This window comes from Hyalella azteca, unplaced genomic scaffold (genome assembly GCF_000764305.2).
Source record: "Hyalella azteca isolate HAZT.00-mixed unplaced genomic scaffold, Hazt_2.0.2 contig4602, whole genome shotgun sequence".
Classification (NCBI taxonomy): domain Eukaryota; kingdom Metazoa; phylum Arthropoda; class Malacostraca; order Amphipoda; family Hyalellidae; genus Hyalella; species Hyalella azteca.
The window spans coordinates 1-71270 of NW_025934815.1; the positions used below are offsets into that span (position 1 = coordinate 1).

At 39.1% G+C, this 71270-nt stretch overlaps 3 protein-coding genes and 1 long non-coding RNA gene across 7 annotated transcripts; 1 reads left to right on the plus strand and 3 right to left on the minus strand.

The window, feature by feature from the left end:
* The first annotated feature begins 3385 nt into the window (after positions 1-3385).
* LOC125177743 lies at positions 3386-8232 on the plus strand. The gene is made up of 4 exons (XM_047880072.1): positions 3386-3473; positions 6512-6566; positions 7763-7937; positions 8136-8232. The coding sequence occupies exons 1-4, from the start codon at positions 3426-3428 to the stop codon at positions 8230-8232; spliced, it is 375 nt and encodes a 124-aa protein (XP_047736028.1). The 5' UTR covers positions 3386-3425.
* Positions 8233-18058: 9826 nt separating this feature from the next.
* Positions 18059-45319, minus strand: LOC108676380 (flotillin-2). Of its 4 annotated transcripts, XM_047880066.1 has the most exons (12): positions 44989-45319; positions 31676-31770; positions 30649-30828; positions 30536-30557; positions 29415-29533; positions 28191-28304; positions 26868-26987; positions 24854-25075; positions 23976-24299; positions 22835-22861; positions 22177-22238; positions 18059-21078 (listed from the first exon to the last, which is right to left on the minus strand). In XM_047880066.1, the coding sequence occupies exons 1-12, from the start codon at positions 45035-45037 to the stop codon at positions 21069-21071; spliced, it is 1344 nt and encodes a 447-aa protein (XP_047736022.1). In that variant the 5' UTR covers positions 45038-45319; the 3' UTR covers positions 18059-21068. The 4 variants fall into 4 exon arrangements, 3 of the variants coding, with proteins under 3 accessions (XP_047736022.1, XP_018019934.1, XP_018019935.1); XR_007156641.1 differs by lacking the exon at positions 30536-30557 and having other exon boundaries at positions 22117-22238; positions 30627-30828; XM_018164445.2 differs by lacking the exon at positions 30536-30557 and having other exon boundaries at positions 30627-30828.
* A 1830-nt stretch (positions 45320-47149) lies between these two features.
* LOC108676375 (ATP-dependent 6-phosphofructokinase) lies at positions 47150-55650 on the minus strand. Its single transcript, XM_047880067.1, has 15 exons — positions 55312-55650; positions 54382-54534; positions 53822-54011; positions 53038-53248; positions 52830-52938; positions 51902-51997; positions 51680-51782; positions 51138-51418; positions 50671-50817; positions 50084-50182; positions 49288-49500; positions 49005-49160; positions 48529-48694; positions 48070-48244; positions 47150-47697 (listed from the first exon to the last, which is right to left on the minus strand). Exons 1-15 carry the CDS (start codon positions 55648-55650, stop codon positions 47541-47543), a joined length of 2595 nt encoding a protein of 864 aa, XP_047736023.1. The 3' UTR covers positions 47150-47540.
* Positions 55651-57527: 1877 nt separating this feature from the next.
* On the minus strand, positions 57528-62703 carry LOC125177740. Its single transcript, XR_007156642.1, has 3 exons — positions 62503-62703; positions 58542-58594; positions 57528-57650 (listed from the first exon to the last, which is right to left on the minus strand). It is a non-coding gene; the product is annotated as an uncharacterized LOC125177740 (long non-coding RNA).
* Positions 62704-71270: the final 8567 nt, after the last annotated feature.

A 71270-nucleotide genomic window follows, 5' to 3' on the forward strand; every position in this document is an offset into this window, starting at 1 on the left:
AAGTTAGTTCAGCGTCAGCGAGGCGGGCGACAGTCATGCCATCAAGTGCAGCTCGCTTATGCCACCGCAACTCGGGAATTGTACAATAATTTACAGCCATTTTTACTTTAAACAAATTTATTTCAAAGTGTTTTTTGCTAATGGTTACTCTGGTTAAGGCTAATTCTGTGATGGGATTAGAATTTCACGATTCAAAGGGCAGGGCAGGTCAGCAATATTAGCTCGGTCTTGTCTCGTAATCTCCTATTTCACGTGATACATCACACGTCACTCATCACACTTCTATCATCAAACATCACATATCTTACATCACGCCTCTCACACCACACATCTCACATCACACATCTCATATCACACATCACACATCTATCATCTCACATAACACATAAAACATCTCACATCACACATCCCAAGTTGACTAAAAATTTAAACGCAAAGAATATATAGTCCTCAAAAATACATATGTGTACAGAAAAGGTTTCGGAGTCCTGCTCCTATTCAGTTCGTAGAATCTAGAATTCATATATAAAGTCACAAATTAATACAATTGAAAGCACAGAACGTAATCAGAAACCTAAATTTATAAATAATAGACAGAGCACAAAAAATATCTATTCACAATTTCAAGGGGATACGATCTAACAGCTGAATTCAAACTGGGCCTAAGTTTAAAAATGTACAAGGATACTAAAATACACTGTGCATTCAAAATTTGAAAATACACAGTATACATCACATATCATACTCAGCATGTGTATAGTTTGTTTACGAAGCGTGAGAGTTCACATTTTGCCCCTGAAAGTTTGTAGGCTGATAGTAAAACAAAGGCCGCTACCTGCGCTGCTTGCCACAAACAATTCTAAGCTATAGGCTCAAGCGTACAAAGAATATCGTCCAAGAGACGAACAAATTGTGTAAGTTGAGCGCGTGTCTTCGGCATACACGTGAGACTTAACTAAGTTCCGCTGGTAACAAAGCGATGTACCAGCTTGGAAATATCCAAGTTGCTCTCATGAGATCTGTTAGTGAGGTAGTAAAAAGTTAATCGTGCTGAACTACGAACATCCGTTGAGGCAGAAAATGTTGAAATAGCGATCACATTCAGAAATAAACTGTAGAAAATGCAACTTTATCCTCTCATTGACCTCCGAGAAGTTCTTAATCGTTATTATCGTAATTACTTAGTATTGCATGATTTGAGAAAAAGGTTTGAAACATATTAATGAACATGCATTAATCCTTTACTATATTTTTTAATTATTTGCCTTATTCCAATTTAAAACAAATCGACAGCTTATGAGTAATCTTCAATTATTCAACCAGAAAGCTGTACTCATTCCACCCAGTCAAGCGTAACTAAAAGCTCAGTCTTCAGGGAATTCGGCCTCACAAGCGAGTTAAAATATCTTCAATTTGTAAACAGAATTTTTTGCCCAGTTTTGTGCCCAGTGAAACACACGCGCGCTCTTTGTCATGGGATGTTCGAGTCTCTTCACGCAAATCAGGCGCGTCAGGTCAGCCTAGTGTCGGGACAAAAAAATTAACCTCTGGAGCTTAATATTTGACCGTATATAGGTGCAGTTTAGCTACGGACAACTTTCTCCATTGTAATGCTTTGTTCTTGGCAGGTAATACACCTGCGAGATGCATTAAGTTCTCGCATAACAAAATGATATTTATCTTTTCCGACGTTTTAAATTTCAATTTAAATGTACAAACCAAATTGAAGCTTCCTCTGATTACAAAAAAATTTTCAATTTGAACTTTCGTTTAACAAGTTTGCACGCCCAAGGTCTAAAAATTTGGAGGGCTGCCTGGATTGAAGAGTATTGTTTACGCATCTATATTATAATTATTACATGCATAAACGTATTATTACATGTATCGAACGTATATTTTATTATTTAATATTTTCTGAAAACAAAAAAAAAAACAATTTAATTACTATGCGTATTGTACGACCATTGAAACCGTTTCATGAATTATAAAACATAACAAATGAAATCAAGTGCTTGTTTTTATTGCTGTGCACGCGTTGTAAAAATAATCTGTCTAATAATCTCGTCTGCCGGTGATTGCTCGTAATCTCAATACTCGTTTGTTTGTTCGCTGTCTTGGAGCGTTTCTTCGTATTTTATTGCCTCCATTTCCTTCACTACAATAATCGTACACTATAACATGTTGATGGTAATATGAGGTGTAAGCTTCAAGCTGAAGACGGAAATTACCATCTAATTTCATCTCATCTTCCGGAACTGGATTAATACGAATAGTGATGAGCATGGCAAATAATTTTTGATTTTAAGAATCCAGCAAAATAATTACGAATACTTTTAATACTTTAATATATGACCGATTCGGAAAGGGGAAAATGATAATAAATTAAGACAAATTATGACAATGCCTATGTTGGGAATGACAAGAATTTTAACAGCGCTTGATGTTGTAAAAAACTAGAAAATTCCTATAATAATCTAAGTATTATGTTCCATTTAATTAATTGATGTTTGTTTGTTTCTTAAAACACGTTTTTTTGTTGAAATTTATTACGTTGACTTGCCAGGGAAAACGTACAACCCAAAACAGCCTTGATAAGGACATCAATGAGCCGCAACCATCAGGTAAGATGTAATCAAATTATGCGTTTCTTTTCATATGAGAAGGAAGACAAGGCGGCAAAGTGACCGAAAGAATAATGGCCAGATAAATTCATATATCAATCTAAATTATAATTAAGAAACAATACTAGACGCCAGCATTTAAGCCTCGGATGATTAGAGATGATAAAACGTTTCAAGCAGCTGAAATGCCCGGATCATAATTTGTATTCAGAATTTATACTGAGTAATAATCTGTAAATTAGTTATTCTGAAGATTTCTCATAAGGCTTTAACTAATGCCAGAGCATTAGACATTTTCCGACTTGACGCATGAGTTAGTCGTTTGGTTTAAAATGCTAGTCTTATTGAGATAAAAATCTCTGATAATTAAACCGCAAGTAGCCAGAGGAACTCAAAGTGATTTTTATGAACCGAGGAGGTCTTCAAGTCCACCAATATCAGGAACGAAATCTGCAAAGCAAAAAAATTATTCGATACAATTTTTCTTTTGTTTAAAATGTTAGTCTTATTGAGATAAAAATCTATGATAATTAAATCGAGAGTGACCAGAAGAACTCTAAGTGAGTCTTGAAAGCCGAGGAGGTCTTCAACTCCACTAATGTAACGAACAAAATCTGCGAAGCAAAAAAATTATTCGATACAATTTTTCTTTGTCACGTGGTATCTCATCAGCCACGTGCGTGGATAGGCCTTCGTGGACTGGAGCTCAGGGTATATAAAGGCAGGGGCAGGGCACAACCGCCAGTCGCAGTCGAGTTGTCAGTGTGTGCGTACGAAGTTCTAACGCTCCTTTACTCCACCAAGATGGGCAGAAACCAGACGGGCAAAAAGACCAAGAAGTCTCGCAACTGGGTGAGTTTTGATCGCTGACAATATTTTGCTTTATATTTATAAGAGCTTACGGAGTCGTGTTCTGCTGGAGAAAATCATTTATTAAATTTATAGTTAACTGTCATTACTCCGAAGTTGTGATCACTTTAACCGAGCCATTAAATTATCAATTGAACGGAGCTAATCTCTGGATTATTTGAACCGATGTTGGAAGGAATTTACATAATCGAATTAGATTTAATAATTTATTTTTAAATAATGAAATCATCAACAAGAAAACTTTGAATGAACAGCCAACGACGTTTTCAAAAAGTATTATGTATTGTTCTTATTGTATTGTTTATCAATAAAAAACAAGCTAACAGCCCCTCGTTAGGTTGCAATTCAATTTGCTTCTATAATAGCAGCAAACAATAATAATGTTGCGCGCGTGGTGTAGTTCAGCGCTGCAGGCGTGGTCTCCTCAGTGCTAATGTACAATGTTGATACTGTATGATGATTCAGTGACTGAAGAATTGAATTCTAGAAATTTAGAGGAAGTCAGTGAGAGGAGTAGGAAGTTGGACGGAAGAAGACAGCAAGAATAGCTTCAGGTTTTGCTGCGTTTGAGAGAAGATGTAAGACTTAAATAATGATGGCACAATCCTAACAGTATGTGACAAACTGCCAGCTCAAATTTCACGATCAATATGCTCCTGAATAAAATTATAAAAATAAAATATTTATAGATTTGATCTAATATCATATAAATTTAATATAGCCATATTCCACATCAGGTATACCAGAGGTCCCCACCTAATCATAGCCGATTTTGATGAAATTTCACACATATATCATAATTTGTTCATATTTAATCCGATTGCCAAAATTTCAGCTCAAAGTCTGGAAAATTTTGAAATTTGGGATTCATATTACAGGGACTCTTATTATTATTTACAAATCTCTTCAATGCCTTTACAGTTTTTTAATAAATATAACATTTTGTATTATTTATGAAATGTTATATATAATGTTATGTAAAATGTTATATTTATATAACATAAATGAATTATCTGCGAAATATTTGCAGATAATTCATTTATGTTCGTCAGTGAATATTATTCATTTTCAAAATTATTCATTCAATTATTTAATTTTTCAATAAAGTTTGAACACCAATCTAAATTAATTGCAGAATACAAATTTTGTTGAAACGGTATTCATAAGTGAAAAAAATGCTGTACTATGACATATGTTAATTCTAGCAATGGGTTCTTCTGGTAAAGGATGAGAACTTGGTTTGAAAAATGTTGCATATTCGGCTCATTATTACATTGCATTGTAACTATAAGCAATCCCTTTGAAATAGATTGAACTACATTGCAACAGGCAGTAGAATACTTTGTTCAGATACCCATGCATGCATGTGAATGTTCAGTGGTCAAAACAGAAAGATAAGGAAATGAATTTACAAATCTTTACATATTGACATATCGCGCGTCTATCGCTTGACTCAAATCCTTGATCTTTAGAGGCTCCTTAGATTCTATCTTTGGGTTCTTCTATAGTAAGGGATGAAAACTTGGTTCGGAAAATGTTCAAATGTTCTAACCTTCATTCAATCATCATCGAGCTTTCGCACAATTATTATTGTCAATCTTAATTATTAATTAAATCCTAATAATGTAAATCTTAATTATTAATTCCTGGACGTGCTTCAGACGAGTTATTCAACTTCAGCCAACGCAGCTGCAGGAGTTCCTCAAGTTCTAATACTTTTTCCAGTTCCCTTATTCCTTGTCTTTTGCTGCTCATTCCTTAATTTATTGAGCTCTATAATTATTTTACGGTAACCTAGGCAAGTTAATAGATCAATTCCTCATCGACATCAGTAAATATTCATTTCAACTTTCAAAGTATTTGCTGTGGAACAAATTTCCTAAGCTGAGCACCACGTTTTTTTCTCTACTCTCCAATGTCAAATCTCGTTTTATCCTTTTCTATTTTCCGTCTACGGTAACTTTCTTTTACTGATTTCTGATATATTTAAAATTTGCCACTTTTCAAAAGGCTGCCCCTGGAACGCATTCAAATTTCAAGTTCGATCATATATTTGTGTTCAATTGATTTATATTTTTTACCCGGCAAATATTTTAGGAAGTTGAATGTTACGATTAGTGAACATCTTTGCTTTTATCTTCATACATTGTCGGTGATACTGCAGGCAAACCCCACCACTTCTTAATTTGAGGGTCCTCTAATTTAAATATTTTTCATATTTAGAACTGAAATTTTGGCAAAGTTGGTTTGAAATATGATCCAACTTATGTATGGAATTTCATCTAAATCGGTGATGGTTAGGTGGCGCTGACTGTTAAAAATGGGACAATTGACATGGAATTAACCCTATAATTTCATATAATTTGATATACATTGATAGAAATTATACAAGTTAAGGTTATAATATAAGCTGTGTAAAACTTACTATGAAGGAGCGAAATATGCTTATTTAATTGGTGCAAAAAAGCGAAAATGACGGCAAATAAGGAACGGAGAAGCACGTTCATAGGAAGAGTTTGAGAAATACTTCATGACAGATGAATGTGGTGATTCTGAAAACGATTATTTTATTCTGGCACAAAGCTTAAGTTTAAGGTTAGGGTCTACCCTCCGAAAATAAAAACTTTTTTTATTAACTGACCGAGCTTTCTGAAACTTTCTACACTATTTATGTGAAACAAGAATAAAAGCACATTTTGTTTGTTTTAATTTATTGAGATAATGAAAGAAAACATGAAATGTAAAAACAACGTGAAATTAAAAGAGGGACTTTAAACATCTCCTCTTTTGATCAACGAGATTCAACAACATGAGGCGTGACTCTCTTGAATATCCACAGATATTTAGCGACTCTATAGATACCCTTTTTCCTAAATTCGCTTTTGACTCATTTTTTCCGGACTTTAATCATCTTTCCTCCCTCCCTTCATTAATTAACTATATTACTGATATTATTGATAATTAATCATTTATTCATCAATACCCCCGCCTAATTGCACGTCACTTGTCATTATTTGCAGGCGAAGTCAGATATCCTGGCGGGCGTCCTGCAGTACAAGTCTCCTCCTCCTCAGGGTGAGTATGGCAGCTGTTGAGGCATCAATACGGTGATTTATCACCACGACTCTTGCATTTTTATTGTATTGGTTTAGTTTTCGTTGATTAAGGCAATAATAGTATAGGGTTTTTTGAATATTTGATTCTAATCAAGGGAGTTTAAATGAATTCTAATTCATAGAGAACTTCCTATCGATTGTTAATAATCTCTTTCAAAACAGCTGAGCTGCACAAGCAGGAAATTTGCTTGTTTATTTTTATTACGTCAAATGGTTTGGTTAAAAGGAAATTTAAACAAAGCGAATGTTTATTTAATTGTTCATGTTGCTGAAAATATTGATTTATTTTTATTGCGGATGAACCGCTGGATTAAGTCTAAAATATGGCGTTTGACGTTAAGCAGCCTGGTCTTTGTGCCTTGATTGTGTAAGTTAATTCAAGGAGTATAAGTGAAAAATTCTCCACAAAGACTCGTACACGGTAATCAGGTATTAACAATTCGCATTTAAAAGCATTACAATTAGTAATTAGAATGTGCATTTAATATATAAGCGGCAGACACTTAACAATTTGCTACGAGCTCGCCACAGAAATATGTTAAGCAGCCCCAGCTCTTCTATATCGCGATAAGTTTCATGTCGCGGAATATAGGAACAAATGCATAGAGATTGCTTTGTTGATTGTCCCGCTGCGGTTATAAAAAATAATTATTCATCAGGTAGGAATATGATATAATAAGCCACATACGAATTAATTCCGCGTAAATAGATAATATTGCTAATAACAGCCGGGCTAGCAACCATCCTTACTTCTTAAATTAAACCACTAAAGAAATAGCTCATGTTCCGTGTCAACCTGGTCAGATAAATTTACTCATACGACAGTTCATCACCAGCCCTGTATCGGTAAACAATAAAATGTAATTACCGTACGTGTTCTAAACCAGCATCTCCCTAACCACTGTGTACCTATAGCTTGACAGTTTTAGTTCTGCATAAGCTATCGATCTATTCAGCTGCGTACTTTTAATTAAAATATATTTTTGGTGGTGCATAGTAGGAATTGAATAGCTCACTAAATTTATTGGCATTATAAATAATGGATATATAATTATATGATAAAATTACATTTTATGTATTCAGTTTGAATTTATTTATATCGTTTGTCTTAAGCAATGTGTTTATAATAAGTTCAACTTTTTCTTCCCTAAATAGACGGCTTCGACACAACTCCGCAGAGCTTGCCAACCTGTGGTCTGATGAATAGCAACAATTCATGCTACATGAACGCCGGTCTGCAGCTTATGGCCTCAGACCCGGTCTTGTGTAGAATAATAGAGAAGACCGTGCCTGCAGACCTCCTACACCAAGCACCTGCAACATACGCGTTGTAAGTAGCTAGATTATAGACCGCTGTTGTTCTCAGTTTGTTACTAAATCTATTTGTAGTAAACAGCGCCACTTTACAATGAAATAATTCCAAGAGTTTGAACGCTTGCGAACAGCAGACAAGTGTTCACCAGAGATTGTTGAGAACAAATGTGTTCCCGTGCCGTTTGCTGACGAACTGCAATTGTTGCCCCGACAGTCGGCAGTTCCTGAAGAAGAGGCGCGGTGGCCTCAAGACGGGCGTGGCAGCGCCGGTGGCCGCCGATGCCGTGGCCGACGTGCTGTTCNGGACATAGAGCTTCTAATTTACCCGGCCATAAGAACTTGGGGCGTCCGTGTGCCAGCGGCTGACAGGTCTTCGAATTTCGATAGGGTACTGCTTTTACCTCTCATTTTTAAAATTTTCTAGCTCACTTCACTCGCCTTAAACTTTGTCTGTTTGTGTAGAGAGGATATTCGCCTGATGTTTCACAACGCATTCCTTGTGTCTAGTTTGTAATCGAAGCTCGCGTGGCTAGACGCAATTTTTAAGTTGAAGCGCCGCGCGTGAATTTATTGTATATACTGTGATGGGTTTTGTGTATGCATACTCGATCAGTTCTCAGTAAAATATTTATGCGTGTAATACTATTATGATAGTCGTGTATAAATGAATAGACAAGTAAAATATGTTATTCGTCAAAACAATTATTTGTCGTTTCCTTCTCAACGTTCCAATATTATTTGGTTACCCAATGAAACTTATTTTCTGCAGTGACAGAAAACGAATAGAAAAAACGAATTGAGGGCACCCAGTTACAAATGTGATGCAATAGGTTTGGGCTCTGCATCAGAGAGCTGCGAAGTCTGAGTTCCCTGAGACCAGCAGATCCATGGTTGAATTAATACGTGTATTACGTGTATTAATTCAACCATGAGCAGATCGTTGTAACATCTGAGCTCGCGTGTTCCTTCGGCCGTCACCAACCCTTGGTCCCGGGATCACTTTAGCGACATTTGTGGCTGATATGCCTCCTTCCCCCAAGTACATCATTACATGCATCTATTTACAATGTAAACGATAAATGTTGTTGGTTATATTGAAAAAACAGGTCTTCAGTCAAACCTGTTTAAAGAGAAAACTTCTGCCATCCTATACTGACATCTCAATATTCTCGCGGAGAGGCGGCCGTATTTCTGAAATCGGCGTAACAATTTCCGGGCTACGTGGTGAAGATCGTGTAGTTACTAGTTATGAACCAAATTATGTTATGCTGTTATATATAAGAACCAAGACTGTCTCTGTTGTAAACAAGTTTCAACTGTTTGCTAATTCGACATTCGTGCTATGCACAACGCTTCGCGAGTGCCTTTAAGCGTCTGCAATTCTGTTTAAATCTCATTTTGCACTCTTATCTAACAACATGCCAACAAGTTAGGGGCCAATTTTACAATGAAGTCACTTAAATTAATATTTCAGTAATAAAATGATTAATTATGTTTCTGCTCTGAGGATTAATGATCCCGAATCCAGCTGACGACTTAAGAGTTTGAAAGCCGTAAAGTAAGAATAGTTAAGTCGTTGTCTCGTTGATGTAATAGTTTTCTTTCATCTGAGCTGCTGAAATTATGTCAGACTCACTCGTAACGTGTTCTTAGGCAGACGCGCCTCGTGTAATAAGAATATGCGTCGAAGTGCGTCTAAATTGACTACATTTTATATATCATTTATGAACGTATTTCAATTATTCACTACTTGAGTAAATGTTTTCTTGCACCTACTGGATGAAAATTGGACCCTCACCCGGCTATCACTTTCAGGTCAATTTGAAAAATTCTGCAGGGTGAGCAATTTTGGGGTTGACAATAGTTCTGATGAGCTGACTTCGCACGGAGTGTATATAGTAGTTCCGGTTCAGATGAGAATTATAGTCATTGATTTTTTTTCTTAGGTTATTAGAAGATATATTTTCGGCTCAAAGGATCTGCCGTAGCGTCGTACTCATGGTCTATACAAGGTCCCTGAAGGGTTACTAGAATTTGAAACAAGAACCAACACCAGGGGCCACGGCTATAAGCTAAAAAAACTGCGCTGCAACTTCTCCACGCGACAAAATTTCTTCTCGCTTCGAATCACCGACATGTGGAACAGCCTCCCGGATGACATCGTTGGCGCTCCCAGCATGAACGCGTTCAAGAACAGACTAGATAAAGCTATGGAAAAATATATGTTCAGATTTGAAATGCCTAGCTCCTTATCGAACCCGGTGGAAGTCTGGTAGCTACTTCAAACTATCAAGGCACGAAAAGGAAAAGAATCGGCGACAGGCCACATCAGGCCTACACTTCAGCGCCGACATCTCTATGTTATGTTATGTTATGTTTGGGAATGCGAGTTTTCGCTGGTGAACCCACCGTCAGATTACCGGTGATGTACTGTTCATATTGATTATCTTTTAAATTTCCTTTATTGTTGCAGTTTACTATCTCGCACCTTGCAGAACACACGCTTTGTGTGCTCAACAGCTGAAAATTAGTCACGTACCAAAGTATCTCGAATCAAAGCCATGAATTAAACGTAGCTGTTACATCAATAGAGGGATTACATATAGTGAGTAATTTTATAAACATACGTATTAGTCAACAGCTAGGATGTCGAGAGAAAGTTGAAGAAAAACCACGCATTCATCAACGGCAGACTCGCCAGCACGGTAAGGTGGCAGACTCACCCTACCGTTAAATTATCTTTGCATCTTGTCAACGTGGTAAAAATAAACCATTTGTCATGCTTGAGAAGATTGCTGTTCCATTAATAGCTTCCTACATTATGGGCAGCTTATGACCGTGCAACTAATTCCCTGACGCGGTACGATTGCTGGGAAAACACTGAGCTGTCGAGACGAGCTGGAACTTAGTTGCTTAGAGCTGAATATTATTCCCTGGAGTTGCAGACGCTGGCAGCAACTCTGGGTTGCATAATAGTGAATATCATTGACAAACCTAAATTTTCAGTCGCATGACATATTTTTGACAACAGAGTTTTAAAACTTAAACGGAAATGATTTCTCACGCCTTAGTATCGGAAGTTTGTGATTATCTATTTAAACTGATTTAAACTATTTAAACTGATTATCTGTTAAATTTTCTCTATGACCGTATTTTTATATCTTGCACCTGCACAATACACTCTTTCTCGGACCCAACTTGTCAAAATTAGACGCGCACAACTGTTATAATGGCAACTTGTTTCTTCATCTAACAACTGTACCCACGCGCCAGGTGCCATTTTTTTACATGATATCACTGTCATTAAAGTTTTACTTCATAAAATGTTCGTTAGGTTTCTGTTTTGATGGGTTATGAAACTGAATTAAGCCTTTGACAATGAAGTTTGAAGGTTGTGGTAGTCAAATAGTTCAGTTAGGGATACAAACGTTTTCTAATGCTTCTAGTTGAGTCGTAGTGTTCAGTAGTTCAGGCTCGGGTGCCAATTTTTGCAGCAATATTATGACCTATATAGGTAGGGTCTTCCACGGTCACGCTGATGCGTTAAAATATTTTTGAACCCGAAACTGCGCTCAACGCAAGTAGGGTATGAGTGGCGATCTACTAAGATAAATCTAATTATAAAACTTTAATTAACGCAATTCATAGCCAACCTTTTTATTGAGTAAGCGCTGTCTTTGACCCCAGAATCAGACTCTCAACAAAGCATTACAAATCCTGGCTAAAAATTCATTGTAGCTCTTATGTCAACAGGTGATTTTCATGTAGTGAATAATCACATGATCAAAAACAGTTATCAACAGTCATGATGTTGAGGAGAGTTTGAGGATAACCCACGTAACCATCAACAAATAATATTGGTCATGTAAAACGTAGCGCCTCGAATTCATATCTCGTACTAAACATATATTACTGTAAACGTCGTAAATACCTTTCGTTAATTCTCCAAACTTGTTAATGACCAATTTTTGTAACTACATGTAACTTAATTACCTAAAATTCAAATTTTACTTCGTCATTATTCACAATTATATAATTATAAAATATTCAATCAGAAAATTCTCTTTTTCTAATCTAAAGCACGAATAACGCTTCTGTAATTCAAAGATATTGAATATTTTATTAACGTAAAGAAAATACATCATAGTGTTAACTTATAATAATTATGAGTTCGATTTTGAGAACCATCTAGGCCGCGTTGTTGCAAAGTCTCATTTTGCGCTCGGCATTCATTGTGTGAGGGATAAGCAGCCAAGTCCATCTCTAGAATTAAATCCTGATAATTGTATTGACAATTAAATAGTGGAATTGTCACTGAATAACATAATCGGTTAGACGAACGAAATCTATATCATGATAATGGTTTAATACTTACTAGATCCGCCTTGCAATGTATTTGAACTCACTCCAGAAACCTTTCTTGATTTTGCCAATGAAGTTTGACTGAATTTACTCTCATAAAGCTTTTCTTAGCTTAAGTTCAGTTCAAATGTTCCCAAACCATTCTGTTAGCGCGTATAGAATTATGTTTATTAATTGAATTATGCCACCTCCCGAGTTTTACAAAGTCAATACCTAAATACAGGTGTTGGTCAGCAGCATCTTTCTTCAACTCAACTATAAACTGACCCTAAACCTTCATATCTTCCTTTTGAAGTTCCAATTTAGATATTCACTCAAATTAATTAGGAGAGTGACTAAAATAATAATTTCAATTATACCCGTTATCAACAAGCAACTCTCCCTAAAAACGCTCTAATTCGGTGCGGTTTTACGATGGGCTAAGCAAATTATCTCTGCATTTCATTAGCGTGGGAAAATTGAACCATTTTAAATGCTTTAGAACATCGCTGTTCCATTCATAGCCTCCCCCGTGATGTTCATGATTAAGCGACTAAAATTTCCTCGCGCGGGACGATAGCCTGGACAACCCGGCGCTGAAGGAACAAGCTCCTTCTGTTGTTAATTAAGAGCTGATTATTATTCATGCCGGTTCCTGACGCTGAACAGCAACCCTGGGTTTGTTGAAAACTGCTATCATTCATTTCATTTTATTTGAAGCAATGAGTGATCACAATGTTCCCCATGTCTAAACTTGAATTAATTTCCGACTGTATTGTCTCCATTGACGTGCTTACCTGTGCCCACTTAATTTCGCCATATAGAGGTTAACCCGCAACCTCGAGATTTCAGCCCTGCCAGCATGCCCAGCCAGCCCAGTTCATCACCAACTATCACCGCATGACGACCTCCTCTACACACTACTGCAACGCGTGTACGGATCGCTCCGTATCTGTGTGTTTGGATCTTCGCGTAAGGAGGGAGAGCGGCTAGTCCTTCATCGGTCAACTCCGTCAGCGAGGTGGCACTCCATGGAGCCGCTGGCACCCGACGGCGCGCAGGAGGCCGACTACGTTGACTGCTGCAGTCTGCGTCGTCTGTGGAACTCGATGCAAGCCTACTGCGGTAGAGGTGGGTCGCAGTGCACGGATTTGGAGTGACATGCCGGTCGGCCCTCTACTTTCAGTTCATTTAGTCAACCCACACATTGTGATCACTAATGCTTGTTTCACTCGTGAACTGTAAAAGTGAATGTTCTGTGTTATATCCCATAAATGATTAATTTATATATATAGCTTCCAGAACTATGTTCCTGGCATCATTCTTCAGTTAACTAAGATCAATCCCAATATTCTAAAATCTATATTCATTAATTGCAGGCATTCACTTCTTGTTAACCGCGTGCGGTGCAGCGGCAGCGCTCCAACGCTCTCGACGTTCTCGGGAAGTTTGCCGCTGCTTCGGGGTGCGGTTGAGGCGACACAGCTCTAAACTATCACAATCAATATAATTAACTTTAATTCGTTGTCGTGCGTTTCTTTCCACCCCCCACTCGTTTGCGTTTTCAAGAGGGTTCTATAACATTAAACCTCATAAACAGAGCAATTATTTATTTATAACAATCTATTTATATCTCGAGAGTTTTTAAGGATGTAAACTGAATTGATCCCCATTTGGTGCTGAGGCAACTGGTGTGAACTGTAACGTGATTACATTAACTTTCGCAATAGCAACAAGATTAAGAAATTAATTCGGATAAACAATCTCAGAAAGAATTACTTACACATTTACTTACATTGCGAACGCCACCGAACTGTATATAGCGTGAGGTCAATTAACTGCTCCTCTGATGGCATTGTTCTAGTTCCAGATGAAGAAATTTCACAGATTGATCTCGAAAATCTGAAGAAAAACTCATTTCCTTAGCAGATATCCTTCACAAATTTCGTGTTTTAAGATGATCAACAGTTACGAATTTTATTTGTTAAATACTATGTTAATTTTTAAACATCTCCACAGCGTAATCAATAATTTTGAAATGGTGCATTCATATCTTTGATATTTTAAAAATTATTAAGAAGAGCACAGACTATAATAAATATTGCTTTAGAGGGCAAGGAAATAAAACAACGAGTATAGGGACACGTTTGTGTATAAAAATACGATGAAATAAATGCTGCGATGAATGATGCAGCCGTGCTAAGATAATGTGAATCTTTCCACGTCGACTCGAAGCCTGCCATGCAAATTAGAAGCTACAATTAGAAAAAATTTGTAATTACATGAGTAATATTATGGGCATAAAAATGTTTTTTGTTGTGTGAATACTTTGAATGGTTTCGGGAAAAAGCCCAATAGGATATCAATGTTGAAAATCGGTGAACATTTCAAAAAATACAGAGGTGACATGCATGGAGATCAGATTATTTTAGAATATTAGGTTTCCATTAAAGTTACATTACCGTACAACAAATTTAATTTCAATTGATTTAATTGGCAGATTTAATTTCAATTAAACACGAACTTTGTGTGTCTTGTGGCCAAAATATTCTATAGGCGCCCCTTAAAAATTAGTTGAAATCTATATCGTTTGTTGTTTCCTGGATAGTTTATGGGCGCCTGTATAGTTTATAATTTAACAAAAACTGGCGAAACTTATGAAGTAATCGTTTCAAAATCTTACTTTTACGATACTTGCCATTCAAACAATGAAATTAGTCATGATAGCGGCACTCAAAATTTGACTTGTATTTTGATATTAGAATAATTGGAGACATAATAGAACTCAAGATTGTATCTTCGAAAATTTTATAATGAAAATTTTGCAAAATTTTCGTTACAAATCATGTCACAACTTTCACCTAGAATCTATGCAAATAATGGTAAGATTTATGCCTATGGCGTTAAGTATATACTAACTCCACCACAACTCCGATGCTACAATTCACTCCACGCGGCATTGACATGCAAGGCACTAACGCTACGATAACCTTACCAAATTTCCAGTCTCGTATAACAGAAAAATCTTGAACCATACGAAGTTAAGAGAAAGCGATAATCTTTTATAAAAATTACAACTGCAAAATTGTATTCAGGGAAAATAAATTGAAACCTAAAACTTGAAAAAAAACTAAAACATCTCCACCCAGGCTACACAGCTAGAACAATAATTCAAAGGGGGACCACTGCATTGCTTAGAAATGCGTCACGGTATGCAGTCTACAGGGCCACACCTTGGGGCCGTATATATCGACCTGCGGGCCGTACTATTAAAACTCGCCTTTGTACACGTAGCGACCTACGTACCTGTAGCGACCTACGCACCTGTAGCGACCTACGTACCTGTAGCGACCTCAGTACCTGTAGCGACCTACGTACCTGTAGCCACCTACGTACCTGTAGCGACCTACGTACCTGTAGAAACCTCAGTACCATAACGGACTAAGTACCCGTGATGGTACTTACGCATGGAAGTCTGCACCAGCATCGTCATGCGGTGCACCGACACTACGGTACTGTCCATAACAGAGGCTCTCATCAGCTGGGGCGAGTCTCCTGCGATCAATTTGCAAACCACTTGATTTGTCAGGAAATTGGAATTATTCTCAGCGTATTTTATCTTTGATTTTAAACCGTAGCTAAGATAGCCTTTGTATCTGCTTATGTAATTTACAAATTTCAATGTAAGCGTTCTAAATAACTCTTCACCTACTTGATAATGAATGATTGTATACTCAAAGCGCTGTAAATTCTACAAAAATGTTTCTCGGAAACCTTTTATTTGAACTTTTCAATCCCCCAAAAAACTTGATTCGCCAAATAGAGAAAAGCAATAAGTACATCGTCAATAAGATACACTCTCTGGTCTTCGATGACTTTTAGGAGCTAAGTACACGTAGCGGCCTATGTACACGTAGCGACGTAAGTCCACGTAACGGCCCAAGTCCACGTAGCGGCCCAAGTCCGCGTAGCGGTCTTAGTACACGTAGCGGCCGATGTACACGTAGCGACTTAGGTCCACGTAGCGGCCCAAGTCCGCGTAGCGGTCTTAGTACACGTAGCGGCCTATGTACACGTAGCGGCCTATGTACACGTAGCGACCTAAGTCTACGTAGCGACCAATTTCTCGTTGGAGATTGGTGGGTTTAGATTGAGGGGTCGTCAGTGATTGATTGACAGAATAATCGAACTCGTACTATTTTTTATAGTACGGCGTCAGATTATTTTGTAAACTTCCTCCATGTAAAAGGCAGCGGCAAGGCGGCCTTCAATATCTGCCGTAGGATTGACATCACAATCCTGCAAGTTAAGTACAGCGATCCTAGAGCTACTAATGCACTCTCATGTATTTAAAACAGTCTCACTGACATATAATTTTCCCGGATTGAGCTCAATTTCCGCCAACTTTTAAACAAATAAAACCGTGAAAATTTGGCTAAATAATTCGAGTAGTTAAAAAATGTCATGCGTAATTCTTACACAAAAATAAGATTTTATTAAAATATTGCAAAGGAACGAAATAAAATAACGAAAAGAAGTCAAGTTAACAGAAAGTATATTTATGGTCAAAATATCAACACAAGAAAATAGTGAAAGCAGTGCGACATTATTGCAACTTGTGTATTGTAAATAAAAATAGTGTATAGATTTTATGCAGTTACACATGATATTATACATCATCACATGATGATATTATACATCATCACATGATATATACCGACATCACATGATATAAGTAACGTAAGTTCAGGTGGGGTAAACATTATGTAGATATAAAGGTAATGCTCTGCATGAGTCGCTCATGAAAGTACATAGACTAATTATAAGGAAATACATGGTATGCAAAGTTGTAAAAATTTCATTCATCATGAAAAATGTTATCAAGAAAAGAAGAACTACACGATTGCAAGTATTAGATAAGCTGTGTGGAGAGATAAAAGTTACTCTCACGACGGCTAAGTCTACTAACTCTACACAGTAATGCGCTTTAAACATAAGTAAAGATGATATTCAAAAGCAGGACACGCGAATCCTAAACAAATAAAAACTAATGGCAAAGTTCCACGCCGAGTTAGATATATAAGTTACAGTTATAAATTACAAATCATTTAATTTTTCGAAGCGCTGCGGTGTAAAAATAATTATTAGTTCATTCTAAATGTTACGCATCTCAGGACAGCAGGATTTATTCTAAATTTTTGCACTGAATAAACTTTGGCTCTGATGTGGTAAATCCATTCGCAAGTTCTACTGTTAACACTTCAGGTTAACTTTAACACTAGTTCACACTATTGAGTATTATCCTTCCTGTATACGGGAGTAGCAATTCGAGAAAAAAAAAAGAGTTTTCGTTTAAATATATAAATGTAATCAATTTAAAAAACAGCTAGCAGTACATGCTTGCAAAATCTAAGAAAAAATACTAAATTTTGAAACTTGAATGACAAAGAAATGTAAAATACAACAAAAACTATGAAGTACCGTAAAAAACGATTAGACTTGAATGGCAAAAAAATGTAAAATACAACAAAAATTAAGGAACTCGTAGAAAACGATTTTTTCTCAAGCATTGCTTAAGTGGTTGAAAGAAGCTGATTAATGAGGATATGACTGGACATGCTACCATCAAGCACGGCTCTGGTACATTGAGGTATAAACAAACAAACATAATGAGAATGTTGCAGATATTGTCCATAATGGGCATTTACACTGGGAAGCCTTGCTATTATATTAGGGTTTCTTATATATTTCATGTTAATGTGTGCTCCTGCATGAATGAATAAATAAAATTGAAAATCAATGGCCCATTAACAATGGCCATAAGAGATTTTAATCCACTGTAATACGGGGTATGATTCAACAAATTTATCATCAAGTACAAATAATTGTTAATCTTCACGATATAAATCAGTGAAGTTCATCACTGACATAAAATCAGTCTAACGGAATTACATTTTAGGCCATTGTTGAGATAAAGTATTATGCAAGATAAAAAAAATCATCAAAAACATTAAATTTAACTGACAGATCACCGGCGCAGCACTTACAGTCAAAGCACTGCTTCGGAACTTTATGAATTAATGCCCTCGAAATAAGCTAAGGATATACATTATATAAAAAAAAATATTGACGTATAAGTCGCTGGAACCAAACCAAGAAAACCTTCAAATCTCATTATTAGAAGGACCTGCACATTAAGTAGTGTGCACACAAAGTGAGAAACCTTGGATAAAAATAATAAAAATGTTAAAGAACAAGATATTATTCATTAACATTCAAAAATTATCACGTCGTAATATTATCATCCAGAGTTATGTTGGTACAATTAAATGAAAAGATAACCGAGATATTAAATAATTCAGAGCCGAGTTCAGATGCATGATAATCATGTAGTTAAGTCTTGCAATAAGAAACATAATACAAAAAATAAGGGATGCAAAGCCTACATATGCACGTATGTTATAATTAATGAAGTATCAAAATAGACAACGCCAAGCTTCAAAAGCTATATTCAGATGTAACCAACGTGTCACAGATGCTACTATCATTCATTCATCCTTGCATCCATCAGATGAATTCATGTGATCGAGATCTATTGAATGCCCAGTGAATGCGACGACTAGACAGCAACAACGAACAGTTCAATACTTTACGTGGATTCACTGCAGTTCACCAAACATCATTAGAAGTGATAAACTACCATGAGATTGAGTAGGAAATGAAACAACTATTCCCAAAAGTTAAAGGTAATTATCAACAAACCCAAAATGGTGAAGGAAAACAACTATCTCGAGATGATTAGGACAATGATTAACTATCGATGCAACGATGCTTCCAGCAACCCGGCCAATGATGGACATAATCCCGATAATTCAGTTCATAATTGTTCAGTGTTTGTTAATCTTTACATTGTTTAATTTACCAACATGTCGGCTTTGATGGTTTCTAGTCTCGTGTACATGCATCAGTTTCCATTCATATGCCTTGGCCCATTTCGTTTACACGAGTCTTCAAGAATATTTATTTCGATTATGTGCATTCAGTAAACAGAATGACATGCATTAGATGCATTCTTTACATGCATTCAGTAAACAAGACGATTTATAAGTCCACCATGTACCCTTACATCACTTCGAGCAGTAGTAAGTATTATTAACGCTCAGAGTCTCAGATTAATGACAAAATTCTCACTGGAAGCATCAAGAGATGATGGCAATGATTATTTATATTGTTAGTCGTCGCAAGCGAGTTGTACTACAATACTTAAAATGTTCGAACTACGCCCCATAAACAACGATTAGACGAGTACAAAATCTGCATAATTTCGACATGTAAAAGCTAACTAGAGAGGATTTTCTCCCTCATGGCAGTGCGATTACAGAACTCTACTGCTGCTTAAAATTATGTCCGGGTTAATAGCCTTCGAGGTATATCAATAGATAGCCTTCCTGTCTTTGATAGCCTTCCTGCCATACCAATAGAACAGATGAACGGAGAGCCAACAGATTGACAGTTAACTACATTGAAAGCACCAAACAGATTGTAATGACATGTCTTTTCATACGAGATTTACAGTAAAAGTTTATACAAAAAATACGTTGTACAATACATCCTAGCGACCCGAGTATTAGTTAAAGAAAACGCTCGACCAACCTCTTTTAGAAACGCAGAGATAAAGCCAGAGATATTCTCGCTAAGGGCGGTTAGCAATTCCTGTTCGTTAATACAACAAATACGCTACCGAAAAACTGCCATTCAATTTCAGTAAAAGATTCCATTTTTCCAGCTGGGCGCGTGTACAAACCTTGACAGATCAAACAAATATGAGTATCCTGAGCAAATATAAAGATGGCTACGGTATCATAATGACATTACCCATGCATTTTTAATGTAATTCAAAACAACCAAAAGCAAAATATTTACTTAACATGAACGGTAACCTTGGGAATAGAGATCAAAGCTTCGTTAATATGGATTCATATCTCATAATACAGCGTTTGTTACTATGATAAAATGTTCAGAACAACTTACCGAACAAAATTAAAGTAAGACTAACGTACTGCAGTCTATCTCTCAGGTAATGCAGACATGGCAGCTATGATACCAAGTAAATCTAGAAAAACCTCATTCAATACCGCAATTTCTAAAAGTCTATTAACGATTTTACGATTGAAGTCTTTTTCGCAAACTGAAATGAAGGTTTGAGACTTAAGGACGTAATATTATCATAAAATTACATTTTTATCTGTAGACATTTAAAGACAGCTTTTACACACGTGCATCTTGTAAGTCGCGTAACTAATCCTACACAAAAATTGATTCCTTTATCATTCAATAAAAACAAGCAGAAAGCAGGCCTTTATACGTTCTCTTCATTAAAAATAAAGAACGACAATAAACTACGAGAAAATACTTCATGTGCTGCCAGACCCTGACATATAGCCTTTTCTGTTCTAAATAATTTATTATAGACTTCGAGGAGCGAACCAATATAAGTGTTCGAGTGAACAGATGACATTAATTAATTAATGTTTTAAGCGGTAATTAAAATCACCCACAAGAAACAAGTCGGTCAACAAACGACACAAGCTACCAATTCAAAAATAAAAAAAAAACACATTTTATCAGTTTTGAGACGATTATAAATTTGATTTTTCAGAAGCTATTGGTGAGAGTGAGGCAAATACATAAAACTATTCCTATAAAAAACGTACTTTTCTTAAGAGTTATAAACGTTTTATGACGTAAGTCCGACGTTCGCGGTGCATGCACGCGACGACGTCTGTGCGTTACGAACGCACGGCGCTCAGCTCGCTCTGTAAAATGAAAGAAAACTTAGTAAATAATCGAAATAAAATAAACTGAAATTTACTAAGTAAAATCATTTATCTTTCTTTATTCAAAGTTTTATTACCTGGATATTTAAGTAATAAAACGACGCCAGGACTTATGATCGCTATTAGCAGAAAATTATACTGTTTACTCATCTGTTTCTTAAAGACCGTGACTTGGCTGCGAAACGTAATAACGATAAATGATTGTTAGTTAGTGAACAAAAGCAAATAATTTGTGGGCTCGTCAAGTAAAATGAAATTAATTTGTTCAAGCGTATTCTATCATCATGCAAATAGTAGAATATCATCCATGTAAATTTAAATGAAATCTATTTCTTGAACTGATTATGTTCCATAAAAACCACAGTTCCAGTCCATTAGTTTCAATTAATAATATATATTATTTAGTTGCATCGAAAAAGCTTTAAATTCTAACAAGTTTTTTGACTTCCAAGAGCTTTTTGAAGGCGACATTTTAAGTGAATATTTTAGCATATTTCCGTCCGCAGCGTAGAGGGCAACATGCGTGCCAACCGCTTAGCTTAGCGAGTGTAAGAAAAAAATCGTTGCTTTTAAAATTATTCAAAATACTATTGACCACCAGGTTCATAAATTATAAGGAGCGGAGTGGCCTCATCAGTTCTAAGGCGTTTAATGGCCTCGACAGTCAATTTAGCCTCGTTAGTCTTTAATTAACTCGAGACTGAAATTGTACATGTCACTGCATGACGTTCGAATCAATTAGTTAAATTATTAAAGCGCATGCAAAAAGTTCCTGGTCAATGGACATTAATAATCTAATTGTCAGGCAGTTATATTGTTTTTTAGCTGAGAAACAAGTTGTCATCGAACTCTTGTAGTTTTCGAACATATAACTCAGTTCCATCATCAACAAGCGGTACATCCCCATCTTAGTTTTTATTTTATAATATTATGTCTCATTTGGATATTATTAAGTATGATCAGCCAGTAGAACATTTTCGAGTATAATAATAATACAGAAGGATATTTGTTAGTAACATAGCAGAGTTGAGTATTTTGGAGGGAAATTCTTAAACGAGAAGCTGGTCGGGAGCTCACACGGCCGCTGGTCGCGTAGTCGGTACGCCCGCCCCGGACACTCCTGGTATCTTGTTCAGCAGCTGCGGACAAACATGTTTAATTAGCTTTAGTCCGTCAATATAATTAGCTTTAGTCCGTCAATATAATTAGCTGCAATCCGTCAATGTAATTAGCTGCAATCCGTCAATGTAATTAGCTGCAATCCGTCAATGTAATTAGCTGCAATCCGTCCTGTCTCTTATACACATCTAGATGTGTATAATTAGCTGCAATCCGTCAATATAATTAGCCGCAATCCGTCAATACAATTAGCTGCAATCCGTCAATATAATTAGCTGCAATCCGTCAATATAAAAATATAGAGAAATTTTTTTATAACACATTCACTAATACAGCACATCTAGCGAATTCAATATAAGAGATAAATTCTTATTAGCAACTTCGCAATAGAAGACGTATTAGTGGATTTATTAAGGCCCACTTACGTTCATTTTAATGCTTTGACCCTCAACTGAACTTAATTTACGATGAATTTATGAACGATCTCGAGCGAACTTGGCACATTAACATTGATGCGCTCACCTTCAACAGGCACACTTATGTGTTGATATCGTGTGATATGTGAAGATATCATGTGATAATGTGTTGATATGATGTGACCATTGCACTTGCTTACCTTGTTGATATCGACGTTCGACAACACCTGTACGAGGATGGAAAAGTTGAATACCTTTATCTGCTGGAGCTTCGTTTCGTCACTTTTTAACAAACATGAAAGTTCAGAGGTAATGCAATGAATTTATCGCAAAGATTGTAGCAAAATACCCAACGTGATAAATGCGAACTGACCAAATTTGTGCCGGAAGTTTGATTGTTTTAGGGCATGCACAAAGATCGTGTATCAAAACAGTTCTAAGCATCTGAATATTTCGAACAAAAAAAATCAGTTGAATATCAGAAAAGTTATGTTCTACTTAGTGATTGAAATGCTTTTAAAAATTGGCATTGCAAATATGTATTATTTAAAAAAATTTTTAAATCAGCGTTGCAAATATTATACATACAAAATAAAATACAGCAGTAAATAGCTTCAACACAAACGAGCTCATAAGTATACATAAAAGCTTTGAGGAAAAAGGCGTAGCAACTAAAGGCTTGAAACCAACCGTGAGATAAATAAAACTGCCATCAAACAACCCAGCCTTTTTTTTTATTTTCTGCTTCCAAGCAAGACCAATCGTCTGCATGTTGCCTGCTGGCTATGTAAGACTCACGGACATCATGCAGACATTGATAATAATTATTACTTACCGTAGGAAATTTGACCTCAAGCTATGCATGCTAGGCAAGCCTATCCTACCGTCCTACAAGCTCATAACCGACAACATAATCCCAAAAATTACTAGCCTGTTATTTATGTCAATAACTTACCTTATTCAATACATTGCACTTAACTAATATCATCATCTCATCTCTTCCAAATTAAAACCTCGACGCCAGTTGATGTTCCTTCAACACGAGTTTGTTTAACGTCCACATTCCTTACACAGTAAGGAATGTTTGGAGCCCAGTTACCTAAACACCTTGTAACGTGAGTGTCATACAAAAATTCTGATCACTTAGGTGATCAGAATTCACTTTAGCTGAACTGAATTCTGAAATTCAGTTCACCTAAAACACGACATTACCTTAGAGATATCGACGCCAGTCAAAGCCTGCACGGCAGGGGGCAGTTCCGACACCAGTTTCCGACACGGTAGGGGGCAGATCCGACACCAGTTTCACCACCATTAAGTTCACCTAAAATACAACATTACCTTGGAGATATCGACGCCGGTCAGCGCCTGCACGGTAGGGGGCAGTTCCGACACCAGTTTGGTGACGCCGTTGGTGATGCAGTCATTGCTGCCGATCATGAGGATCTCGTCGGTCTTGGCAAGAGGAGCCGAGATTTCAGCAGCAATTTGTGGCAGGGATTCCAGCACCATGGCCATGACGGCAGCGTCGCCGTACTGCTTGTAAGCCTGAGCCTTCATGCGGAGACGGTCAGCCTCAGCCTCTCCCACGAGCTGCACGGAGTACGCCTCGGCCTCACCGATCCGCTTGATACGTTCTGCCTCGGCGCGGGCTGTCTCGACCGTCTGGGGAAGAGTTTATCGTGAATAATTCTTACAAAACTCTCTGTTCACGCACAAGAAGAGATTCAATTGTATCATTGTTCATGAATCTGTCACCCTGAATGTTACTTGTCTTGAGTGATATAATCAAGAATGAGTATTAACCAATATGATATAGGTAGACTTTGGAGAACGGCATTATTTTCTCTAAAATTTTGAGCTAGAATAATGTGGATTTTGACTATTTTGCGTGACACAGTGCTACCAGCACCCACTGACCAGGCACTCACCTGAGTATGTTTACCCTGCGTTACCAGGCACCCACCTGAGTATGTTTACCCTGCGTTACCAAGCACCCACCTGAGTACGTTTACCCTGCGTTACCAGGCACCCACCTGAGTACGTTTACCCTGCGTTACCAGACACCCACATGAGTACGTTTACCCTGCGTTACCAAACACTCACCTGAGTACGTTTACCCTGCGTTATTACCTTTACGTTTTTTACGTTTTTACACCCACCTGAGTACGTTTACCCTGCGTTATTACGTTTACGTTTTTTTACGTTTTTACACCCACCTGAGTACGTTTACCCTGCGCTATGGTCTCGAGCCTGTAGCTCTCAGCTTCGGCAGGCAGTTTGATGGTGGCCATGAGCTCCTTTTCCTTCCTGTTGATCTCTTGCTCCTCGACCTCGATCTGTTTCCTGCGCTCCACCACCTCGATCTGGATCTCTTCGTTCCTGATGTTCTGCTTCAGCTTCGCTGCCTGAAGCTCGTATGCCAGTGCTGCATCCGCTTGCTTTAAATAAAAGAAAAACTTGATAAAAACCCACAAAATAAACTTGATAAAACTTGATCTAAACATAATTTTATACTAGAAAATATGTTTCGCTAAGAATAAGAGGCAATACTTATGCATCTAGTAACAGTTTCCAATCATTGGTGCAGAGAAAATAAAGTTTTGCTCAATTTTTTAACGCGTTTCTGGCATTTGTATAACAATAGTTCCAGGATTAGTTAGTACCATCGGAGCTGAAGGTCTCTTTGTTCTATATATGTACATGGAGTGCCGTACGATAAAAATATGCATTTAAAAAGTACTTTTTAAAGACCACACTTCCAAAGAGGCCGGTGTCTCCGATGTTATACATGGACAATGAATTTCATATTTTATTAAAAAAATATTTTATTTTATTTTATTTGGTGATTCTGTTAAATATTTGATTCGTGCATTGTCTCCAACTTTACGTAAGTGTGCAAAATTTCAGATCGATTGGTCAGGTAGAAGTGTGTTAAATATCGATTGATTTGTAGCAGACAAACAAAGAGAAGTGAAGTTAAATAGAAATGTGGTAAAAATACTTAGAAGTTCGTAACTCTGCCAGCTCATCAACGACGGCTTTTCAAGCTAAATCTACGAATCACAGATAATAAATTGGTTGCTACGTGCACTTAGGCTGCTACATGTACCAAGCAAGGCTTGATAGAACAGCTCCAGGACGTCATCTGATGACGCCATCTCTGATGACGCTCTTAATGACCTCATCTCATTAAGAGATTAATGAGTCTACAAACACGCAAACTTCACATCATCTCGGGAAATACAAGCAAGTAGTTTTTTGCGCATCAAACTGCTAAATTCAAGCAAAAATTTTGCCCAGGGTCAAATACGAAAACCGAACATAGATGAACAATATCGGGAGAAAAAAATATAGAGAACGAATGTTGTAAACGATGGAAGTCGTTCACTGTTAACCGTGTTCAATTTATTAATTTCATGCGCATTTGTTTTCGTACATATCTGAGCCACGTACATATTGATTTGTTGTACATATGCATTAGTTTTCGTACATATTCGTACATCTTACGTCGTACAGCCACGTCTGGAGTATTCACCTCAGTAACATTTGAGTCCAACCTTACCGCAGTGGTCGTGACCTTGGTTCAACTATATAAGGTCGACCCACGAGGATTTCCGTCTTTCAGTTCAGCCTTCTTGTTACGTCACTGAGATCGCTAGATCTTGTAGCTGTGCCCATATACATGTAGCTTCATCAAGCAGCTCAATGTCTGTTACGCTGGATTTTGGTATTTTAAACGTGTTGCTCTAAAAGTGTTCTTTACTGAAAGTTACGTTTTTTTACGTATGAACAGAAAATTTGAAGAACAAGCAAGTGCAATTAAATACCAGCGATTGAGATTTTATCCAGATCAGGCTAGCTTTTACAAGATAGTTGCCGGCATTACGGCAACTATCTTTCGAAAGTTGCGGCGAACGTTCGGTGACCAGGTGATAATTTAAAACCGCATGACGAATGAATATATAAGAATCAACATCTTTAGTCAATATAAAAAATACTAGTGCAAATTTGTAGATTATGAGACACCAAAAACCACAAGAGGGAACGAGATGAGAAATGGATAAATGAAATGGAGAGGAGCAAACGAGCTTAAAAATAGCATGAAGAGAAGGAACGACCAAAAGGCATTAAAAAATGAAGAAAAAATTAATTTTATGACCTCGCAATCAACAGCACATAAATATCATTAATGGAATATAAGTAAATGAAATAAATGAATGGATGACTGACCGCTGCATTAACTTCCGTGTCAAATTGCGCCTTCTGCAGTTTAAACATCCTGGCGTTGTCTTCTATTTTGGTGTCGGTGGTGTACTTCACGTCCATCGCCGTCTTCTGGCACTCAGCTTCCTGTTGAATGAACGAAATGTGTATTCAAGCACGTAAACTTCAGATCATCTCGGGAAATACAAGCAAATTAGCATTTTCGTGCATCAAACTCCCTAAACACCAGGCAAACAGGAGACGAAACAAGAGACGAAACAGGAGAGGAAACAGGAGAGGAATCAGGAGAGAAAACAGAAACAGGAGAGAAAACAGAAACAGGATAGATAACAGAAACAGGAGAGGAAACGACAATCAACAGCAGGCAAACAGGAGAGGGAAAATATATTTTTAACAAATGTTTGCTTCAATAACACGAGAACAGGAATTTTTAACAAATATGTTCACTTCAATAACACGAAAACAGGAATTTTTAACGAATATGTTTATTTAAACCCAACGAAAAGAGGAAATTTAACAGGATTTTATAGAGAATATGTTTTGGTACGAGCTGACCAACTACCAACTCGTTGGTACGGCAGTTAGTTGTTGGTACGAGATCCTGAGTACGAGTTTTTAATTTAATATTATATAAGAAGTTTGAATACCGTACGTAATACCGTAAATTTAAGATCATAAAATACTTGTCATTGACATGAAACAATAATTTTAAAAATTTTGTACAACAAACAATGAAAGACACGTAAAAACTGAAAGTATATGATGTCAAAAATGAACGTAAATGATGTCAAAACTAAACTAAAATTATAGCATGACGGCTAAAGGATTTGACTGCATCACACTTCATGGAATGTTAATGATGGTATATACTTCGTGAAATAAATACAATTCAAAAAGTAATCATCATCAGGTAAGAAGCCGTAAAATGACAAGCAATAGATCTTTTCAGGAGGCAACGTTAATGATGGTATATTCTCTATGAAATAAATACCATTCAAACGTAATCAATATCATGTTAAGATGCCGTAAAATGACAAGCAATATATCTTTTCAGGAGGCAACGTTAATGATTGTATACTCCATGAAATAAATATCATTAAGAACGTTATCAACAACATGTAAGATGTCATAAAATGACAAGCAATAGATCTTAAGACGAGGCATGAGAGCATAAGTGCTGACCCTGAGCATCATGTAAGATGTTGTAAAATGACAAGCAAAAGATTTTTGAGAAGGCAACGCTAATGATGGTACTATTTACTCCATGAAATAAATTACATTATGAACGTAATCAAGATTATGTAAGATGCCGTAAAATGACATAGATACCCTGATGCCGGCGTCTCTGTTAGCGAGCGCCACGCCGATGTCCGCGTCGCGCTTCACGGCCGCCGTCTGCGAGCGTCCCAGCGACGTGAGATACTCCACACGGTCGTATACGTCCTGTAATACAGGGGCATGAGTTACGGCGGCAAGAATGAGGATAACATCGGGAGGCATGAGTTACGGTGGCAGGAATTACAGGGGGGCATGAGTTACGGTGGCAGGAATTACAGGAGCATGAGTTACGGTGGTAGGAATTACAGGGGAATGAGTTACGGTGGCAGGAATTACAGGGGCATGAGTTAGGGGGGCAGGAATTACAGGGGCATGAGTTACGGTGGCAGGAATTACAGGGGCATGAGTTACGGTGGCAGGAATTACAGGGGCATGAGTTACCGTGGCAGGAATTACAGGGGCATGAGTAACGGTGGCAGGAATTAAAGAGGCATGAGTTATGGTGGTAGAAATGAGAGTAATGTCGGGAGGAATGAGAGTAATGTCGGGAGGAATGAGGGTATACATCGGGAGGTATGAGAGTAACATCGGGAGGAATTAGCGCAACATCGGGAGGATTGAGAAAAACATCAAGAGATACAAGAGTAATAACATGAGTAGAGTAACATCAAAAGGAACATGAGTACCGGTAATAACATTAGAGTGAGTAACAACATCATGAATACTACAATAAACACGTCGTGGGTACCATCTCAACGCTACAGTGAAGGTGAACCCCCTTCTAGTGCCCCGTCGCCTCATGCACCGCTGTGGCGAGCCTACACGGACCACGGCCTTGAGGATAGCAAGCGGATACCTCAAGATAACTTCAACCTAACACCTCCACATCGTTACAGACGTTCCCGCCTTGTCTGAACATCTTAACCTTTTGTGCCCAACTCTTGGCTGGCGCCCTCCCTCCTTATCTCCTAGCATCGCCTAGGCACAGAAAAAGACTGGTCGCCCATATACACCGCTCAGCTCGGGCCCAACCCAGTTCGGGGATCTGCAGTTCTCTGGCATCCTACACCTTTAGGACAGGACGTACTCCTAGCGCCACTAACCCTGAGGTCAGAGGCCTTCCAGTCCACGCAGCATCTCTCTTTGTTCTTCCCTTCACGCGACCCTCAGTGTATCCTCACTGTCTGAGGCAGCATTTTTGGCCACTTTCCATACGTTCGCTCACCTTCTTCCCTCTTCCAGTGGCCCTTGAATCTTACGTTGACAGCGTCTAACCTTGATGGTGAAGGAGAGTATTTCAATGCCCATACGTCCCACGTCCATGCCTGCCACGTCCCTCACCAGGGACGCAAACTGGTCTCGGTCCCGGTACACCTCTTCCACCGTCAGCGTAGCTGTCAAAAAAGAGCGTCGTCACGAAATGCACATCTTACACGCTTCCTTTCAGATAAATATTACTACAGTGAACACAAGTGCAGCCCCAAATGTCAGCCTACCAAATGTCAGCCTAATTTTAAACGTTCACGTACTTAGAGAATTCATTTAATTTGTATCTGTGGTCCACATGTTTGTTTTACTACAAGCAATGTTAAACTGTCTACTGGAAATATACCTATTTAGATAGGTAGATTTCCCCCGGTCATAAAAAATTAAAAATCAAGGCTTTGTCGCAAGAAGCCGCCACTGCAGGTAGTTATAGAATAAAGTGATAACAAGTTACCAAGTATAACCTAAAGGCACGTAACCTCGTATGTCAAGCTACTACAGAGTATGGTCCTGAGACGATCCTCGAGGTACATGAGGCAAGCTACCGAGAATGACCATCACTGAATGTGGTGATTACTGATTATGGCAAGTTACCGAGGAGTATGGCGAGTTAAAACAGGCATAGCAGGTTACCGAGTATGGCAATTACCGTATTTGGCAAGTTACGGACGAGTATGGTAACTTATTAGCAAGTTGCCGAGTATAGCAATTACCGTGTATGGTAAGTTACCGACGATTTGATAAGTTATTAGCAAGTATAGCAAGTTACCGAGTATGAAGATTTACCGAGTATGGCAAGTTACCGAGTATAGCAAGTTACCGAGTATACGGTAGCAAGTTACCGAGTATACGGTAGCAAGTTACCAAGTATCTATATATCAAGTTACCAAGTAAGGCAAGTTACCGAGTATAGCAAGTTACCGAGTATACGGTAGCAAGTTACCAAGTATCTATATATCAAGTTACCAAGCACAGCAAGTTACCGAGTATAGCAAGTTACCGAGTATACGGTAGCAAGTTACCAAGTATCTATATATCAAGTTACCAAGTAAGGCAAGTTACCAAGTATAGCAAGTTACCAAGTATAGCAAGTTACCAAGTATAGCAAGTTACCAAGTATATCAAGTTACCAAGTATGGCCCTGAGATGTCCCTCAAGGGTCATAAGGATGGTGCTCATCATAAGGATGGTGCTCATCATAAGGATGGTGCTCATCATTACCAAGTATAGCCCTGAGATGTCCCTCAAGGGTCATAAGGATGGTGCTCATCATCTCCTCCTGCGACATGCCCAGGAACTGCTCGGAGGCAATCTTCAGGACCTTCTCCTCCTTCATGATCTTGATCTGTGCTACGCCCGTCACCGTCACTTGAACACCCAGCGACGTCTCGACGTTCTCGCACCGCGGCTTGATCGTGATCACCTGTAGCAATAATCTCATTATTAATCATCTTATTCATTATCTTTCATCAGAATATTAGTCACTGTACGCACGGTGTGATCAGCAATAATGTTATTTTTACCGCACCTCGGCTTGATCGTGATCACCTGGAGTAATAATCTCGTTATTAATCATCTTATTCATTATCTTTGATCAGAATATCAGTCACCGCACTCACGGTGTGATCAATGGTCACCTGCAGCAATCACGTCATTATTAATAAATTTATTCCTGATAATAATTCGCTTATAATTATAAGCAAATATATATTATAATCATTCCTTATTATTCGCTTAAATCAGAATATCAGTCACTGCACTCACGGTGTGATCAATGGTCAGGTGTGCTGAGAAATGTGAGTTCGATCTGTGATATAGTTAATTATCTTGCAAATGAAAAGTTTAAGCGTTAGTGACTATAATATGAATGGTGAGGTGGAATCAGAACATCAGTGAGATCATGTAAGGAACTTATCGGTATTCAGCGACAACTATAGTGGTAATTTCCAGCAGTTAGCATAATTTAAGCGGTCATGCAAGGAAATTTTCAGCGTTAGTGACTATGACATGAATAGTCGGCTGTAATGAGAATATAAATAAACAGGGGCGGGTGAGTGTCGCTCTACAGGTCGCCATGGAGGCCGGCATGTCGCCATGGAGGCTGTCACGTCGCCATGGAGGCCGTCATGTCGCCATGGAGGCCGTCATGTCGCCATGGAGGCTGTCACGTCGCCATGGAGGCCGTCACGTCGCCATGGAGGCCGTCACGTCGCCATGGAGGCCGTCACGTCGCCATGGAGGCCGTCATGTCGCCATGGAGGCCACCGTACCTCCAGGGAGAGGCGCTGCACGTCAGTAACGAACCACCAGGCCCACGCCCAGCCTCCGACGATGGTCTTCTTGGTGGTCGCCCCACAGCAGCCGCCTGCAAGGTAACAGCTCACGTTAGTGACATATTAGGTACTTAAATGAATATTTATTAATTAAAGTGATCTCGTAGAGCATCGCCCATGAGACCTGAAGTGACTAAAGTATATAATTTCGGCTAGTCATTTTATCAGTTTCCATCATTTCTTGTGTCTTCTTATTTTTCGCTTGCTATTAATCTGATGTGTGACGTGCCCTTGAAGTTCGTTTGAACAATATGCCACGGTAAATGCTTTGTAGAATAATAATAATTAAAGTGATCTTCTGTAACATCTCCTGCAGCTGGGATTAGTGAAGTGTGAATTAAACTTCGGATAATTCAAGTCATGTTCGACATAATTGTTAGCAAACCACGCATTACTGTGAGACCTCAAATTTACATCTTGCCACCAGATGCATTGATTTACGAACGGTATAATTTCTTTTCGTAAAATGAAGTTCTATGCAGCATACAACAGGCGGTTTGCTCACCAACCTCAAATTTCTTATTTAATGAATCCCAAAATAACACTCCTTCAATTTTCCGAAACAAGTGCAACAATGTCTCCGTAGAAGACAATCAGAGGTAACGTGGTCTTTTACAACGTCATCTGGTGAATCGCAGGAGGGCGTCGAGTTTGATAAGATAAGATGTACTCAAATTTTAGGTGCATGCAGCATTGATATCTCCTTATGACTTGATAACTATTCGTATTCTGTAAATTCTATTATTCTGTAAATTCAACTATTCTGTAAATTCAACTATTCTGTAAATTCAACTATATTCTGTAAATTCTAGCTATTCTATTCATTTCAACTATATTCGTATAGGTAAGTGTAACAAAAAAAGTAAGTGTGACGATCAAGTACTTTTATAAAACATTACAGGCCTAGAAACTGCACAGAGCTCCATCTAGCTCACTTCTCATCCTAAATAACATTGGTAAAGTAAATTTGCTTCAATATTCAGCATTTTCATTATAATGTGGTGTAAAATGGTCAACTGATGCACGATTGAGATTAAAAATATTACTGCATCCTGGGAATCGAAAATTTTACAAAAATCGCTGTGTAATCACCAACATACTTATATAGTTAAGTATAATATGTAAACGATAATAAATAGGTAAATAAATAAAATATCAAAATTTGTCGAAACCACTAAATTAACCAACTACTAACCGGCAATAATCAGGCAATAAGACTTGTTCTAGGATGGTACCACGCCCTCGCGTATTACGTGCACAATTGTGAAAAAAAATTGACACCAGTTTAAAATATAAAAAGTATACTTCGTTATGGAGAAATAGGTACCTAATTACCGTCTACTATCTACGAGTATAGTATATATTATACCTATATATAAAAAAGAATCTCGTACACGTTGAGGTTCGATAAAAGCTGTAAACCAATTCCTTTAAACGCCGATAAACGTCGCGTTAATTTAGAAACGATCATGAATTTACCTATAACGACTAAAAATTTGAGTAAGTGAATCGCTGGTAACCTAATCAGAGCGAGTTAGTGTCGTAATGAAGTCGGCGATGCCGCTGTCAGCGCATCCGTCGTAATTCGTCGCTGACTTCCGACGATGTCAGCGCATCCGTCGTAATTCTATAGAAAAGCGGGAATTTAAAAGCAAAAACAATACCAAAAAAATTCTCTTCTTATATCTAAGATTTGATGAATTTTTGTGGTATTGTCTTTGCTTTTAAAATCCAGGTTAACTTGCGATTTAAGCAAACAAATAGCATTAATAGACAATAGACAAGCATGAATTTAAAAGCAAAGACAAAACCACAAAAATTCTCTTCCTATAACGATATGATGAATTTTTGTGGCATTGTCTTTGCTTTTATATTCCTAGTTAACTTGTGGTTTAAGCAAACGAGTAATTTTAGCAGACAAGCATCGATGTGGAAACGAGTGCAGCACAGATATTGGACAGACGTTCGACAAGATAGACGTTATCTTAACCTCAGTCGCTGTCAAGTGTCATGGATACCAAACCTTCTCAGGCGCCAAGGTAGCACAAAATAATCTCATAGAGTAGAGGTGAAAAAAACAATATAACTCAGTACTCACTGCATTGAGTGACAGAGATCGCATTTTCTCGTCGACGAAAACGTGAACTCACGGACGGACGGACATGACGAGCACAATAGCGCCTTTTTCATAAATGAGAAAATGCGCAAACACTAAAAGCCTGATTTTGTCTCCCGACTTGACGTTCAACATAAATAGCTTAATTTTATCAAAGCTACGCGTATACGTTCTGTCAGAGTACACCGGATAAAAAAAATCAAGAGAAGAAAGAGGCTACCGGTACGCGTATACGTTCTGTCACAGTACACCGGATAAAAAAAATCAAGAGAAGAATGAGGCGTTGGCACGAGGCGCCGCAGCGGCGTAGAGAAGTGGTCGATACGCACTGCGCTGCCCGACCCAATCTCAAGGTTGGTGACCAAACTGCCTGTTGTGTGCTGTATACAACTATTAAATTTACGAAAATAAATTGTACGTAATTCAATGCATCATGTGGCAAAATGTAAACAATTTATTACGACTTGTTATTCAAATAAGTTATTACATTGATTATAATTTAATCATTGGACAAGATCGTAGTAGTAACCCTGACCAAACCGCCTGTTGTATGTTGCATACAACTATTAAATTTACGACAAGAAATTGTACGTAATTCAATGCATCAAGTGGCAAGATGTAAACATTTTTTTTGGCGACTTGTTATTCGAATGTATACGTTATTACATTGATTATATTTGATCATTGGAATCATTTAACAAGTTCGTAGTCATAGCCCTTACTGTGCAGCCAGCATAGGGAAGTTGAACACACTACTGAGAGCGACATGGATACATGAAAGAATGATAAAGGTTACTCGAAATGTTGCGTGTGAAAAGTACTAATGCGGAAGGTTAACTCGTTGTGACATCATGAACAGTTGCACCGACATGCTAACTTAGTATGACAATAGGAACGGTTACACAGGCAGGTTGACTCGTCGTGACATCATGAACAGTTGCACCGACATGCTAACTTAGTATGACAATAGAAACGGTTACACAGGCAGGTTGACTCGTCGTGACATCATGAACAGTTGCACCGACATGCTAACTTAGTATGACAATTGGAACGGTTCACAGGCAGGTTAACTCGTTGTGACAATATTAACATCAACAGCGGCCGGTTAACGCGGCATGACAGGTTTTTACCCCGGGCGTTTCTCAGAAACAATCAATCAATTCTACAAGCGATGTCGAGAGGTAAACTCGTGGTAGCATGGATACTGTTGCCATGGATGTATCCTGGATTTAACACGATGATATTCAAGAAGAAACTTTGGTTAAAATATTGAGGTATTCAAATTTAGAACTGGAATGACCGCTTTCTAAATCATTATAAAAATTCACGAAGAACTGATGAAGAGTGACCAATGGTCAACCGTTCTTCCTTCAATAATTTTCAATGTAATTAAAAAAAAAATTGTCCAAATGTCCAGGAGCGACAAGAATATAACGGAAAGAGCTGAAAGCAACAAATGCACTGCACACTGACCATCAGACACATCACCCTTCTACGTAATTGAGCTTGGGCTGCAACGAACGCCAAAGGCATTGACACACTGTGCAACGATCGTTATTGATCGCGGAGTTTGTCAACAACGAATTCCTTCTTATTTATTCTTCTCCGATGAGTTATTATTCCAGTCAGAACATGACAAAATAAATGATAGTAGAGAATACATTTATAACCACATTGCTTTTGGTTAAACACCGAAGAGCTGAAATTTCGACTTAAAAATATTTCGCACGCACCAGTGCTTGAATTTACGTTGCAATAAAAAACACACATTATTTGGGCTAAAAACTAGAATAAGTAGGGTAATAATTATCAAAAATTGTTCTAATTAAACCGATTTATCATAACAGTGATAAGGTCATGAGAATAGCAAACGTGTAATATCAGAATAGCAGACGTGGTTGTACCTAGGTATATACTACTATATACTGTACCTAGGAATATACTACTATATACTGTACCTAGGAATATACTACTATATACTGTACCTATACTAGGTACAAACAATAGCAACCACGTTTGTTGCTTGTTACAGCAAACACAAAAATCAGGGGCAGAAATGCAGCAGCATGTGAGCCCTGGATGCAGGCTGTGGCAGTATTGGCGCACAAGGCGTTGCAACCATCACACCCAGCGTTATATTTTGGTCGGCTTATCAGCGTCCGACAATTGCTCAGATATGTGCCTGCTGTAACCGTCAGCGTACCGGCGCAAGAGTTGCTTAACTTTTCGCGGTTCGCGTCTGATCTCGTTGCCCCTTACAATAAATATTACTTAAGCTCAGCGGTGGCTCAAGATGCCCAACATACTTAAGTCGCTCAAGTGGGTGACCGGCTGATCGCTTTATATATTTCAGGCAAACTTAATACTTTAAGTTAATTTAAATACTTAATTGAAGGTAATGAAAGTGACTTCTGGTGGTGTGATATAGTTGTGTATAAAAGAAAACTAACGCCATAGTTTGACTAAGAGATACTATACAGCGGTAGAAGATTTCTTAATTTAAAAAATAAACCGAAGTAATGAGATTTATTATCACTTCGGAAGTAACTCGTGTAAATAAATAAATAAATAAATAAGAACAAAAAAATGAAGAAGTAAAACACTCGCTCCTCTGTGAAAGCCCATCCCGACGTTAGCGAATTTTTGACTCAATGGAGGCACGCACCATAGAGAAAAATGGCTTGCAGGCCGACTGCTTTTTAATCAATTCATTTGAAAATTAATTAATTGCTCATTAATTTTAATTAATGAGCGATTAATTTGTGCATGAATATCTTGTACTTCTAATTAAGCGTACAACATCGGTATTGACGTCAACCATTCGTTTGACTTGAAGCTCATGATGTTATACGATACTTTGATTTGCACGCGTACCTATTGACGGAATACCTACAAGTGACTTAGATTATTGTGCGTGCGTGTTCCGTGACGTTTCTAACTTCAAACAAGCGGATTTGTTACAAGAAAAACAGAATAAAATACACAAATTGTTTGGTTACCCTAATATCGAAATAATTCTCTTAATTAATTGCCATTTTCAGAAGCATTGCGAAAGTTATTTTCAGGCAAGTGATTGTACGACCGCAGTCCTACATTTCATCACTAGTGCATTTCTTCCAATCAAGAAAATGATCATTAATGAGCATGACTTGACGAACCCGATTGCTCCAAAATGAAACGTCAGGTTTTGTTAGTCTTCACGGACGCAATAACTGCCAGCGATGCTTACCCCGTCAAAATTTGGCTCCTGCATCCTTGAATTTAGTTTTTTTGGGCCGTACTGTCAAAACTTGAATAAGTACACGTAGCGGCCCAAATACACGTAGCGGCCAAAATACACTTTACAGCCCAAGTTCACGTAATGTCTAATTTCTCTGCTGTGATTGGTTTTCTTATCTTCAAAGCCGCATTCTTGATAGTATACGGCCCCTGTAAGAGATATGGGGCGCGATACCAGCTTTATTGATCAGCCATTTCACATTAATAAGGAATCCCTGCAGCACGAGGAGGGTTGCGCTGTACTTTAACAGTCACCGCATGGCGGGTTGAAATTTCCGATGGTTTTGAGAATATCTACAAGTATTAGCAACATTGTAATCAATGAGGATTAATTCACTTAGTTGCTTGACTTGAGCGCAGAATAAACTAATAAAATAAAAATTTTGCCCAGGCTTCGATTGAAGCTCTTTTTGCGAGTGCAGTATATTGGTGTTATATTCTGCCAGTAATTTACGCGCAATTCCAAAATTTCCCCACTCAATCCTCAGATTAATTTTCCACTTAATTTTCCCACTCAATCCTCAGATTATTTTCCCACTCAATCCTCAGATTATTTTCCCACTCAATCCTCAGATTATTTTCCCACTCAATCCTCAGATTATTTTCCCACTCAATCCTCAGACAGATCGAGCGAAGGAACAAGATTAAATTGTGTCTTTGGAGAGCAGAGAGACAGAAATTTCCCAGTATAAACCAGCAGTTTGAGTCTGACGTCATCTGTACGACGATTGCACCACCAGTCAGGCAGCTTCACGGAAATTTTTGTACATCCGTACCTTTTAAGGCGATAGTAATAAATTATTCATGTAATTGTAACACGACCTGAATGAAATGAGGGCTTCAAAATTTAAATAAATGAGAGCCATCAATACCGCAGTCTGAGCTGTGATCTAAGCAAGTTATAAAAATCTACGAATAACAGGTTATGAATAATGAAATCATATTATTAATCAGATCGGGATATATCATATATCAAGTTGAGTGTCACCATTATAGTAGCTTTCGCTGATGTTAAGTAACACTTGAATATTTCTTATAATTAATTGTTGAATATTACCAACTATACTTTGGTAAAAAATGCGGCTATAAACCAGGCGAAACGATATTTAGGCATAACAATATCTATGTCACATACTAGATAGAAAAAATATGACTCAGTACTCACTGCAGTGAGTGACAGAGAGCGCATTTTCTCAAAATCGACGAAAATGTGAAGTCACGGACAGACGGACGGACGGACTGACATGACGAGCACAATAGGGCATTTTTCATAAATGAGAAAATACGCTAAAAACACGGTTTGATAAATATATATACTTAAAACGTACATCATCGATGAATTTCTGGACTGTCACCAAAATGATTTTAGATATGGCATCGGTGACTTAGTGGACGAGTGATAGGAGGAACGATGGAAATCATATCTCGTGATGACTGCCTTGAGCGGCAGAAATGAGCAATACGCGAGCTATCAAGGCGAGGGGACCGGTCCTAAATCGATGTTTGAATTGCCTTCACCGTATACAATAAAGCCCTTCATGAGAAATACGGACCAGAAATGCAAAATTGTGGCACGTTGGAAGATGGTTCGTACTAGAGAAACGCTGACAAAACGGGACGAGAATACCGGCGAAATTTATTTAGAACATTCACTTATATTCATCAACAGTTGATTTCTCTTTGCAATTTTGAACTTTGCATCAAGTTTATTTCGATACGATATGAGAAGGCCAACTAAACTCGAATCTTCAATGGTTGCAAACGAGATTGGCTGGCAAGCCACAACACACAACTGGCATCAGGATCGCGTGAGAGGCTCTCACCGTAATGGTAAGGTAAAGGCATGCAAGCTCGCCAGCCTTGGCAAGTATATATAGCATCCACAGAGTGCAGAAATGCAGCAATATCTAGGCACAACAATGTCTAGGTACAACAATGTCTAGGTACAACAATGTCTAGGTAGTAGGTACAACAATATCTAGGCACAACAATATCTAGGCACAACAATGTCTAGGTACAACAATATCTAGGCACAACAATATCTAGGCACAACAATGTCTAGGCACAACAATGTCTAGGCACAGCAAGATCTAGGCACACCAAGATCTAGGCACAACAATATCTAGGCACAGCAAGATCTAGGCACAACAAGATCTAGGCACAGTAATATCTAGGCACAACAATATCTAGGCACAGCAAGATCTAGGCACAACAATATCTAGGCACAACAATATCTAGGCACAACAATATCTAGGCACAACAATATCTAGGCACGACAATATCCAGGCACAACAATATCCAGGCACAACAATGTCTAGGCACAACAATATCTAGGCACAGCAAGATCTAGGCACAGTAATATCTAGCCACAACAATATCTAGGCACAGCAAGATCTAGGCACAACAATATCTAGGCACAATAATATCCAGGCACAACAATATCTAGGCACAACAATATCTAGGCACAATATCTAGGCACAACAATATCTAGGCACAACAATATCTAGGCACAACAATATCTAGGCACAACAATATCTAGGCACAACAATATCTAGGTACAACTATATCTAGGCACAAGATCTAGACACAACAATATCTAGGCACAACAATATCTAGGCACAACAATATCTAGGCACAGCAAGATCTAGGCACAGCAAGATTTAGGCACAACAATATCTAGGCACAGCAAGATCTAGGCACAGCGAGATCTAGGCACAGCGAGATCTAGGCACAACAATATCTAGGCACAGCAAGATCTAAGCACAACAATATCTAGGCACAACAATATCTAGGCACAACAATATCTAGGCACAAAGACCTAGGTGCAACAATATCTAGGCACAACAATATCTAGGCACGACAATATCTAGGCATAGAAAGACCTAGGTGCAACAATATCTAGGCACAGCAAGATCTAGGCACAATAATATGGCTGGGTGCAACTTTTATGTAAGTAAAACTTATTAATACGGCAAATATTTTCTTAGCACCAGACCTTAGCAGAGGTTCTTTTCCAAAATCACACCTTTCACACTTTTTTTCAGCGATTTTTTAGAGATAGTAAATGTTTGATTTCTTGACTAGCTTTATACATAATAGATAGTAAAAATGTTGAAGTTTATGCCACTATTTTTAGATTTGCAATATTTTGATTAGTTTAGCTGCTACAACATTTCTACAAAATGTGGGACGCGCATCCCGATTTACCCTCGCCCATCCCTTTTTACCCCGTTTGACGGTACCTCATCCAAGTTGATAACATGAGGGATGAAGGTTTTTGGTATATTAATATTTATTCTTTCCTGTGATCACAAAGGTTGTGCAAGCATGAATCTGATGCCAGGAACCTAACAAATCTTCAAGCTGTGAGGGAATGGCTTTTTGCTCCATGTATTTTGTGTTGCCATTCCTTCTCTCATGCATTTCTCCCTAATCCCTTGTGTCTCTTCTCGTTCCAGATCACACTTATTCCTTCTATGTGTGTACGTGCAGGTACAGATCACATTTATAGATCACGTGTATTGACCATTGAATTGTGTTTCATTTGTCCTGCTGTTAGGTTGTTTCATCAAGTTTTCACGAGATAAAAGCCAATACTATATTGGTCTTACCGGACCTTTAGAGCTCAAATGTTAGTAGTGCCCCTAACAAAGCAGCAAAGACCAGCACTCAGGCAAATTGACAGTTATATAATTATTATAATTCTGAAAATCATAGAGCCACTTTAAAAAATACCTTTCATCATTCATAACATTACCCTGAATGAACAATTGATAGACTACATTACCAATAAAGCCACTGCTGCTTCTACATAAACAATTACTCAACTTTTTTAGTTAACCAACAGCTGTTTTGAACACATTCCAGAATGACACCATCAGCAATGCTACAATGAATGAACATTGCACTACCTGGAGCTGGTAGCACTGGCACTGATATCAAGTACTAGTAGGGGTAGGCAGAGAGGCCTATAATACCTATACACTTTTCAGTTGAATTTTTTTCTTACTAATCAGTATTCTAGATTATTTTATAGCCTAGAACATTAGTGAGAATACTTAGTATTCACATCAAGTTGAGAATCAGGAGTGAATTCACTCCTGATGCTCAAATTATATGTACATTAATGACAATTCATTCCAATATTCACAAATTGTTTGCTGAAAAATCATGACCTGAATAATAGAAAAACTAACAAACAAAATTATTAAAAATGGATGTAAAAAGAAGCTTCATAATAAATGTCAATAACTTTAATGAGCCAAGTTTGTGATTTTTTTCCTCCATGTGAAGCCAAGCAGCATGCTTGTGTAATTGACAAGAGTTTGTGTGCTAATCCAGTAAACAGCATATCCATGACTATGCAGCATATCCATGACTATATATGGGATGGAACTAAATGACAGTATTCAATAAAACGTATGTTTCCAATGCAATGCATGATGCATACCTTGCTGAGCATGCACATATTATTAATCAGATCAGGATATGGTATATACAGGGGGGGGAAATAAATATTCGTACACTTGAAAAATCGTATTTTAATGGATGTAAGTACACAAACTTAACAGGAATAGTGATTTAAATTATGTATAGAGACGCATAGTATTCAAAAATACTATCAAAAGAAATTAAATCTCAATGCAACAAAAAACACTGCAACATGTTCACTTTTCGGGGTGAAAAAAGTATTNGAGCCAATTGTAAGAATTGATTTCAAGTGATCATCAGACAAATTTGCTTGATAGTTAGATTTCACATACTTCATTTTGGAAAATGTTTGTTCACAACAGTATGTTGAACGAAAAATGGACACAAAACTACAAGCAAACTTTATCAAATTTGGAAACTGATCGGGCTGCAGGCATTTATAGAACTCAATCAGATTTCCTTCTCGATACTTATCCGTCAGTTTGTCATCTGCCCGGAGATCAATAATTTCCATTTGAAATTGAGTTGGAAGATTTTAAGCATTGCAGTCAAAAGGGATTACGAAAGAGCTGTGCTCCCTGAAACGGAAGCAGCAACGCCCCACTTGGCCTCCAACCCCACAATATACAGTTATACATGATTGATTGGTTGTAATGCATATTACATACTTACCAGCACTAGTATCTGTACGTCACACTATCAAGAGAGAGGAAAACTGACTCAGACTGAGCGCCACCAGTCAGCAGGTCCCAGCTTTGAATAATTCTGCGATGCCATTTGTACAATAATGATTTATTAATTCCACGATTTCATCCGGCGGGCCGCGGGCCGGATGAAATAGTGGGGCGGGCCGGATGTGGCCCGCGGGCCATAGTTTGGAGACCCCTGGTATAAAATACCAGTCAGCATCTGCAAATCATTGGTCGAGACGTATAGAAATAGACTGGTATCTGTTGAGCTGAATAAAGGGTATTCAACCAAGTATTAAATTAAAATAATGCGGATTTATTGTTTTGTACGAATACTTTTTCACCCGAAAAGTGAACATGTTGCATTGTTTTTTGTTGCATTGAAATTTTATTTCTTTTGATAGTAGTATTTTTGAATACTATGCGTCTCTATACATAATTTAAATCACTTTTCCTGTTAAGTTTGTGTACTTACATACATTAAAATACGATTTTTCAAGTGTACGAATATTTATTTCCCCCCACTGTATGAAGTGCCAGAATCCAAAGTGGAGTGCCACCATTATAGTAGCTGTCATTGATTTAAAGAAATACTTCATTACATTTTAATACTTTAATACTTTTTCAGAAAAATTTTAAATTGGCACTTGAAGAGATTAGTGATGAATTATTTATTAAACTGAAATACCTACATGAGATTCATTCAACACTTGGTCTATTCTATGGTGACAATAGTATTTATGCTACTTGTTATGAGCCATATATTTACAATCTTTTGAACAGGTGAACTTTCAAGGAGAATGTCAATAAAAAGTTATGTTTGTGTTCTTCTCTTGAATCTGTCACCAACTTTAAACTTCACCTAACAATTATCCTCAGCAGTCAGCACCCTAAGTGGAAAATTAGATAAATGACACCTGTGAATGATATAAAAACATTCATGCTTTATGATACTTGCATTTAATTTTACCCATTTTTATGCCACTTTCCCAATTTTTCTTATAGAACTTGCTTGCAGTTAATTTTAACCATTTTTACACCCCCTTGATAATTTTTCTCATATGAACCAAGAGAAATATACCCATTGCTGTGCACAATTTTTGAAAACTGCTTGTAAAAGGAAAGTTTTAAACTGCAATTCTTTGAAAGTTTTGCAAAATATCATAGATTGATAAACGAGGCAAAATTGCCCTTACTCACAGTCAATTTTACCCATTTCTACCATTCTATGATCTTTGATAATTTTTTGTACTGATCAAGAAAAATGGCACATTTTTGCCTACAGTTTTTGGAAAGGACCTGAAAAATGATTTGCTTTTCAGACATTTTTGTTTAATATTTCAGATCAAGGTGAAACCCCTCATTTTTTTGTTCGTATATTCTAGATTGATCCAGTCTGGCAGCTCTGGCTGTCAGGGGAGTGGCAATTGTACCAGTTTCTTGGGGAAACTTGATCAGTTCTAAAATATCAGAAAAATATATAAGAAAAATAGTATATGTTTTTTCTTATGAATCAAATAGGTACCGTAAAATGGGGTAACTTAGACCGGCGGGGTAACTTAGACCACTTTTCATTTTTTTAACAAAAACCCCCACAACTCAAAAACTATTTGACATAGAAAAATAAATCATGATGAAAATTTAAGGCTTGATAATTAAACACAAATTTAGCAAGCTATACAGGATAATGACGTAAGTATGATGCAATATTACCATGAAAATGTTCTTTTAAATAAAACAAGTTTCAACTTCATAACGTTCTTAGTTTTTTATTTATTAACAAATTAAAAGGGTTACTTAATTCTGAAACACCCTGTATAAGATACCAAAGAAAATATTGAAGCAGCTTAGCAGCCAAACTGCCCATAGCCACAGGCTCACAGCATCTGCGTCACTGCGTGCAGCTGTGCACAGCCCACAGGGACAGGGCCCAGTCCATAGTGACAAACCAGAGATTTTTTAGAATCAGTTCATTTTTAATTTCCTTATTTACCCAAGATTTAAACCAATTTCTTATACATGATGGTGCTGGTATCCAGAATACTTTACTGGTCTACTTATAGGACTCAAAAATGAACTTGAGGGAGAGTCTAAAAAACTCTCTGCTTTGCCACTATGGCGGCCCACTGCCCACAGCCACAGATGGGTTAGAAATAAAAAATTTCAACAAATTAAATTAAAGAGGGCCCACTAAATGAGTGAGTTATAAATTGACTGGAGTCTGGACTCTGGAGTCTGGAGCATCAGACAAATTTTTACAAGCATCTATAACTTTATTATAATTATGCTACTATATTTTCATAACAATGTATCTGTATTTTTAAGTAATTTTCTTTAATCCCACTTTCTAGTTTCTTCATTCAATACGGTGCCAGTTTTTCTATATCAAGTTTATGCTCATCCATTTTTCAATTTAATTCAGAGATCTCAGACCATCGGGCATCGACTAGTAGGAGGTACCTAACTCTTCATTGACTTTTCAATAAAATTTGCAAGTGGAACTGAACAAAATTAAATAACAATGCTATTTAAGATCACACAGTTTGTCTTTTTCAGGTACACAACATATCGAGATGTCGTATTTCTAATTATTGCAAAAAATTCTAACAACTTGACGTAAGTCACAAGTTGACGACTGACGAGTAATACAGCGGCCAGCCGGCCGCGACTCCTCAATCCTCATAACAGCCTAATTGTATTATTGGTTAAAATTATAGTATCATAATTTTGCTAACCTGAAACGACGAGGGCTTCATTCGGCCCAACAGTGTAGATGTTGCCCATTATCACTTGCCAGACGGTATAAATATTTCAACTACGACAACAGAAAGCTACTCACTAACTCGAGCTTAGCAGACGACAGCTAATATGGATTCGCTTGTGGCTCGTTATTTATGAAAATTATCATACTAAATCGATCTAACTTTACACAGTTGTTTGTCACGTGTATTCCGTCATCACTTTTGAGTCGGCTTCAAGTTCTTGACGCTGAAATTCGGTGCCAAAACAAGGAAATATGTCCAACAAACTGTCACTGCAAAGACACGCTAACCGTCCCCCAACACTTTTCAGACGTAACTGACCTACTACAAAATTCCCATTTCCCAGCGGAAACGCTGGGAGTTACTCCGTCCGATTTGGGTGCGCTAATTTTGTTTAGTTTTTATGTCATATCACAGTGATGTCGGCGCTGAAGAATGGGTCTGTTGCCGAGTTTTGTATTTGAACGATAGTTTGAATAGGTCTGTTGCCGATTCTTGTAACAGACGATAGTTTGAAATAGCTACTAGACTTCCACCAGGTTCGATATGGTGCTAGACATTTCAAGTCTGAACATATATTCAGAGATGGGCAGTAGCGCACTACATGTAGCGGCCGCTACATTTTCAGTAGCGGTAGCGGTTGCGGCGCTACATTTAAAGCAATGTAGCGGTAACGGTAGCGCCCGCTACATTTAGAGCATGTAGCGGTAGCGGCCGCTACATTTCAAAGTAGAGCTGCCCAGACCACATCAGCAGTCTACTGATGTCTTTCTTGGAGCACCATCGTGCTCTAAGCAATTCGTGCAGCAGCAATTCGTCGGCTGGGACAATACCTGCTAAGCTGCAGCATGGTAAACACCCTATGAAGGCGCCAGTAACTAATCATTTTATCTCTTCTTTCACACAACAACCTCCGGCTGGTGAGAGTGAGCTAGGTAGAAATTAATCTGTGAACGACTGTTGGCAAGAGAAAGGCTCAGAGAAAAATCAAGTTGTGCTCAGACTGGGAGGTGTGATCTCATCATACCCGAAGTCTTAAAATCAATTATAAAAAAACGTAGCGGATTCACTATCACTTCGTGTGAATACTTTTGCATCGTCCACGAACAAACGCATGTCACTCTGAATGCATCCGGGCAAATCGTTAATGTACAACACGAAGAGCACTGGTCCTAAGACCGATCCTTGAGGAATACCACTGATGACAGATGCTTGGTCTGAATGTGAGATGTTCACTACCACACACTGACTACGATTTGTCAAAAAGTTGTTGATTCACCCATACACCTTGCCACCGATTCCGTAGGCCTTGACCTTACTGAGCAGACGTTGATAACTTCGGCGACAAGAGTGCAAAATTCTGCTATGGTCTTTGTTCGGTCTTAAAGTTGCTGTAATTTAAAACACTTACATCAAATTTTATGAAAAAAAAAATATGTAAAATCAAGTAAGTGACGCAGTTCTTAGTTTATGAGTTATGGTTTCTGTTTAGCAGGAACGTTTAAATTATTTATTTCGATTGTCACTTTTCATTTTTTTACATACTATTGAAATGGTACATTAACTGCAATAATACATTAAAACGTGAATTAACCGTCACTGAGATATTGGCGCAACATAAAATGATAAAAAGGAAAAGCCATTCCAAATCCCAAAGTTTCGTTTCCTAGAGCGGGTGTTACTACCTGAAGCAATTCGGTTGCTGGCTGCTAGACAATAAAGATATTGGTGAACATTTTAAATTCTGTCGGAAATTTTATATGTATTTTGAAGAAATTATGAATAATTGTGCTATGACGCATCCGTTGAACGATAGCCTTAACCTGGGCAAGGGATTATTTGTGTTTTCAAGGCCTCTGTAGCGTCCTCCAGGTCTGGCAGCTGGGGAGTCTCATAGTTGAAGGCATGATTTTCGTCTCCAGCCAAATTTGATGAACTTCATTTCCAGCCACTGAACTCTAATGACTGATCGTATCAGAGTGCAGCGTCATTTTTTTTCCCGCGGTAACGTCTTTAAATGGAAATTTATTGACTGTAATTAACGATAGTTGATGGAGATGACTGCCTAGTGAGCGTTGAACCCTCTTCTGTGGAAGCCTTTATTGAATAACATGGAGGTGTAAAGAAAATTCAGTTTTGTAAGTTAACATATTTTTTTACAGGTCAGTGTGAAAAAAAATACAGTCTTCCTCTGCACGAAGCTACTTGCGGAGATACGCCTATCGATTGCAGCTTTAAATTCAACACCGATCAATTACCAGTGCTCCTTGTTAAAAATCACGGAGAGCGTATTCGATCTCTGGCTAGTCATCTATACACGATATTTTGAGCAACGTGTATTGAGCAAATTTTTACCTAGATTTGAAGGCTATGGGGAAGCCTTGTCGAAGCTGTAAAAATAAAACAAAAGCATGGGCAAATATACTACGTTGCAATGCCGAAATTAATTTGATATAAACTAAATAGAGCAAACCCTCACTTGACAACGGAGTTCCACACAAAAAGCGACTACTACTACTCTACTACTACTCGACCTCTTCGGCCTTTATGCCTGGCTCCTGGTGGGCGGCCCCATGTGTCGCTAGGATTTTTAGCAGAGGACGAATGCGCATCCACCACTGGGACTTTACGAGTCGGTGATCCCAGTCAGTCAGGGGCTTTAGCTCTGATACGGGCGTGAACCTGTATACAGGTGGAAATAAAATATTAAAAATTTTTCCTGAAATGCATGGAGCGAGTGAATTGGGTAAAACATAAAAATTTTATTCTATGCTAATAAAATCATAATCATTAATCGCCGCAACTAAACCAAGTGTTCGCAAAATGAAAGCGAGAAGGAAAGAATTTAGGTCACAATATATGAACCTTTTTATTAACAATTAGTATTCTTTGATGCTTCGCTCACAACTCAAACTGCTGTTTTGTCTTGTAAGAAAGTTTCTGGCACCAACACAAACGAAGGCTTCACGTGACTCTAACATACAGAAAAAGTAACATTAATCATTTAATAAATATATTAGCTAACTGATGCTGGCAGATACTCGCTCATAGTACCTGCCCTGGAGACTCAGAACGACAGCTGTGTTGGCATCGTCACAGTAGACCGTGTCATCTAGCTTGCGATACCACTTGGCCACGGTGTCCATCAGCCAACGGACGGATTTGGCAGCCAACTTCCTCCCCATGTAGCGGTCGTAGACGCTAGGGGTGTCGCCCTGCTGCACGTAGCCTGCTCAACCGAACGATGTGACATCTTCACTTTATGTAAAAGTGATCCATAATATGAAGGAGGTATCACAACTGAATTTAGCCTTAACTAAGTTTGTGGAGACAAACAATCGCATTTTCGAATAAAAGTTTTAGACGTAAAATAATGTTTATTTGTCATTCAAACATGCTAACATTTAAAGAATAATGCAGTGCATAATAGTGCAACGTTATAAACGGTAAACTTTCTGTGCAAGTTATAATGGAATGTACACGTTCAGATCCAGTGCATGAAAAAAGATTAACCGGGAATGTTTTCATGTCTGCAGCTGAAGATGCCTTTGCCTCCCTCGGAGAACACCCTGTATATGAAATCTGTAGTGCAGTTTGCACTATCACTGCGGAGCACAAGTCCGCTCTGCACACCCTGCGCCATCTTGGCGACCATTTGGCACATGTCCAGCTGCAGCTCCTGAGGCACAAGTTCAGCAAAGTATTATGTGCTCAAGGATATAGAATTTTACGGTTCATTGAAAATAAATTCTCAATATACATCAACCAATGACTCACTGGAGTACGAGGCAGCAAAACAGGCTGCAATATAAATTAGATAATTTACATGAGAGAGAAAACAAGTTTTGCTACCAAGTTTAACAATGTAACTGACCTAGCAAACCACTCATTGTCATTAGATTATGAGAGCGTTTTTACTCGCGTTTTTCGACTCTGTTTGTGAATAGAAATCAGCCAAAATAGGGCGTAATAAATAATAGTGCTCTCACCTGGATGCCACAAGGCTCCTCATATATGTAAGCTGCATCAGCACCCGCCGCTATACCCGCTAGTGTGGCGAGGTAGCCGCAGTAGCCACCCATGGTCTCGACCACAAACACAGGCCTCTTCATGCTCTTCGCTGAACGCCGAAGGCGATCACAAAACTAGAAAGTAAATCATCAAATAGAGAAAGAAAATGAGTTCTAGCGGGAGGAGAAGTGTTTGATAGATAAATAATGCAATAGGTGCACATGTACGAGTGTCACAAAGCTGCTGCACATCTTTTCGCACCTCAACAATCTCGTTGAGCGCAGTGTAAGTGCCAAGGCTGACGTCGGAGCCTGGCACGTTATTGCAGATAGTTGCAGGAATCACAACCATTGGGATGCAGAATTGGGGATATTTTCCCCGAGCTTCGTATAGCTGTACCAAGCTATGGTACGCGTCAAAACCTCCGATGAGCAACAATGCGTGAAGCTTGTACTCCCGGAACTTTGCTGCCACCTGAGGTTCAGATGCAATTAACTTAGTGGATTAAATATCATTGGCAAGTCATCTGCCAGAGAAAACTTGGGTGTAATATGATATGAACAAGCCACTTTATAAATTTGCCAACTGATTTTCAGCATGAGAAGGAACAAAATAAAACAGTCCTGCTTAGCAGCGCTAGATTATAGCGCAGCATATATAGCGCTAGATTATAGCTGTGGTGGTGCAGTGGTGAGAGACTGTCTCTCGCACCCAGCGCCCGGGTTCGAGTCCCACTGAGGACAAGTTCTACCGGGAAGCTCAGCTCATGGTCAACTCAGCCATTCATCCAACTCTGGTTGATAAATGAGTACCTGGCTTGTCAAGGGTGTTGTGTAATGCAATCAAATGGTTCTGGCGGGTCAGCGAGCCAGTGATGGTCGTAGAACTACCAGTGGCACCAAGTGCCCGCAAAAACTGACCTATCACCCCCCCTCCTCCCTAGTCGCCACTACCAGGATGGGCAATTTCAACAACAACATAGCGCAGCAAACATAGCTACAGCAGCAGCTTCAAACCATCAAAATATGAAATAATGAACATGTGCATCAATACTGACCAATTCGAGATTCTTAACCGGCAGAGAGCGGTTGGTTCTCAAAAAGGCGCCACCCTTGCGGATCCAACCGGTTACCTCTGCCCAGGACATCATTTTTACCTGTAACATATGAAAGAAGTCATCGATGTGACAAATTCTCAGAGCAACAAGTATTGTTATATTAGTTATGCGTGAAAATTATTAGGTATGCTACGTTCATAAACACAGCGAGAAAACATATAGAAGGTAAGCATCAAATAAAATGTTACGCTGGATTTAAAGAAGAAGTAATAATTTAATTTTCCAGCTAAGTCCATGAATGCTCCAGCAAAGGTCGATCAATCATCACAGTCCAAAATAAATCCGGTAGTGTATGGGAAATTGATCACCTTGATTTATAGTTATCTATATTAATTTCAATCTAATATTAACAGACAAACGGCCCGCAGTAAGGGGCTCAATCAACTCTTATAAAGCAATTAACACATGCTGTCCGGCATTTTGATTGTATAGCATCAAAAACTTCCTATATTGCATAAGTACTAAACGAGCAAACTAGCAAAACTCTATGAATAACAATGTACAAATAAATGAAAGAAAGTACGCACGTCTCCTTCGACGAGGCCATCGAAGCCGTTATATATGCCGTACACAGTGTTGCCTTTGGATATGCTGTGGCGTACAAAGGACTGCACCGCTGCGTTCATCCCGCAGGCGGGGTCGCCCACGTGCATCACGGCCAGATTGTAGCCGCCCTGGACGAGGATAAGCAAGTATATAATTGGAGATAAAAGATCTAGATGCCTCCTCCTTTTGAGCAGCTTGTTCTTCCCCGCTGAAACATTCAAGTTTCAAATGGATTAAGAACTTACCACGATGAATAACTCTGCACGCTGGATTAAATACTTACCAGCTCTACTAGTTCCATAATATTTTCACAGTGCTACACATGATCTAGCATTAATTTCCTCGACATTTTGGAAATAAATGTATATGGTTTTCCCAATTAAATGAGACCCGAAGATATAAATTCCGATCTTAAAAATATAGCTGAAAATGACCCTAAAATACGCTCTTGCATAGAACTTGCATTTCCATTAGAAGATTTGGGAGGCTTGAGGCAGCTGCGAGCAGAGTTTTGTCCCCTCATCTCGACAACTACTCTTGTCCCATCTCGAAACAGCTGATGATCGTGCGTGGCCTGCGCCACATCCTGCTTCTTGAGGAGCCTCCTGTGCCTGCTCTTGAGAGGCACGCATACTATCTCCTGATGGCCGTCCAGAGCCACCACGTATGGGGTTGAATCAGGCGTCGCCTCGTTGAGCGTTAGAACTGCGTGTTCCCCAAGATGCAACCCTGTGAATATAAAAACTCACATTTCCTACATTCAACCAAAAGAATACATCGATCTAACAGTTAAGAAAATGTTAATCACAGGAATTTTAAGAGTCAAGTTTTTAAAGTATTTCCGAAATTAGGTTAATAAAAGTTTTTCGTCAGAAATTCATCAAATGACTTCTAAAATACATTTAAATCAATCAACACAGTTACTTAAGAAAAAAACTAAAGACAACCATTAGAAAGTCCAAACGAAAATTAGATTGTCAAAGCGATAACAAGGACTCACGTTAATCCTATCGATGGCGGAAGGAGGACCGCCGCGTTGCACGTGACTAAGCACGTTGATCAGCGTGTCCCATCCCAAATTGTTGTCGATAACCTACAGGCAACGAGAGATGCTGGATTTATCAGTAATATAGGCAACATTATTATTTGTTATGAACAAGCAATACTGGATGGAAGGTATTCAAAGTAGAACGTATACTAAAGAGACCTCACCTCCTTGATGTCTTTGGCAGAGATGGGCTTTCCTTGCAGGTTGATCGCGCCTTCAGCCACTATTATGATGTGGAAACGCTGGCCCATCGCACGCTCCTGTCAAACAACGCACGATCAAAGAAAGCCAAACGGGCATTGGTTACGTTCTGGCATTTATTATGTTCACTTTATAATCACAAAAGCAGGCTTTGTACAATATGCAGGCCAATTTTTTTCAAAAGCTGATTAGAAGAAATTGTGGGGTAGAGAAGCAATATCAAATAGACCAGCACAAAAACTCAGCATGCAGAATTGAGTACCAAGAAAATGCACCAGAAAAAAAACTATAGAATAGAATAAAAGTGTCGGCGTTGAAGAAATAGGCCCATGGCCTGTTGCCGATTCTTGAACTTTTCGTGACTTGATTCACAAGGGATCCGGCCTTTGGAACCCGATCTTTCCATAACTGACGATTGATTGAGATAGCTGCTGGACTTATTGCCTGGTCCGTACTTTGCTAGAAGTATACTTGTATACTTCAATGAGGTCCCCACACAGACGTCGATAACTGAGGCTTGGAAGCTTCATAATCTTTAATCTTTCCTCATAGGACTTGCCTTTCAAGCCCGGAACTATTCTTGTTGCGCGTCTTTATGCAAAGTCAACTCAGAACAGTAAGTACATTCATGCAATCAACACAGATGCCAAAGAAGCTCGTAGATGAGCACTATTTAGGCGCATAGAAGCAAAAGCAGTAAAAAGCTACTGAAAGAAGTAGCTTTTAAAAGATCACGCGGTGTTGCCGGCGCACTTGCGGGTGAGGGCAACCCTACGGTGACCTACTTATGTCTCTCAAGCAACTAAATGTAAATTATAAGCGCAGAGGCTACAAATAAAGTGTGCATGGCAGGCAGCCATGGCAATAAGAAGAGAAAATGAAAAGGCTTACCTCCCGCAGCATATCGCAGAGTTTGTCTTCCCAATTCTGCGGTGGCGGATATTTTGGGGTAAAACAGTAGACGGCCTCGGACGTGAAGGCGGCAGTCCTCGCCAGGTAACTGCGGGCAACTCGAGTTTAGACTAAATAACACTGGTAGAGAAATATGTTGTTAACTTTACTATCACATTTCAAAAATGAACGTTTTGAATTAGCTTACCTACAGTTGTGTCCCATGACCTCGATGATGGCGCATCGCTGGTGACTTTCGACCGTGGGGACGATCGCATCGATGGCCTCCACAATGCGGTGCAGGGCAGAGTTCGTGCCGAGGGTCTCCTCCGTGTCACAGAAGTCGCTGTCGATAGAGCTCACCACGCCAACGATGTTCAATTGCGAGTGATTTGATTTTTGTTCCTCAGTGATAAAACCTGCCCAAAAAACTAGTGGTCACACCCGGGACGTCGTGACCAGACATAAGATCGGTGCACAGGCAGCTGCACAGCTTAACCACAGTGCACATTCAAACGAAATTACATGTTAAAAATGACAAGATATGATCGTGTTTACTCCAATAGAAACCCGAGGAAACTTTAAAAGATTCGTAAGTAACCGTATTTGGGATAAATGTTGCTTCATCCGTACAAAAAATACAAGATGATTGAACTTCGAGAGCGTAATTCCATCTTTTTAATACATGATTACAGATTACAGATCACAGTAGTAACGCTCTCCTTACATTACAGAATTTCATCAGATGCACTATTTTCATAAAACAAATGGTAACTCGATGTGTGTAGCCGTTATCATCGATGTCTGTAGCCGTTATCATCGATGTGTGTAGCCGTTATCATCGATGAAACCCCCCCTCCCTAGTCGCCACTACCAGGATGGGCTATTACAACAACAACATGTGTGTAGCCGTTATCATCGATGTGTGTAGCCGTTATCATCGATGTGAGTAGCCGTTATCATAAAGGCTGTTAATATGCCTAGCCTCTCACCGTTCTCGACAAGGGTTTGCAGGAGGCCGGGCCAGTCGTCCTTGAAGATGTCGGCGGCGGTGAGGGAGTCGTCTCCACCAATAACGCACAGGTTCGTGATGCCGTTGTCGATGAGGTTCATGGCTGCCCTCAGTCGACCTTCGCGTTGTTTGAACTCCTCGCAACGCGAAGATCCGAGCATTGTACCAGCCTGATCAAAATCTATTACGTCAGCAAACCAAAAAAAAATCTTAAAAATATCTAATTATAAGAGGCAACACTCTAGAAATTGTTAACAATGTTAGGAATGATCCCTTCGCATCTTCATCACGTCACATCATCATGAAGTATTCATAAAGACTCACCGATAACTAAAAAATATCTTATAAAATACACACGCCACTCAAGTCAATGAGAAAATATCACAAACACAAGATCGACACAACTTCCAATGAGAAGCAATAATGCGCAACATAGCGATGATATCAATGTAGAAAAACAACTCTTCATTCAGTTGACAGGTTAACAGGTTATTTCTTCAATATTAACAGGTTATTCAGCAAAGACTTAACAAGACCCACCTCATGGATGATACCGGACACGGAAGACCACGAGGCTTCATAAATGTCGTCCCCGCCATCCACCATGCCTTTGTAGCCATGACGAATGAAGAATACTGTAGCGCCATAGTGAACGCCCACACCCACAACGGCACGGACGACCGCGTTCATGTGCTGCAATACGTAACTGTTACCTTTACGAAATACATTTGATGTTCTTGTGATCGATCGAAGTTCGTTCCCCGTCTCCATAATTATACAAACAAAAAATTCATTTTATTTAAAGATAGCCGCCCATGTTAAATCGACAAACACTTGTTGTGGTTCCCCGGTCTCATTTTTACAAGAGACCCGCCTCGCGCAATTACGACACCACCGACAGGGGGTCGCTCCAAAGCTGTAGGGCCGAGGTTATGTGGTGGTGTTGTCTAAGATCCTGCCAGAGCGGACATTACAGGAGAATGTGTGTAATTGTGTGGGGAGCTCCCTGGCAGGATGGACAGGTGTGTGAGTCTGCTTGGCCGATTCTGCTTGCGTATGTTTGTAGTGAAGGGTGGTGGCCGCAGCACAGCCTGGCAAGGTGTACTCTCTCCAGTCTTGAGAGCTGGGTTTCTGTGCTTCTCATGTCAGCTGGTGAGTGTCCAAGGACTTTGTTGTTGCCGACCAGCTCCAGCGTTCTGTGTCATAATTGTGTGTAAGTGTTTTTTTTTGCGCTGGTGTTGCCTTAGGGTGGGGGTACTGTGTTTAGTATGCTGGTGTAGTAGCTGTGTGGGGTTTGCACTATTTGTCTGCGTGTAGGTGGGTGGTCGCGCAGGTAGTAGTATGGGTGATCTGTGTTGATTATGGCTGCAGCTGGAACTGTGTTTCTCTCATGTCGAGGTGTGCTTTTATGGGAAGTATTTTTGTTTTCGGCGTGAAGGTGGGGGTACTTTGTGTGCAGCCTGTGACAACCCTAAGTGCTTTGTTTTGTAGTGTTTGGAGTTTCTGTATGTTGGTGTTGGATAGTGCGGGCGCCCAGGCGGGGCTGGCATATGCCAGCACTGTTCTGAAGAATTGTTTGTATGTGGGTGCTAGTGTTTCTTTGTCTTTGCCAAATTTTGTACCACCTAGGACCCTAAGTGAGTTGAGTCTGATGTTTGCGTTGTTCACTATGTTGTTGATGTGAGGGCCAAAGGTAATGGAGGTGTTGTAGGTGACCTCTAATATTTTTGTTTCGTGTGTGTGCCGGATTGGGGTGTTGTTTAGTGTGAAGTTTGGTCTGTATTGGTGCTCCTTTGTGTAGCTGGTCATATGTGTGCTTGTAGATTTACTAGGAGCAACCTCGAGTCTGTTCAGTGTAAGCCATTGTGATAAAGTGCTGGGATATGATTGTGCTTGTTGAGTACATATGTCTGCGGATGGGTTTATTGTAATGTCGTCTGCGTAGGAGGCAATGTGGATGTTTAGAGGTGGTTCGGGTATGTCGTGCATGTGTAGATTGAAGAGTGAGGGTGATAGGACGGAGCACTGTGGGACTCCGTTGGGAATGGGTGATGTGTGTGATGACTTGCCAGAGTAGTGTACGCATGCTTGTCTTCCTGATAGGTAATTGGCACGCCAGCGTTTGTTGTTGTTGTGTAGTGTGGTGTTGTAAATTTTGTTTGTGCGGGATTTGTTTTGTTTGTGAGAGGGAATTTTGTTCTGTGTGCAGGTTTGCGAAAGTTGATGCCATCGTTTCTGCTCTGTGTGAGGTTTGTGAGTAGTGTTGCGGTCGAGTGGTGAGGTCTGAATCCGTGTTGTGTTGGAGAAAGTGTAATGTGCGGAGTGGCTGTGTTCAGTATGAGGCGCTCTATGACTTTTGATGGTGTACAGAGGACTGTGATTGGTCTGTATGAGGCGGCCTCAGTGGGTGATTTGTAGGGGTTTGAGAAGTGTGATTATTTTGCCAATTTTCCAGATGTATGGTATTTTGGAATGTGAGTAGAAGTTGGCAATGTTTGTAAGTGTCGTGATTCCGTGAGGACCAAGGTGTTTGAGGTGTACGTAATGTTGTCGGGCCCAGCAGTGGAGGAGTTTTTAATTTGTTTTATGACCTTTTTAGTGTTATCTGCAGTGGCTTGGGTAGCTGTTGGGTCTAGTGGAAATAGTTGTTTGCGTCTTGATGGGGTAACCTGCTTACGTTTGCGTAGTGTTGTATTAGTACGTTTGCTTGTGCTTGTCTGGTGGGAATGTTATCTGTGTTAGTGGTGATTGCAGCGTGGGTGTGTTCTTGTTTGCTGTTCGAGTTGTGTATGCTGCGTATTGTTCTGTAAAGTTGTGTGGTGTTGGATTTATAGCGGAATATTGGTACCACTATAAGCTAAGGGAGTGCGAATAATAGGGAAACCTACGAGTAATTAGCCAGGCGGATGTTGTGAACAATGTATTTGAGTATTGTAAAGTTTGCACACCAAACGTTGGCGGACAAAGCTGCAGTGAAATGACTAGTTACTGAATTTACGAAGAAAGAAAAAGTCAATCTCTAAGAAGTTCGGATGGTTGTTAGACTGCTGACTATTTGAGGAAAAAAAATGAACAATAAAATAAATAACGAATATTGATGGTCCCTACAGATTTGTGGTCCAGTGTATTCAGAAACTCGAGCCAAGCCCGTTGCTGTTGTTCTGTGATTTTGTTCTGAATTTGTGCGTTTAGTTCCTTCATTCCCCCGAGTAGTGATTGGTGACTGAGGGGTGGGTGTTTGTCTGTGATTGTTGCGTTGACAGATGAGGCTGGCTATATCAGGGGTGAAGTTTTTTTCAACTCACAATTTTCACATAGGCTAGTAAAAAAATTCAATTTGTTATCTTTAAATTATATATATTTAATTTTTCCAACTCTTCTGAACACCCCAGAAGAACGGGAGTCAGCCAAATCTGTATTGATTAATGACGTAATTTGAAATCTTTTCTCAATGTATCCAGCAGATATAAAAATCTACTCATAAATACCTCGGGTGACCCTAAATGTATCAAATATACAAGTTAAGAGTTCCTAACTTAGCCAGCCAATCACTGTGGTCTATTTCAAGCTATACACACGAATCATGGACGAGAAATCGGCCGCTACGTGTACCCTAGAAAGTTTATAGGTGGGCTCCAGACCATAACAGAGTTACGGACCCACCATAATAAGCAACGCACCGGAGAGTCACCACCGCTGGTCAAGACGGCGATCCTCTTGCCCTTCAATTTGCTGCCGCACTCTAGGACGCGTCCCTTGGAGCTCGGGATAGGCTGCGTGGCTTCTGCCATGGTGGGTAAGTTCACTTCCTGAACAAGAAGCAAAATGTTAGGAAAAAGAGGACAAAAAAATGAATATGCCAGTGACTGCAACATGAATTCCAATGGACGTTATAGTAGCGAGTGATAGCTAATTACTCTTCGAGTGAGCACCTCTTAGCTCTTCTAAGAGCTTCAAGTGAGCAGAGAAGATCCCAGAAGGAATCCCAGTACAAACACATAGGATAATTTGCTTTGTAAAGAACAATAGACAAGAATAGAATCAACATCTTTGATGGTCGTTCTTTAGAACCTGTCGATTTGAGAAAGTCCAGCACTCGACCTTCATACCTCAAGGACAATTGAGGTATGACTGTACTTAAATCGAGGCATGACTGTACAAGCATCACATATACATGAAGCAAAATAGCCAGGATAAGCTCAACAAACACCCATGATACAAGCACAAAACAATGAGCATACCTATATCAATAACCCTTGCAATACCAAAGATTGAAATGAAGAAACAATAACTTCATTTGACATACTGTGAAATAAAGCCTAAGTAAGATGAACTTCAGCAAGACATTAACGTTAAGGCACTAAACACTATCTTATAATAATAATAATAATAATAATAGCGGTTTCAGCGTTTATTAGGCCGTAGGCCTGTCGCCGATTCTTAACATCGCAGAATATTCACAGCATTTTGCGGTCTCGAACTCGCAACTCACTGCTACAATTCTGCTGTGCTTAACCGCCCGGCCTCCTTGCCGATTCTGACCAGAAACTGGCGCACAGAGCTGGGATCGAACCCGCGCCTCTCTAGTGCGTCAATCTTGGTACTCTGAACTTTAACCACTGGGCCACCCTGCCCTTATCCTTCCTCAACCCATCTTATCCTTCGCCTCAACCCTCAAGGGACATCATTGGTTTACTCACCCTTACAATGTTCACCTCAGTCACTGGTTATGTTACACTAGTTTAAATGGATGCTGGAACGAGAAAAGAAAATACACGGCATAGTTAGTTTATCATGAATATTCAGTTAATATCGGGTAAATGGGTAAAAGCAGTAGGGGCGGGCTAAAACCTATCTAACTATGTCTGCCAGTAACATCATACTGAATTAATTAATTCAGTATGATGTTTAATATTAATGATGTTTAATATTATTGATGTTTAATATTAATAATGTTTAATATTAATAATAATTAATTTAAAAATTTCTAAATTCTACTACCATGTTTACATACACCCATCACAAAAATTCCTGTAAAAAATTATCAAGTAGCATTATCAAAGCTTATTTTAATCAGAATAAACTTTATGTTGATATGTGTGCTGTAAACTGATGTGTCTACTATTGATATGCTGAATTTGCTGGACATTTTCTTTGCCTTTATATTCTTTGTGAATGTCAAATTTAAGCAGACTGATAATATAAGAATAAACTGTACAATGTGCATTAAAATTATAATATGGAATGCTAAAAAAAATTTGCTACAAAGCCTAAATATTTGTTGTGTTAATTATTTGTAGCAAAGGTATGAAATATTAAAAAGTTTTACATAAAAGATAACTTTTAAAAATGGCCTAGGGGATGTGTACACTGTACACAAGTATTATAACAGTAAAGTTGACTATGAAATCCAAATAATTTATAAGTAAAGGACTGCATCATACATTCCAAGGTGAACACAGTGATTAAATCTTTGAAGTTTTTCTTTTGGGTGGCACACCAGCATTGTGATGTCTTGCTCCTAAACTCATTTTCCCTCATATACTGCTATAATACAAAAATTCAAAGCAATAGTAGATCTTGACATCTGAAGTGGTTCTGGCAACATATCCATCACACTAATGGTGGCAGTGCTTCAAACCTTCTTGGTGACCTGCCAGTAATATATTTGGCTGGCCAATTCTTGACAATGTTTATTTAATGAATGGAAATACACCCAAAAAATTTGTCTAATATATTCATTCATTCAAATTGCCTATTCTGTGCCTGAAGCTGACATTCATTATTGTAGTATTGCCAAATTAAATTTGGTTGGTAAAAAGTTCCAAACTAAAATGTGGTGTTAAAAATATGCACCTCAATGTGTGTGTTCATCTAAGATAATAATAATATGTATTTAAAAATAAGTTTTTAAATACAACACTTCTGAAGAATTCAGTGTCTGCAATGTTACATATGTAGAATGAATTTATAATTTTATCATCAAATATTAAAAAGTAATTTTTAAATTTTATTTTAAAATAAAAAAAATTAAATTTTTCAAAATTATTTATTCTGTCAATTGAATCATGCATTGTCTCCAACTTAACACAAGTGTGCAAAATTTCAGTTCAATTGGACAGGTAGTAGTGTGTTAAATAGCGATTAAAAGATATGTAGCAGACAAAATTGGTTTTTCAAATTTTTTTAATATTAAAAATAAAAATTTTAAAATTTTTAAAATTATTTATTGTGTCAATTGATTCATGCATTGTCTCCAACTTTATGCAAGTGTGCCAAATTTCAGATCGATTGGACAGGTAGAAGTGTGTTAAATATTGATTATAAGATTTGCAGCAGACAGACAAACAACAAGAAGTGAAGTTAAAGAGAGGTGTTGTAAAAATACATTGAAACTTGCATCATTCAAAATGGAAAAAGTGCTAAAATTAATCAATATATATAGATATTTCTAAATACTATTGAGGCATTGTAGAATTTCATATTATGCCTCAATAATATGAATAATAGAATTTCAAATTTCATTATTATGTGAACCCTTTTTAGATACATATTTCAAGTCAATTGAAATTTTTTGCAAGAATTAGGTGATAACAGGAGTTCATTATACAGTTTTAAGAATTTGCTGCGTTTTCATTAATTCCGTTCTAAGAATTTGCTGTTTTCATTAATTGTTTTAAGAATTCGCTGTTTTCATTAATTCTTTTTCAAGAATTTGCTGTATTTTAAATTGATAACTGACAGTTTGAATCTGTAGCAATGTAGTCTGTTCCACTCAATGGTCCACCTACACAGGCTACAGGTTCATCAAAATTCTCATTGGAAGATGAAATATCTCCTGGGTCACTTCTAATACCAGCACCAATAGATTCACATGACAAGGTTTATCTACAGATAAATCAAAACTGAAGTGGGCTTTCATTCTTCTTTACTTTTGTTGGCATGGTAAACACTGGTATGCAGGATGGAATTCTAAAAATTGAGATTCATATATCATTTTTGATCCACCTTCACCACTTTTTTGATTCAAGGGTTTTAGTCAATATAGAAAGGATAAAAATAGGAGGGATTAAATTTGCACTTGAAAGAATCATGAATGAAGGTTGAAATACTTTAATATTTCAATTAGACTAAATATTAATTCATTAGCAATCATCTCCAAATGAAATGCAGCAAATCAACAATTATGAATTAACAACAAATCACTATCACGCCGACAATAAGAGTTGAACACGATGCCCCACAAAGCTATTTTGCAGGAGCAAAATTGCATGGGCATTCACTTAATGAAAGCTAACAAGCAACTGCCTTTATTCAAATTAGTTAGCAATGCTGATGCTGCTGCCAGAATTATGACATTGCAACTGTAATATTATGGTGTGCATGTAGTAATTCGCTTGGGTTCTCTACATCAGCTTTGGCACATCACAGGAGATAGATCACGAGTTCCCACATAATCTTTATTACAGCAGCAGCAATCAGTATGTACAAATGATATACGGATCAGAAGGAGACTTCTGCTGAGGATGAGATCGTAAAGTCAACCACTGATATCTAAATAGCTGGTCCCTAGTAAGTTCCGGTCCGCAATAAACTTACATCCGTAATGTCGGGATAACCGCTATTTTGTAGCATAGATGACCAAAATCCTTACAGTGCAAGTACGTACTGTAGTATTATGGTTACAGTATTTACCGTAAGTATTAAGGTAGTTTCACAAGTGTTTTCAAGAACAGATTCTGAAATAGAAGCAACATTTCCATTCTTATATATAAACTGAATTAATACCAAATCCATTCATTGTCATTCAATTTGATATGTATGAATGACAATTTTACCTTCATTCCTATAATGCTCGTTTTTACTGGCTGCAGCTGTGGAATTAAATTAAATTAAAAAAATAAATTGAAACTAAATTTTATCAAATTTAATTTAAATATTTAATATACCACATGGTACATGCTGTAGAATTAAATTATATTAAAAATAGACTTATTTAAAATTTTAAATAAAATGTTTAAATTAAAAACTAAATTTTATTAAATTAAATAGAGTTATTTAATACACCTCATGGTACATACCATGATACCTAAGTGCTCAATGATGCAATAATTGCCCCTTCTAAAGTTCTAAACAACAAACATTTCTAAAAGACAAAAGACATTCAAAAACTCGCGATGGGAGACAAAATCATTCAGAATTTGAAGTGAAATTATCAAGGCAATATTGACATAATAGGGCAAAAATATAAAAAAATTCAAATGTAGACATGTATCAATAGGCATTTAAATTTTTTAACAACTTTCCTTCATTGAATCTCAGTGAGGAATGTGAAATTGTGAATCAAATCTATTTATTGTGAAATCAAACTTAACATTACCATAAAAAAGAAAGTGTGGGTGTGGGACACTGTCTCGAGTGTCTCCTCTTTTATTTACCTACATCACAGCAGTTAAAAAACTAAAAGGGGTCTAATTTATCCCATCCCGGGAGTCTAAGTTAGGTACCCCCTTTTACGGTACCCCTGTTTACAGTCAATTTTACTGCTCTCTTAGTACTAAGTAGGCTAAAGTAGCCTTTGCTTAATTTTTACAATAAAATGAGAAAACAACTTGTCAACAATGATTAACCAAAATAGTTAATAAAATGATAAGATTTTACCTGAAATCTAAAACTTTTGGAAAATTATGTCCAATTTTGCTGGTAGGCAAAATTATCAGTGTTCTAGGTAGGCTAGGTACAGTCTTCAAAAGTTCACAATTTATTTAACATGTTTTGTAAAGCCCTAGCTCAATTTTCTTGGATAAAATTGGAAAAAAAATATCTCAGTTTGGCTGGCAAATTCCTAAGATCACCAGTGAAACAATATTTTTTCTATTTATTATTAGTGGAAATTTTACACCTATTGCCTAATAATAGCTGATGTTTCATATTACGATTTAGTAAGATTCACCAAAATCTTCAGTATGTACATGTATCTGAGGCTCTGATCATGAAGAATAGTGAATTACTGAGTGGTATGGGTTGTTCGTTCGCGTTTATCTATTGCACGGACCTTGAACACATCCACACGGACCACACGGACCATACCTTCCACACCACAAGGAAGAAATGTACGACGTTGCGAATTGCGATGCGAGGCTATTTTCCCGGGCACCGAGAATTTACCTGATTCCAATAAATTTACCCTTTAATTATTACTCATTTAATTGATAAAAAGCTTTGTAGTTTGATGGATAATTATTGAATTGGATTTTAAAAATGTAAATGATGATGCTACGTGCTTTTGACTAAATTTTTATTTTATTTCATCTGTTTTGATTAAAATAATCGGGATTTATGGGAGCTCTGTAAAAAGCTTTTTTACCCCAGACCGTAGCAAAGTCGTTTCTTAATCGTCAAGATTAAAACAACAGTAACAAAGATAGGATAATTTAGAGATAATTGCTCAATCAATGATAAATAATTAATAAAGTTGCTATACAATTGAAGTAATAAATTCAATCAGACCTTTAAAAATTTCTAATTCGAGATCGAGCACTTAAAATGACGCAAACACGAACAAAAACGATGACCCAAAGGCACCAGCATACTTCACTGTAGCCACTGATTTACATGCCATCTGCCATCGGCAATGTACTTACTTGGTTACTTGGTTAAGATAAGGCGCGTTACCGACTGAAGTATTTGCGCCCCCATTCAGCAGTCTTCGGGGAGCATTAAATGTTGTCAAGCATGTTGATGTCCTGGAGGTACTTGATAACTATGTCAGCAGGAAATTCAGGGGCTGTGAGTGAGGACAGGCTGAAGGAGACTCTGAGGCGGATGCAAGCAGCTTTCAGTTGTTTGCGATGAGGAGACAGTACAGAGCAGCTAATAAAGAGGTGATCAAGAGTGAGCCGGCATTGACATGAGGAGCACTGGTATGGGGTTGAGCTTGTGAAGTGATGGCCATGCGTCAGTAGGCAAACTCCCAGTCGAATCCGTGTGATGGCAACTTGGTGTGGACGAGGAAGGGAGTGTTGGGCTAATGGGCCCAGTATTTGCTTGAAAGATGTGAGTTCTTGCGGTTGTGCAGTCCATGCTCTTTGCCATTTAGTGTGAAACACTTGAGTGATGAGTTGTTTGGTGTCAGCGGAGCAGAGGGGCATCTGTGTGATCTGGGTGAGATCCTGTGAGGAGCGGGCCAGCCTGTCGGCAGCTTCGTTGCCTTTTATAGTCCAACATGGCCAGGGACCTACTGCAGGGAAAATTTGTTTGGAGTGAGAGTCATGACAAGACTCTGAATCCATGGCATCAGGTAGGGGCGGGCTGATCGAAGGCAGGCAATGCAGGCAAGGGAGTCTGTGAATATAACGAATTTGCCTGGTTTTTCAGCGGAAAATTGTATTGCCAAGTAGATAGCGTACAGCTCTGTTGAGAATACTGATGTAGCTGTTGGTAAGCGCGCGTTCGGGCTTTGATTTGAAATGAAGAGCTGTGGATTCCACATCCTGATTTATTGTCTTTTGTGGAGCCATCAGTGTAGATTTCGTGGTGGGTAGGGTATGTGTGATTCAGAAGGTCTTTGAAAGCTTGCTGCCATTGTTCAGGGGAGATTGTTTCTTTGCGATGCGCTACAAGTATTGCAAGGGTTTCAAGTGTGGCAGGGATGTAGCGCGCTTGCATTGGCACAGTTGGGACATCCTCTATTTTAAGTTGTAGGTCCCTGAAGCCCTGGAATGCTCGTCCTGCTGCTGGTAGCGGTCGAGTTAGGTGTTTGTGTTCTTGTTCATATAGCGCAAAGGAATGGTAGTTGAGTATCTTGGATCTTGCTGGGTGGCGGGGGATGGTGAGGATGCGGGAACAGTATCAGCAGAGTTTGCTGCATGTCGCCTCAGTTCTAAAGGCATCAGGTCTACCTCTGCCTCTAGTTTTGCAGTGGGCGTGCTGCGCAGTGACCCAAGTATGATTCGTGCGGTTCCGTATTGGATTCTGTTGAGCTTTAGCAGGTGCGTGGCTGCTGCTGGAGTTAGGAAGAAGCTGGCATAGTCGAGTTTGGACCGGATTGGGGCAATGTAGAGTCGCCGGAGTGTTGTGGCGACAGCTCCCCACCTTCTGGCAGCAACTACTCGTAGCAGGCGGAGGTCAGCTTGGCACCTAGAGGCAAGGCCCGCTATGTGGGGGCCCCAAGTAAGTTTTTGGTCGAACATGACTCCCAGGAAGCGAACGTGAGACACAAACTGCAGATTTGTGCCATTCCGTTATCTCAAACAGCGCGTCATTTTCAAACTCTACATGCTACGGCAGAACGTGGAAGAAGCAAAAGATGTCCGCAGAGAAGCAGATAGCATAATAATTAGCATTATTTCGTTCGTGTTAATTCCAATCGATGTAGCGACTAATAGTGTAAACTTAATAATCGATTTTTTTATTGTTTTGCTTGGATGAGTTTATGCATGTCTCTTCATTTATAACTTGGTATCGCTTCTATTATACTCGGTCAATAATTAAGTATTATAAACTATTTTTTACACACTTGTCATAAGAAACGTGCACGATTCTAATTTTTTCTGAGGAAAGACTCTACTGATTAATAATTATTGCCACTATCTGCATTCTCAAGTTTAAGGGATCAACTTTATTCACCAGCACACATCAAGAAGGATTAGGTACTTACTTGGTACCTGTCGGGCAAAAACGCGGCCTGTCTCACGGCCGTGCCTCAAGAATTCATCGTACATGGAATATCTTCCAAACTACTGAACCGATTTCAATGGAACTTGGTATATTGATTCCTGATCACCTAAAGGTGGTGTCTAGCCCGTGTGAATTTTCGCGATTTCACCCGCATTCTCGATTTATAAGGTAATACGGGCAAAAATACGCATCGTGCAAGGAATTTCTTCCAAACTGCTCAACCGATTTCGGTGAAACTTGATAAATAGATTCCTGACCACCTAATGGTGATGTCTAGCCCATGTGAATTTTCGCGATTTCGCTCGCGTTCTCGATTTATACGGTAATACGGGCAAAAATACGCATCGTACATGGAATTTCTTCCACACTACTAAACCGATTTCAATGGAACTTGATATATAGATTCCTAACCACCTAAAGGTCCGAGTATGAACGTCTTCAAGAACAGACTAGACGAAGCTATGCAGGAGCATATGTTCAGTCTTAAAATGCCTAGCAAATTACGAACCACTCTGCATATATTTCTCCATAGCTGTATATAGTCTGTTCTTGAATGCGTTCATACTCGTAGCCTCAACGATGTAATCAGGGAGGCTGTTCCTAAAGTCCAAGTGACTGGAAGCAAGAAGAAATGTTGCAGAGTCGATGAGGTGTAACGAGTTTTTTTAGTTGGTGTTTGAACACCGTGACCCCTGGACCCTGGTGTTTGATCTTGTTTCAAATTCTAGTAAACCCCAATGATAGACACAAAAATTTATTAAAAATATCTGTGCAAGAATAAATTATTATTTAGTAACAACAAAATAACGAAATGTTTCACGTTTTCATTGTTTATAATATGTTCAAAAATTACGATATTAAAATGTCAGGCGTTTCCCTTATTTGTCGATAAGGGGGGGGACCTGATCGAAGTCTACAAGATGGCTCACAGGTTCTATAAAATTGAACGTCTCGGACGAATTTGACATCACCGTCAGGCCATGATGAATACGTGTACCAAGTTTCATCGAGCTACGTTCAGTACTTTGGGAGATATTCGATGTACACTAAATCTGGAGCCCGGCCGCAAATTCGTCCGAGACGTCAAAATTGATGCCGAGAGCTGCCTTCCCCGCAGCTCAATGAAGTGAACAAGAGGACAAGAGTAGAACTCAACTCGTCTTCCGCCTGGGCATCGGGAGACAATACGTCGGCCTGAAGATGGTGAACACGTAGAACCGCTTCCAGGAGATGTTAGAACCGCCAAAAATTCATCACTCGCACTAAGAAGAATGAGAGTAGTAGTAGAAGATTTACTAGCGCTTCAGATAGCTATCTATTTAGCGCCGGAGGTGAGATCTTCAGTTACGTCAAAGATGTTTGGTCTCTTCCGTCTTCAAGGCTTATAGCCTGGTCCATTTTAGGCGCAGGGGCTGGGCGGTAGATTCCCTGCTCATGGAGCGAGGGTCCGCCCCGACTTCATGTATCAACTCCAGCACAAGTTTAGTGAGGCCTGGTCTAGGTGATGGGAAGGTGCAATTATAGTCTCGCGAACGGCGGTGGTGCAAGTGCATATGACCGACAGGCGGTGACGTTACGGGGTCATGCTAAATCTCTGGCAGCAGGTTGCATTCCATCAGGTATCGTCTAAGATTATCGGTTTCGAAGTTACTTCGCCGGTCCTCTCGCAGCATTCTAGTGAGCATCTCGTCATGATCAAGGGCGGATGTGTTGGGGTAGCAATTTTGTCGGATGTCGTTGTGGCTAGGGCACTCAACCAAGACATGCAGAACTGTCAGGGGCACCAGGCAGTCGTCACAATATGGTATAGGGCGTCGCTCAATCAAGTAGCCGTGAGTGAGGCGCGTATGGCCAATCCTCAGTCTACACAGAGCTATCTCCATTTGTCGAGATCTCTGGTACGATGAGCTCCATGTTGTTACACTGTCCTTGATTGTTCTCAGTTTATTGTTTCTCGTGTTCAGCCACAGCTCGCGCCATATGTGGTGAACGCTGGTCCTGATGCGGGGGTAGTGGTCGTGACATATGGGACGTCCTCCCTATAAATGGCCGCGTCCGACGAGGCAGCGCCCACCGCCGCCTCATCCGCCCTGTCGTTTCCCCGCACCCCCACTTGTCCCGGGACCCAGCAGATGCTTGTCGTTTTTCCCGCCTCCACCAGGCGCAAAAGCCAGGCCAGGATTTCCAAGATGATAGGATGTTTGCTGTTGTAGGTTCTCAGGGCCTGCACTACGCTTTTGGAGTCTATAAATATTGTAAAGTTACGTTCGGGGTGGTCATCTATAAGGGCCCGGGCACAGAGGACGCCAGACAATTCCGCCGTATAAATTGAGGCGTTGGGGCTCAGTCGTCTTGATATTATTGTGTCGGTCGTAGCCGCACACCCCACTGCGTCGTCCGACATTGAGCCGTCAGTGTATATATGGGTCGAGTTTGTATGCTTTGTAGTTGCGTGGTCAAGGAAAAGGTTTTTCATCGCAGTTGCCTGCAACTCGGATTTTAGTGGGAGATTTTGATCCGGGCAGAAGGTGCTGATGGGGATTCGCCACGTGGGAATGTCCTCGAACGTGACGGGCATAACCATATTGTGTGTTCATTTCTCCCAACCAAATTCGTCCTGCCGATATCTATGTTTCTGTCCGTGCATTGGTAAACAATTCAGGTCAACTAGCCAGGCCATTCAGTTCTCTGATAGGAGTTAAATAATTTAATGTGGAGTGGTAAAAGAAAACCCCCACAAACGCGCGTTCGGGCTTTGATTTGAAATGAAGAGCTGTGGATTCCACATCCTGATTTATTGTCTTTTGTGGAGCCATCAGTGTAGATTTCGTGGTGGGTAGGGTATGTGTGATTCAGAAGGTCTTTGAAAGCTTGCTGCCATTGTTCAGGGGAGATTGTTTCTTTGCGATGCGCTACAAGTATTGCAAGGGTTTCAAGTGTGGCAGGGATGTAGCGCGCTTGCATTGGCACAGTTGGGACATCCTCTATTTTAAGTTGTAGGTCCCTGAAGCCCTGGAATGCTCGTCCTGCTGCTGGTAGCGGTCGAGTTAGGTGTTTGTGTTCTTGTTCATATAGCGCAAAGGAATGGTAGTTGAGTATCTTGGATCTTGCTGGGTGGCGGGGGATGGTGAGGATGCGGGAACAGTATCAGCAGAGTTTGCTGCATGTCGCCTCAGTTCTAAAGGCATCAGGTCTGCCTCTAGTTTTGCAGTGGGTGTGCAGCGCAGTGACCCAAGTATGATTCGTGCGGTTTCGTATTGGATTCTGTTGAGCTTTAGCAGGTGCGTGGCTGCTGCTGGAGTTAGGAGGAAGCTGGCATAGTCGAGTTTGGACCGGATTAGGGCAATGTAGAGCCGCCGGAGTGTTGTGGCGTCAGCTCCCCACCTTCTGGCAGCAACTACTCGTAGCAGGCGGAGGTCAGCTTGGCACCTAGAGGCAAGGCCCGCTATATGTGGGGGCCCCAAGTAAGTTTTTGGTCGAACATGACTCCCAGGAAGCGAACTTGAGACACAAACTGCAGATTTGTGCCATTCCGTTATCTCAAACAGCGCGTCATTTTCAAACTCTACATGCTACGGCAGAACGTGGAAGAAGCAAAAGATGTCCGCAGAGAAGCAGGTAGCATAATAATTAGCATTATTTCGTTCGTGTTAATTCCAATCGATGAAGCGACTAATATTGTTAACTTAATAATCGATTTTTTTATTGTTTTGCATGGATGAGTTTATGCATGTCTCTTCATTTATAACTTGGTATCGCCTCTATTATACTCGGTCAATAATTAAGTATTATAAACTATTTTTTACACACTTGTCATAAGAAACGTGCACGATTCTAATTTTTTCTGAGGAAAGACTCTACTGATTAATAATTATTGCCACTATCTGCATTCTCAAGTTTAAGGTATCAACTTTATTCACCAGCACACATTAATTAAGAAGGATTAGGTACTTACTTGGTACCCGTTGGGCAAAAACGCGGCCTGTCTCACGGCTGTGCCACAAGAATTCATCCTACATGGAATATCTTCCCCACTACTGAACCGATTTCGGTGAAACTTGATATATAGATTCCTGACCACCTAAAGGTGATGTCTAGCCCGTATAAATTTTCGCGATTTCGCCCGCGTTCTCGATTTATACGGTAATACGAGCAAAAATACGCATCGTACATGGAATTTCTTCCCCACTACTGAACCGATTTCAATGGAACTTGATATATAGATTCCTGCCCACCTAAAGGTGATGTCTAGCCCGTGTGAATTTTCGCAATTTCGCCCGCGTTCTCGATTTATTTGGTAATACGGGCAAAAATACGCATCGTACATGGAATTTCTTCCACACTACTAAACCGATTTCAATGGAACTTGATATATAGATTCCTAACCACCTAAAGGTCCGAGTATGAACGCCTTCAAGAACAGACTAGACGAAGCTATGCAGGAGCATATGTTCAGTCAATGCCTAGCAAATTACGGACCACTCTGCATATATTTCTCCATAGCTGTATATAGTCTGTTCTTGAATGCGTTCATACTCGTAGCCTCAACGATGTAATCAGGGAGGCTGTTCCAAAAGTTCAAGTGACTGGAAGCAAGAAGAAATGTTGCCGATTCGATGAGGTGTAACGAGTTTTTTTTAGTTGGTGTTTGAACACCGTGACCCCTGGACCCTGGTGCTTGATCTTGTTTCAAATTCTAGTAAACCTCAATGATAGACACAAAAATTTATTAAAAATATCTGTGCAAGAATAAATTATTATTTAGCAACAACAAAATAACGGAAATGTGTCACGTTTTCATTGTTAATAATATGTTCAAAAATTACGATATTAAAATGTCAGGTGTTTCCCTTATTTTGTTGATAATGGGGGGGACCTGATCGAAGTCTACAAGATGGCTCACAGGTTCTATAAAATTGAACGTCTCGGACGAATTTGACATCACCGTCAGGCCATAATGAATACGTGTACCAAGTTTCATCGAGCTACGTTCAGTACTTTCGGAGATATTCGATGTACACTAAATCTGGAGCCCGGCCGCAAATTCGTCCGAGACGTCAAAATTGATGCCGAGAGCTGCCTTCCCCGCAGCTCATTGAAGCGAACAAGAGGACAAGAGTAGAACTCAAGTCGTCTTCCGCCTGGGCATCAGGAGACAATACGGCGGCCTGAAGATGGTGGACACGTAGAACCGCTTCCAGGAGAGATGTTAGAACCACTTAAATTCATCTTACTAAGATGAATGAGACCTTGTTCAAGTAGTATAATCGTGCGAGTCATTTTGACCCAGTATTCTCATAAGGACGTATTGGTGCTATGTGCAGGAAATGCGTCAGTATTTGGAAAATATTAACCACTAATATTTTGAGTGCACCTTCATATGCAGGCTGGCTGGACGCTAAGTTGCCCAGAAATGTTCAACTGAGTCTCCAATCAATAAAATCATTCTCAGTAGCAGGAGTCCCAGAGTTGGTACCTGTCGGGCAAAAACGCGGCCTGTCTCACGGCCGTGCCTCAAGAATTCATCGTACATGGAATTTCTTCCAAACTACTGAACCGATTTCACGGGAACACCCAGTACGAAGAATCTCAACAGATGAAAACCAAACACGATGAGCAACCAACAAAACATGAATATTTGTCAGATAAGTGAATACTTTCTGCCTGATAAATGACAAAAAATAACAGGCTAACCATTGTCTGGTTTTCACAGAAATTAAATCGCCGATCAGTAAATGACTTTCTTCGTT

Coding starts and splice junctions, on each gene's coding strand:
- LOC108676380 (XM_047880066.1), bottom strand. CDS start 45,037: ATGGGCAACATCTACACTGTTGGGCCGAATGAAGCCCTCGTCGTTTCA. Junction 26,988..28,190: donor ACAGAGACGCCGGCATCAGG/GTATCTATGTCA, acceptor TTCATTCAACAG/GAAGCTGAGTGCCAGAAGAC. Junction 24,300..24,853: donor CGCAGGGTAAACGTACTCAG/GTGGGTGTAAAA, acceptor ACTCTTCCCCAG/ACGGTCGAGACAGCCCGCGC.
- LOC108676375 (XM_047880067.1), bottom strand. CDS start 55,650: ATGACCAGCTACACAAAGGAGCACCAATACAGACCAAACTTCACACTA. Junction 54,535..55,311: donor TACAAAACAAAGCACTTAGG/GTTGTCACAGGC, acceptor TACGTATTGCAG/CACATGAACGCGGTCGTCCG. Junction 54,012..54,381: donor TGTCCGGTATCATCCATGAG/GTGGGTCTTGTT, acceptor GATTTTGATCAG/GCTGGTACAATGCTCGGATC.